The sequence below is a fragment of the Nicotiana sylvestris genome, chromosome 12, assembly GCF_000393655.2.
Source record: "Nicotiana sylvestris chromosome 12, ASM39365v2, whole genome shotgun sequence".
NCBI classification, from domain to species: Eukaryota; Viridiplantae; Streptophyta; class Magnoliopsida; order Solanales; family Solanaceae; genus Nicotiana; species Nicotiana sylvestris.
Window position 1 is genome coordinate 105510205 of NC_091068.1, and position 72089 is coordinate 105582293.

At 39.6% G+C, this 72089-nt stretch overlaps 1 protein-coding gene across 1 annotated transcript; it reads right to left on the bottom strand.

Annotated features, from left to right (window-relative positions):
* Positions 1 to 25905: 25905 nt before the first annotated feature.
* LOC104218855 (ubiquitin-conjugating enzyme E2 variant 1D) lies at positions 25906 to 30349 on the bottom strand. Its single transcript, XM_009769440.2, has 4 exons — positions 30148 to 30349; positions 27393 to 27532; positions 27093 to 27218; positions 25906 to 26285 (listed from the first exon to the last, which is right to left on the bottom strand). Exons 1-4 carry the CDS (start codon positions 30179 to 30181, stop codon positions 26145 to 26147), a joined length of 441 nt encoding a protein of 146 aa, XP_009767742.1. The 5' UTR covers positions 30182 to 30349; the 3' UTR covers positions 25906 to 26144.
* Between the last annotated feature and the right edge of the window lie 41740 nt (positions 30350 to 72089).

The window sequence follows — 72089 nt, forward strand, 5'->3', positions numbered from 1 at the left end:
GAAAACTCCTCACCCCTTTGACAGAAGTAGGAGGAGGAAGCCTTGAAATAATCTCGATCTTGGCCTTATCAACTTCAATTCATTGCTTCGAGATCTTGTGACCTAACTTTATACCTTCTTCTACCATAAAATGGAACTTTTCCTAGTTTAGAACAAGGTTGGTATCTTCACACCGAGCCAACACTCTATCCAAGTTTACCAAGCATTCCTCAAAAGAATCCCCAACCACGCTAAAATCATCCATGAAGACCTCCAAGATATCCTCCACCATGTCGGTGAAAATAGCCAGCATGCAACGTTGGAAGGTCGCCGGAGCATCACATAATTGAAATGGCATTCTAGAGAAAGCAAATGTGCCATAAGGACATGTAAAGGTGGTCTTCTCTTGGTCTTCTGGGGCAATTAGAATTTGATTGTACCCTGAGTAACCATCCAGAAAGCAATAGAAAGCCCGACCCGCAAGACGATCAAGCATTTGGTCAAGGAACGACAACGGGAAATGATCTTTTCTAGTCAACTTGTTAAGCTTCCGGTAATCCATACAAACTCTCCAACCCATCACTGTCCGAGTCGGAATAAGCTCATTGTTGTCATTGGTCACCACAATCATTCCACCTTTCTTCGGTACACATTGCACCGGAGAAGTCCATGAACTGTCAGAAATGGGATAAACCATACTGGCATCAAGCCACTTGATAACCTCTTTCTTTACTACTTCTTGTATAGCCTCATTTAGTCTTCTTTGATGCTCAAGTGAAGGCCTCACATCCTCCTCCAATATGATTTTATGCATGCAAAAGGCGGGGCTTATACCCCGAATATCAGCTAGAGTCCATACCGTGCAATGCATTCACGCACTCCACTCTACTAGAATCATCATTGACATCCATATTAAGAAGCACGGCCTCAAGAGGATCTTCAACATTGATCATGGAACTTGTGTCATCCACTATCATAGTTGTGACAATGTCCACAAATGAACACACCTCCGTGCTATTGGGTTGTCTTATTGATTTGCAAACATGGAATACCACCTTCTCATCTCCCACTTGGAATGTCAACTCACCCGCTTCAACATCAATCAATGCCTTCCTCGTAGCCAGGAAAGGCCTAACAAGAATAATCGGCACTTCAAAGTCCACCTCACAATCTAATATTACAAAGTCGGCCGGCAATATGAATTTATCAACATGGACAAGAACATCATCAATTATGCCCAAGGGTCGCTTCATCGATCGATCCGCCATTTGAAGTCTCATTGAGGTAGGTTGAGGTTGCCCAATTCCCAAAGTTTTGAAGACTGAGTATGACATCAAATTAATACTATCCCCCAAGTCACAAAGGGCCTTAGCAAAATCCGCACTTCCGATAGTACAAGGGATAGTAAAAGCTCCGGGATCCTCAAGCTTGGGTGCCATTGAATGCACTATGGCACTCACTTGATGAGTCATCTTAATTGTTTCACACTCCATCAACCTCTTCTTTGTAACCAAATCTTTCATGAACTTCGCATACCCCGTCATTTGCTCAAGTGCCTCAACTAAAGGGACATTGATTGTGAGGCTCTTCATCATGTCAATGAATTTTTTGAATTGATTGTCACTCTTTTTCTTTTCTAACCATTGAGGATAAGGTGGAGGTGGCCTAGGCAAAGGTGCATTGGCCTTTTGTACAACCGGCTTGGGCATGTCAATCACGTGTTCCCTAGACGGGTTCACGACATCTTGAGTCTCCACCTCGGTTTCATCATCAATATCAATACGCACATCATTGTTCACATTTTGATTAACCATATCATCAACAATCAAAGGTACATCATCATCCCACAACTCAACATCTTCATCCATAGCTTGCTTTTGCATCAAGGCATTCACATCACCGCCTCTTCCACTTCTTGTTGTAACTGCCATCACATGATTATTATTCTCACCCTTCGGGTTCACCACCGTATCACTTGGTAGAGCACCCTTGGGACGAGTATTCAATGCTTGAGAGATTTGGCCTAATTGTACCTCCAAATTCCGGATAGATGTGTTATGTGAAGCTAATTGGGCCTCAGAATCTTGGTTCTTTTTCATCATTTGCTCGAACATGCTCTCAATTCTTCCCATATCACTTCCGAACGAACTCAGACCTTGAGAAGGAAAAGGGGTGGATTGTTCGGTTGTTGGTACATGGGGGGTCTTTGAAGGCCTTGCCCCCGGTTGCCTTGGTTCCCGCTATTGTTCCACCCTCCTTGAGTGTTGTTGTTGCCCCAATTATTGTTATTGCCATTCCAATTTCCTTGGTTGCTTTGATTACCCCAATTGTTGTTTTGGTTGTTGTTATTCCAATTACTTTCGTCTTGTTGTTGATTGTTCCAATTTCTTGGAGGACGCCATTGTTGATTCGAAGAGTTGCCTCTATTCCCTTGGTAGTTATTGACATATTGGACCTCTTTGCTTTGATCGTCATAGCATTCATTTGAATAACCACCACCATCATTGTTGTTGTCATATTATTCACAATTACCTTGAGGTTGTTGTCCTCTTTTCCTCCTTTTCAACATAGACACACCTTCAATTGCATTGACTTGGCGCTGGTTTTGGACTTGTTGCAATTGAGCCTTTGCCAATTGATTCATAGTTGTTGTAAGCTCAGCGATGGCTTGGCCATGATCATGTAATTCCTTGTACAAATGGATGACCGTGGGGTCACCTTGGGGCACATTTGCTTGGCTTTGCCATGCCGAAGAGGTGTCGGCCATTTCATCAAGTACATCACATGCATCTTGGTAAGAAAGTTTCATAAAGTTCCCTCCGACCAATTGGTTCACAATGCATTGATTCGTGGTGTGGATGCCCCGATAAAAGGTTTGTTGAATCATAGCCTCGGTCATATCATTATTAGGGCACTATTTCACCATTGCTCTATATCTTTCCCATATCTCATGCAAAGGTTCTGTTGGCTCTTGCTTGAAAGCTAGAATTTCATCCCGAAGAGCTGCCATATGACTTGGAGAAAAGAACTTGGAAATAAATTTGTCTGCCAATTCATCCCATATTGTAATAGAATGATTGGAGAGCCTTTCTAACCAATCTAATGCTTTACCCCAAAGAGAGAATGGGAAAAGCCTCAATCTCAACGCATCCTCGGACACGTTTGTCTGTTTGCTACCCCAGTATGAATCCACGAACCCCTTCAAGTGCTTGCAGGCATTTTGATCGGAGGCACCCATGAAATACCCTCTTTGCTCGAGCTAGGTCAACATAACATTTGTGATTTGAAAGTTCCCCGCCCGAATTCGGGGAGGAACAATAGCACTGGCGTATCCTTGATTTGGTAGAACTCTGGGAGCCACTCTCGGCGGTGCCGGAGGAGGGTCTGGAATATTGTTGTTCTCATTTGCATTTACATTGGCATTTCGACCTCTCCATGGAACTTGAGGTAAGACCTCATCTTGTTATAGATCCTCTACCTCCTCCCCCGCTCTCACATTGCCGAGAGGGTCATTTGCATTAAGAGCCATTGTACCTGATAGTGATCGACACAAACAAAACTAGTAAACAAGAAGGAAAGATAAGTAAAACACAAAACTAACTAAATAGATAGTCAACACCGTAAGCTCCCCGGCAACGGCGCCAAAAAGTGATCACTGCCGACTCGACACTACACTATGGTAGGAAGAGCAGGTCGCAATAGCTTTTACCCGAATAGAGGTCCAGGATCGAATTTCCACAGGGAGCTAGTAGTGGAGTTGTATTTTCTGTCTAGCCTAGAGTTGCGGTTGTGCTTCTAATGTCACTTCAAATATTTCTTGAGTTTTTGTATTTATAACCACTATTATAAAACTAAGGATTAAAGCTAAATTATGCTAGGAGAATATTGCTAAGCTGTAATTAATGGGAAGAAGAGCACTAGGGTCGTAGCATCACCTAGGTGGATAATTGACGGGTAGATGTTACTAGGGATAGATTGACATATTTGGGGATTATGCTGAACTTGTTGCACAATTGCATCCACTCTCACACCTCTTTGTAGAGAGAGTGATTTTGCCCAATTGACTTTCTCGAAACCAATTGGATAGGCCAATGAGACCAAGCAAGTAGGGTGATTGCTCTCTCGAGATTTAACCCGTTAATTGGGACTACCATTTCTCATGGGTCTATCCCAATTTCTTGTTGAGTCAATTTTGGGGTCATATACTCTCTTTCTCAAGAAGAGTTAAACCCACTAAGCTTGAATCAGCGTTTGCGGCCAATTCTTAAATAAAAACATAAAATCAACCCAAATAGCAAACACTCAATATCAATCTAACCCTGAAGGCAACACCCATCAACTACCTACACTAAGGTTGAGCCACAACCCTAGATAATGGGTTTAGCTACACATAATTAAGGAAAAAACTGAAGAAATAGATGAAGAACTAAACATATTAATTAATTATTACGAAGAAACTACAATAATCTATTGTTAATGGGAAGCAAAATATGCCAAAAATGGCTACAACACCAAGCGCAGCTTTCGTCTCAAGTTCCCTAGATAAAAACCCACCCTAATAATGGTAAAATGTTCTATTTTTACTAGGCTGGAAAAACTGGACAAAAATACCCCTGTGGGGTCAGTGCGGGCCGCACAAAATGGACCGCGGCTGCACTGGCTCTTGGACTTCAATTGTTTGATAACTTGAACTGGGGGACGCGGACCACGTGGAAGTATACCGCGGCCGCGATGGCAACTGGCGTGGTCCGCGCAGTCGTGACCGCAGACCGCGTGATCAAAAGTGCCCTTCTCTGAACCTTATGAACGCGGACCGCACAAAGCAGGAGTGCGGCCGTGAAGCTTCACCGCGGACCGCGAAAATCCTACCGCGGCCGCGTGTCTTTAAGCCTGAATATGTCATGTCTTTGAACTTCCTAGTGCGGCCGCGGTCACTGTTATGCTGTCCGCACTAGGCCCTTTCTTCTTCAATTCTCTTGGTCTTTGATACTTGAGCAGGTTTCACTCCTTTTTGAGCCGATATTTGACATTTCGGCACTTTGTCGATCAAACCTGCAATCGAGCACTACTTGTGAGCATTTTGGGACTATTTTATATATTTTTACACTCAAAGCATAGGCAAGTAGGGGCATAAACACGTAAAAATCCTAAGTTATCAACCATGCACATCCCCGGGGTGATCCCATGTCACCCTATCCCATATAGGTCTAATAACACAACATGGTTGAAATTCCTTAACCCAACCTAGCCTATAAGGCTTAGAATCTGATTTCCACATCCGAAATTTTCTATAAAACCAGAATCTTGCATCTTCACACTATATAAGTCTGAACAAGCTGTGACAAGCCATAGTCATAACCCAAGATGGAATCATATGATATACCACATAACTCAAACACTCATAGCGATAATTTCTAATCACAGTAGCTGCTCAAAACAACCCAATGCCGGTAATAAACCTCTTATCAAACAAAACCTCGTTCTAATACCTTCATATACTGCTAATGATGAAAGAAACGCGCAGAAACTCATAACCATTTGTTAGATCAACAAGTCATGGAGCTCCCTCTTTTCCGACAGGAACTATAGCAGATTTCTAAGCCGACTTTTGGTATTATCCTTCCAACCATGCTGTAATCATTTTTGATAGTATTCATTCTAGGTCCAATGACCTGATATTATCCAACACGACCACTCTGGTGACATGACACATCAATACCATCCAAATCCATAACTTGTGCAATTTGTGCACCCAATAGTAACATCCTAAATATACTCAATCATGAAAATGAATCAAACGAGAGAACTGTCCCGCCAGCCTAACAAGTACCATCACAACACCATGCTAAGAGCTTGGCACACATCGTAGAACCAAAACACATGAATCCGACACCAAAGATCATATCTTAACATAACTTCACTGCAATGCGTGATCCCATCCAAATGTCGGTCCATATTATATACCTTGAGCCACCTTGCTCAAAATCAATAACCACACGAAATTCGACATCAAGTACCCAAAGTGCATTACCACAACCACGGAGAGCAAATAACACTATGCCACCATCCAAAAAGAACATAGTCAACGCACAATCAATCACGCAATACCCGAATACTCATCTTGCTCGAATTTCCGCTATAAGCCCAAATAGAACCGCATCATGTGTGCATATAACCAATGATTCACAACTCTTCGTAACATAGAAGGGTAACTCACAGATCATTTCAGAACACGAATAAGCTCAACAACAACTGAATGGCACATCCCTCAACAATAGCAGTTCGGAGTCAACAAATCCGATCGGTGCAGAACGCACACCCATATTGGCCTACCAATGAACCCAAAATCAACTCTGGTCACCCACAATAAAAAATAACCCTCCGAAAGTCCACAATGACTAAATCACAACATATACTATCCTCTGCCCAACCTTGGATACATTTTCACAGTCCACAACCACGGAAAAATCAACTCATGAGAACTCCCAGTCACCAAATCCATAGAACACACAAATTACCACATCTGATCTCAACTCCATCGCCTGAATGCCTAAGACTTCTCCAATACGCGATCATCCCACAAAGAGTACTTCTATAACTTTTGCGTGCCACATAGCAAAATTTTGAATATGAGAAATCGATCAACCAAGTGAGCACCGCAATACCAATGAACCATCCATAAAGCAAAACATAGTGCCCCTTCTGAAACTTACACTCTCAGCAAGCCATAACTAATAGTAATATCATTTACCTAGACATTTGAAACAGTCCATGATGCCTAAGAATTTATGTCCTTCCCTTCAAAACTGAATTGTGACCTTGCACATGCCAATCTCGATCCCACACAACACACCACATATACCATGCCATCATATGAAAAATACGAGAACTTCATAATCCACTCCAAGTCACAAGCAACTACATACTCAATTAGCCAAGAACTTTCTATTTGATTTCATTCGGAGAAAATCACTGTACATCATATGCTCCTCACGCCAATAGGAAATATGCTCCTCGAATTGTGGTAGAAACTATTGAGATCTCTTCGAAACCTATTTGCACATAATTAAGTCATCAAAACTAAATCTCTCTAACTCAACCAAGCCACGCAGGTCACTAAAAATCCAAGAGCATTGCCACGAAATACATGTAGAAACCCACCACATCATAACCACCCAAAGAACCGATCATATCCATTACCATACCGATCCAACCTACTACCAAGCTGTCATATTCCTTCGAGTTCCTTCTGAATTACCTCCAAATTGATACTTCTCCTTGCCATAATACCACAATCCTCAACCAAGACTCATCACACGAGACCCAAGCATAAAACCACACAGCCCTAAGGCTCATAAGCGGCTGAATGCTCTCTTAAGCACCCCACAATTACCACAATTGAGATACCCACTCTGAAGAGACCTTCTGTGAGTTTAAAGCTGCTCATTTTACCTTCTTGATACTGAAATGTAGAATCCATAATGATATAGAAATACTGCGAGTCTCGACACCATCCAATGTAACCCTCCGATTCTAGCCATGTACAAATTTGCAAAATTCTCAATTGCCACATTTTGATCTTGAATCCATTAGAACCATTCTTGAGAGTCTTCCACTATACTCAGATCTCAATTAAACTGATCAAACGAACTGAACGACCTATTCCCCATTAGAACAATAACATCCAAGGAAGTAATCCACTCTTTTAAGCAACCGAGTGAATCCCTACTCCATGCACGCTACATCCTTTGCAAATAACAACTCAATCATCCAATGTTTCTCATATACCCATAAAGCATAATACAACCCTTATCCAAAATTTCCTTTACTTGAGTCACCCCCGACCTCGACCTTTGCAAGCCATAACTGATTCCCCAGTATACCTCAAACTAAAATCAATACAGCACATAACCGTGCAATCAACCTGTCGATAGCAGACTCTCCCACTTGGCTCATAGCCACCCCCACACAGGCATAACACCACAACAGGATTCAACTAAATCCTTCCTAAGCTCATGTAACACAAACTGTATAATACCTCAAATCATTTGCAAATCTCGTACTCATCCTCGTAACAGTCAAGCCAACTTCACAAGCGATCCAAACTCAAATTGCACTAAATATAATTCACTGGTAAAAGAGAACTCTCAACAAAACAACATAGGGATCACACAACCTTAGGACATCCCGCAAGAGATAACCCACTTGTTTAGCCTCAAACTGACATCTTTATATACCCTTCCACAATCATAACTATTACGCAACCACTTAATCTTCCTGAGTCTGAACTCATATCTCGACATGAAAATCTACTCCACTCCTCAACTAAACAACATGAAAAAGGTCCTTCAACACACTCTTAACTCGAGACTATACGTCAAATCAAGATGGAAATCAAGCACCAAATAGTTCTTTCTACACATCAAGAAAATCTTTCTCATCACATTAAAATCATATGAACACATCTCGCAGTCACATCATACTCATCACGTAGCCATCCAGCCATAAATTCCACTAATAGGGACACTTCCAGACATGTAAATCCAAAAGCACATGCTGACACGATCAACACCTCAGCACTCAAGCTACAGTCAAAATCCGACCTCAGGTCCTCCAGACTGGCCCATCATCAACACACAGAAATCACATCTCGCACCCCATCCAGGGAATCACAAGTCGTCGATGCACAACTGATACTGAGCACTCAAGTGCGCATACGAATGTGTGGAAAGAATTCAGATGATTACGCTTCAAGCTGAATCAATGCCTCATGATAAGGAAAGAAAGATGGGAAGTATATCCTAAATGCCATGTAGCCTCTCGAAGATAGGTATGGACGTCAACATACCGATCTGCAAGACTCTACTAGACACTTGCTCATGACTTGTAGAACCTATAAACCTAGAGCTATGATACCAATCCGTCACGACCCAAAATCCACTAGTCGTGATGGCACCTAACCCCAACCCGCTAGGTAAGCCAACTAATAACTATCCAATTTCAATATTTCTAATAAGTCAATTAAACAAAATGAATTATCTGGATCTATTACATTTTCCAATGACTGGTAGTACAAATCATGAGCTTCTAATAATAGAGTTTACAAAGTTGATATGAAGAAAATACGTCTTCTGTTTGAAAAGTACATAAACAGAATTTTTTTTATAATCTAAGGCTACCGTGAACAAGAGGCAGCTGCACCAGGAATGCAAGTACACCTTCGAATCCAACAACAATCGAACGCAGCAACATCGGCATTCGGGATCTGCACGCAATGTGCAGGAAGTGCAGTATTAGTACAACCGATCCCATGTACTCAAAAAGTAACAAACCTAACCTCAGGTTGAAAGCAGTGACTAGCTAGAACATTGGTCGGGTCCAACACCAATAATCACCTGCAGTTCATACAACACAGAGCATATAAACAAGGAAATAATCTCAGAGAAAAACAATGTTCTGCTTTTGCGCAGTTTTTCGAAAAATATTTCCGCTTTTCAAAGATATCAGTAAAAACTCAAATCCTTTATCGAAATCATCGAAAATTTTTGATATAGTTTGAAAACTATAATTTTCCTGAAAAATCCTTTCCATGATAAAAATATTTCATTTCCTTTCGAAGTAATAAGTGTGAAATACCACTATATGCCCACATATCAATGTGTGTAAAAAGTCATGAATGATGTGATACCGTACATCATGAGGAAAATGCGTCTCTATGCATGTATGCCATATATGCATGCCAATGGCATGTACCTTAGAGATGAATCATATACACACACTCTCAGAATACTCAACCGCACTGTATCACACCTTCCACTCATCATAATCAACCACTTGGTACTGTATATGGCCCATACGGTCCAAGGAAGATCCATCCCGAAATATATACATCACTGACTATAAGTTACCCAGTACCGAGGAAACAGGCCAATCCAGCCTCATAGAGAAGATCCATCTTTATACCAAGGGAAGATCTATCCCTGAATATAATCAACTGCGCTCACTGGGGGTGTGCAGACTCAGGAGGGGCTCCTTCAACCCAAGAGCTATAACAAGCCAATCATGGCATAAATCAATCAGGCCCTCGGCCTTACTCAATAATCATTAAAACATGTTGCGGCGTGCAGATCAATCCCATAACTGTCTCTCATAATCAGGCTCTCGGCCTCACTCAGTCATCAATCTCTCCAGTCTCACCCACGGCTCACAATGTCATAACAATTGACCCGGAACAATTATATGATGTATCAATAAGTAACAACTGAGACTGAGATATGATATGAATGTATGAATGTGACTGAGTACGAAATATCAATAAATTCAATGAGATGACAGCAAGAAATGACCGCTAGGGATCCCAACAATATCATCATAAAACCTAAACATGATATCTAGCATGATGTACATCTCAACTACTTTATCACATTGTTTAAAACACAAATACTAACAAACTGGGCCACTAAACAGTGCCCTGGAAACAGCAGAGTCACAACTCACAGGGTGCACGCCCACTCGCCCGTCACCTAGCATGTGCGTCACCTCAACATCAATCACATAACACATAATTCGAGGTTTCATACCCTCGGTACTAAGTTTAGAAGAGTCACTTATCTTAAAAGAGCCAATTCCGACATTGAGCAAGCCAAGCGATGCCCCAAAAATGCCATAACGCACCTTCCGACTTTCGAACGGCTCGAAACTAATAAAAAAAAACTCAAATACATCAAACAATGCTAAAGGAACCAATCCCAATCAAAAAAGGTCGAATCTTTAATAAAAAGCCCAAAATCAGCCAAAAAGCCTAACCCGGGCCCGCACCTTGGAACCCGACAAAACTCACAAATTCCGTCAACCCATTCAATTATGAGTTCACTCATACTAGTTTCACTCAAATCTGACTCCCAATCGGTGTTCAAAACTCAAAAATTTATATTATGAAACTTTAGGCCAAAATCCTCAATTTCTTCTTTAAAATTCATCAACCAAAAGCTAAATTCGAAGATAGATTACAAAATATAACCAAAATCAAGTAAAGAACACTTAACCCAATTCATATGCTGAAAATTGCCTCGAAAGTTGCCCAATTCCAAGCTCCCCAACTCAAAATATGTTAAAAGCACAAAACCCTCGTTTTAACACTGTTATGCCTCGTTTCTTATGCCAAAATATCTCGAAATTCACTTTTAATACCTCCAATAGATTCCTTGTAAAATTCTAGTCACGTTAGGCTCTTGAATCACTCAATTTGACTTTATATTGAAAGAGATACGTTGGTTTCAATATTTGAAAATAGTGCAGATTTTTAAATACGCAGCGGTGAAAATTTTGTAATTAATCTGAAAAAATATGGCAACCCAGTTCTTAGAAAAATGACCATAAAATCCTCATACGATGTCCAAATTTGACGATTCTTTTTGATATGGCTCCATAATTACGATGCGGATCTAATTCTTCAATAAAAACAAAAATCAGAGCTCATTTGTTCAATGTGGTACCATTTATGCTTGAAGAAACAACGTCGAAACATAAGAAAACGAGCGCAACATAACCCAAACCTATCCGAAACTCACCTGAGCCCCTCGAGGCCCCGTCGAAACATACCAATAAGTTCCATATCATAATACGGACCTACTCGAGGCCTCAAAACATGCATAACAATATCAAAACGATGAATCACACCTCAATTCGAAATAATTGAATTTTGAAACTTCAACTTCCACAACCGATGCCGAAACATATCAAATCAAGCCCGATTGACCTCAAATTTTGCACACAAGTCATATTTAACATTACTGACTTATTCCAACTTCTGAAAATCGGAATCCAACCCCGATATCAAAAAGTCCATTCCCTGTCAAACTTTCCAAAAATTTCAACTTTCGCCATTTCAAGCCAAATTCCACTACGGACCTCCAAATTACAATCCGGACACACTTCTAAGTCCAATATCACCACACAGAACTAACGGAACCATCAAAAATCCAATCCGTGGTCAAATTCTAAAAAGCCAAACTTGGTCAAACTTTTCAAATTTAAAGCTTCAAGTTGAGAATCATTCTTCCAAATCAATTCCGAATAACCTGAAAAACCAAAACCGGCGATTCAAATAAGTCATAATATATCATATGGATCTACTCATGCCCTCAAATAACCAAGCAAAGTGCAAATGCTCAAAACGACCGGTCGAGTCGTTACACTTACAGTTACATATTTTGTCGAGTAGCAGTACTCGGTTCATGGTAGCCCGTAGGCTTAGATTATTTTGAACCCAACATTCATTCTAAGTAACTTAACGACAATATTGCTTGTGCAAATGTGAACCGATGAAACATAGAAGGAAATTTTCTTTTATTACTTTGAATATAGTGTAAATAATTGAAGGTACAAAAGCTATCTGCCATGGCGAGAATGAGCTATGCGGGCACGGTTCGTCTGACCGTTTGACCCTTACCGAAGGTGGCTCTTTCATGGCCGTAATTCGAGATTGAGTAACTTGACCGAGTCTGAAGTAATCTTTCATGGATTAAAAAGTGTAAGGAACTTACTTTTTTATGCACGAACTCAAACGTCTCCGAGCTGTTTATATGTTGTGACTGAAGCTCTAAAGGCTTTGTCCCCTAAGTTGGACGTGGCCTTTTGTGTTTGGGCCTTGCCTTGTAGGCTTGGTGCCTTCGGGATTTAGCAACCCGAATTTACCGATCTTACTATCGAGTAGCAGTTTCTAGTTCGGCGTGGCCCGTATGCTTAGAGAAGTTTTAAACCAGCATTCATTCTAAGTAACTTAACGACAATATTGCTTATGCAAACATGAACCCATGAAACATAGAAGGCAAATTTCTTTTATTACTTTGAATGTAGTATAAATAATTAAAGGTACAAAAACTATCTGCCATGGCAAGAATGAGCTAGGCGGGCACGGTTCGATTTACCCTTTGACCCTTACAATTAGTCCTAATATTCAAGCCTTGGCTTTCAATATCGAATAGGAATGCCTTTTAAATTTACAAACATAGGACTTTGGTTCTTGACCCAGGGTTTGATGGCCCCCTAGTATTCGAGATTGGATTTTGGGGGCTAGAATACTATTGATTTAAAACATATGATCCCAGTCCCCGGTCTTAGACCGGTCTTCAAAACTAGGGTAGCACACTTACTATTGCCTCATTAAAAATCTTGTCAGAAAATCCACTTTGGGAAAAAACTGGTCCAAGGGAAAAAGAGTGCAATGCGTGCTTTCAAACTTAATTCTTAGATTTGACTTCGATTGAGTATCTGCATGGGTTAGTTTGAAGCGTAAGAAACCACAAAGGATATTGTGTTCATACCTTAGCAGTAATACCGCTTTAAGTGTGCCACATTCCAGTTGTTGGGTAGTTGCACACAATTTTTGGACTCGAGCTGGTTGAGCCTTTCCCGGTTATACCGATGACTCTGTACGGCCCCTCCCAATTCGGGCCTAGTTTCCCGTTATTCAGGTTTTTGATATGCAGTGTAACTTTCCTCAACACCAAGTTCCTAGCTCGGAAGTATCAAAGTTTTACCCTTCGGTTGTAATATCTCCCCATTCATTGCTTTTGAGCCGCTAGCCGGACTAGGGTGGCTCCTCACGTTTAATCTACTAAATTTAAGCTCGTGGTCATTGCCTTGTCATTTGATGTCTCCGTAGCATATTGGAACCTTAAGCTCGGTTCTCCTACCTCTATCGGAATCAAAGCTTCTGCCATAGACTATAGAGAATGGTGTTTCACCGGTACTCGACTTCGAAGTTGTTCGATATGCCCATGGGACCTTGGACAAAATTTCTTTCTATTTTCATTTTGATTTGGTCAATCTCTTCTTCAGGTTCTGCAGTATAGTTTTATTTGTTGACTCCGCTTGACCGGTCGCACTTGGGTGGTAAGGTGTCGATAGAATCTTTTTGATTTTGTGGTCTTCGAAGAACTTATTAACCTTGTCACTGATGAACTACCTCTCGTTGTCACACGTGATCTCATTCGGTATCCCAAACTGATATATTATATGATCCCAAATGAAGTTGATGAACTTCTTTTCCCTATATTTTTCGAATGCCTGTGCTTCAACCCACTTAGAGAAATAATCAGCCATAAGTAAGATGTACTGGGCTTTGACGGGTGCCCATGGCAAAGTACCCACAATGTCCATTTCCCATTTCATGAACGGCCAAGGGAAAAGGACCAGGTGAAATATCTCCCCCGATTGGTAGATCATCTGGGCGTGCCTTTGACATTCATTACAATTTTGAACAAAGTCTTTCGCATCCTTTTCCATCTCGTTCCAGTAATAATCAACCCTGATCAATTTTCAAACCAATGATTCCGCTCCTGAATTGTTTCAGCAAGTACCCTCGTGGGCTTCCCTCATCACGTAGTCGATCTCCCCGGGACCCAAACACCTCGCTAACGGTCCAAAGAACGATCTTTGGTATAGTTTTCCTCCAACAAAGCTAAACCTGGCAGCCTTAGTTCATAGGGCCCTCGATTCTTTGGGATCTAATGGCAATTTTCATTTCTAAAGGTAGTCTATGTATTTCTTTCTCCAATCCCAAGTCAAGCTTATTGATTTTACCTCGGCATGACCTCCTTCTATCACCGAGTTTATCAATTGCATCACCGCTTTGGAATTGAATTCATCAGAGTCAACTGACGACCCTAGATTAGCCAATGCATTAGCCTCATTACTCTGATCTAGGGGTACATGTTGTAGTGTCTATTCCTTGAAATGATGTAATGTCACTTGAAACTTATCCAAGTATCTCTACATCCAGTCTTCTTTTACCTAAAATGTCCTGTTGACTTGGTTAAACATGAGGAGGGAGTCACACATGGCTTCGATCACATCAACCCCCAGACTCTTAGCCAGTTCTAGACCTGCAATAATAGCCTCATAGTCAGCTTCATTGTTAGTCAATTTCACAATTCTAATAGACTGCCTTATTACATTACCCGTGGGTGGTTTTAATATGATTTCCAACCCGGACCCTTTCGCATAAGAGGCATCATCTGTGAATAGGGTCCAGCCCCCCTAGCTAGTCCTCGAGGCAAGCAATAATTCCTTCTCAGCCTTGAGGATAAAGGCCGGTGCGAAGTCGGCCATGAAATCTTGCCAAAATCTGAGACTTTATAGCAGTTCAGGGTTTGTACTTAATAATGTGCCCGCTAACATCTAAAACCCGTTTTGCTAGTCAACCCGAAAGCTCGGGTTTATACATAACATCCCTAAGCAGATACGAGGTCACGACACCTATAGGGTGGCATTGAAAATACGGTTTTAGTTTCCTAGATGTGCTTAATAAGACAAGTGCTAATTTCTCTAAGTGTGGTACATTGTTTCGGCATCACCTAGGTTTCTACTAACATAATAGATAGGAAACTGTATACCTTCTTCTTCTCGGACCAGGACGCCACTTACCGCTACCTCGGAGACTGCCAAGTAGATGTATAACTACTCGTTTGCCTTCGGAGTGTGCAACAAATGAGGACTTTGTAAGTATCGTTTGAGTTCCTCTAAGCCTATTGAAATTCCGGGGTCTAAGAGAAGTCGTTCCTTTTCTTAGTAGCGAGAAGAATCAGAGGCTCTTATCCGATGACCCAGAAATAAATCGTCCCAATGCGGCTATCCGCCCAGTCAGTCTTTGTACCCCTCTTGAAGTTGTCAACAATGGTGATATCTTTTACGGCCTTTATTTTGTCATGACCCAAACCAATGGGCCGCAACGGGCACCCGGTACCTTACTCAACTGAGGACGTACGTAACGTATCTTTCATATCATACTATCATAGGTAAATGAGCCAGAGAGGCTGTCGTGATATAAGTAGAATAAAATATGGGGAAAATACTCAACAATGGATGACCCAACATGTAATCCAAACTTGTACATATGGCATACGGGCCTATAAGGCTGGTATGATCCTTTATATACTCAAAACATAGGCCGACAAAGCCATACAAGTATTCGCATATATGACATTTGTCTACAAGCTAAGCCTCTAGGAATACATAATATCATAAAGGTCGGGACAGGGCCCCGTCGTACCAACAAATATATGTACTGATCATACTGACCAAATAGGCAACTCCAGAGCAAATAAAGCGCACCAACACCTTTCGTTGAGCTAATAGCTTACTTGGAGGGCTCATAACCTACCTATCGGGACCTGCAGGCATGAAACACAGTGTCCCCAGGCGAAAGGGACATCGGTATAAATAATGTACCGAGTATGTAAGGAATGAAAATCAGTAAATAATAAACATAAGAGAAACATGGAGTGAAAGACTCGACATGTAAGTCTGAATAACTCTCTGTAAATCATGAAATAATTATAGTGTCATGCATATGTGTACGAATATCATGTCGTGCATAGGTATATGTATTCATAACATCATCAAGCCTCTAAGGGCATCCCATCATATCATCTCGGCCATTATGGGCAAAATCATCAACGTATACCAGCTGATCAGGTGGTGGTGCATATATAACGCCGTAACATTTTCCCATATCCCATATATATATATATATATATATATATATATATATATATATATATATATATATATATATATATATATATATATATATATATATACACATACACATACACATATACAGTGTGTGTGTGTGTATATATGTGTGTGTGTGTATATAGCATCGTCTGGTCAAGGGTCAATATATATGTATAAATGAATGCAATGCATGAAAAGTACATCAATAAAATCTTTCGGAATGTCATAAGACCATTATGCCTTTGAGTAATATCATGAAGTAAACTTTTTCAACTTAATAGGACATATGGGAATTCAAGAACATAGGCACCTATAATACTTCTATAAATAGAGTCATTTCTGGAAGTTGTGCATTTTCTCGTTTCGTTTGTGTCGTATAGATCATGCCAAAGGAAAGAAGGGATAGCCTTAACATACCTGAGCCGGTTTTCTTGACAATTCCTCTAATACACGTGAATTGAGACAACATTAATCGGCAAGATCGGAGTAGAAAAAATCCGTATGATACTCTTGAGAAAGATTGCACCGTACTCCCTTAAAATTGCAATACCTCACGTTGCTAAGATGCTAAGAGATCTTGTTTTGAATTTTGTTTCTAAGAACAATACGTTAGAGAGATGCAAACTTTTTTTCTAAATTGCTGAAGCCTCATCCATCACATAATTGTTGTAAACATCTCTATCTTTGTGACTTAGAGAAGCTTTTTATATTTAGTGAGTATGGGCCCCACTTTTGGGGATTATTTATTCAAAATTCCCCTAATATGCCACCAAACTATAAAGATCAAGAGTCATTGCTATCTTATGTTGCTTGCTGCCACGTAGGGATAGGAATTCTATTAAACTTATGCATAAATTTAAATTAATTTGTTAACTTCCCACTCAAATTAATAATTAACCAATTATCCACATAATTAAGAATTATCTTAAACTACTTAAAATACTACTGACTTTTAACATACTTCATACACTTTAATATCATGGTCATGTGGTACTTTATATGGTACTAGTCCATAAGTATCAGGTATTTTAGCTCGGGCCGTATTTTATCCCAAAATGTCAAACTTCGACAAAAATTCATTTTCTTCAATTTGCTTTGTCACGACCCAATTCTCCGAACCCGGTCGTGATGACGCTTCTCGTGAAGACAAGGCCAGCCAGACCAAAATAGACCACCTCTTTTAAATAGTTAAATACCATAAGTAGTTCTAAAACATGATATAATAACCATAATTTGTGGAATTAACGATAACAACAGTAGAAACCATCCCGACACAGCCCAAACCGGGGTGTCACAAGTCATGAGCAACTAAGAAATCCGGATACAAGTCTACTGAACACTAAATCCGATACAATAGTTCTAAAAACATGAAAATGATAAGATAAGGGAGGTACGGGGCTGCGAACACCAACAACTACCTCGTAGTCTCTGAATCACTGCCTGGACTGGGAGAATCAACACTCAGGAGCGGACTATGCGATGCCTGAATCTGCACACATGGTGCATGGAGTAATGTGAGTACTTCGACTCAGTGAGTAATAATTATAAATAATGGCTGAAAGTATGAAAACACATAAAGGCACAAATCAATTCCATATCAAGCAGTAAAATCACATAAAGCAGTAAATTAGTGAAGAAATCAAATGACATCCCTTTTTAAAACAAGTAAAACAGGTAATTTAACAGGTAAATAACAAGCAGAAATCTGCCCCTCGGGCATAATATCAATCGCTCAGAACAGTATCAGCCCCTCGGGCTCACTCTCAGTACAGTATCAACCCCTTGGGCTCAGTATCAATCACTCAGTACAGTATCAGCCCCTCGGGCTCAGTATCAATCACTCAGAACAGTATCAGCCCCTCGGGCTCACTCTCAGATCATAATGGGTACCCGTGCTCACTGTGGGTGGGCAGACTCCGGAGGGCCCCCTTACGGCCCAAGCGCTATATCAAGCCACCTCGTGGCATCATCACTCAGCACTCGGCCTCACATCACTCGGCACTCGGCCTCACATCACTCAACATATCCTCATATATGGCCCTCAGCCTCACTCAGTCCAAAAATCATCACAAGCCCCTCGGGCATTAGTAAAACAGTAGTTCTCAGCCCAAAACATCATTTAGAAATATCATATAAGTTTTCAAATATGAGTAAAAGTGGTTGAGTTTGTAAAACATAAGACACCAAAAGGACTGAGTTCAAATAATAAGTCAAAGCAGTTAGGAAATAGTGATAAAAATCCCCGAAGGGTTCAAATAGTTGGCACGAAGCCCAAATATGGCAATCAACCCAAATCGTGATGATAACAAATAAATTTCAGTCAAATACGCGGTAAAATCATCAATCGGGACGGACCAAGTCACAATCCCCAGTAGTAAAAGACCCCACGCTCATCATCCAGCGTGTGTCTCACCTCAATATAGCACTACGATGTGTAATTCAGGGTTTCAAACCCTCAGGACATCATTTACAATCATTACTCACCTTGAACAGGCTAATTCTCTAGCTCGCGATGCCTTTGCCCCTCGAATTGGCCTCCACGCGCATCGAATCTATCCAAAATCAGAACGAATACGTCACAATATGCTAAGGGAACAAAGCCCAAGCGAAAACATTCGAAAAATATCAAAAATCCTGAAATTAGCAAAACCCGAGCCCCGGGCCCACGTCTCGGAATCAGGTAAAATTTACATTTTCAGAATCCTCATACCCTCACGAGTCTAACCATACCAAAATTATCCAATTCTGATACCATTTGGTCTTTCAAATCATCATTTTATATTTTTGAAAGGTTTCACAATTTTCTTCACAAATTCCATCCCAAATCATGAATTCAATGATAGATTCATGTACTCTAGACAAATCTGAGTTAGAATCACTTACCCTGATGAATTTCTTGAAAAACATTCAAAATATCGCCAAAATCCGAGCTCTCTAGGTCAAGATATTAAATAAAATCCAAAACCTCGTATTTATAGAGTACCCCTCAGATCTCAACCTCCGTGGTCCGCACAGAACCACCGCGACCCGCACAAAACCACCGCGGCCGCACTTCATTTTGTGTGGTCCGCATAGCACATACCGCGGCCGCACTTCCTTTTGTGCGGTCCGCGCGGGTGGGTTCCAAGACCTGCAACCCTTCTGGACCTGCTACAGCTATGATTTCCGGCCTAAAACATCTCGGAACCTACCTGGAACCTACTTGAAACTCCCGGAACTGCAAACCAATTGTACCAACACATCCCATGACATCGTTCAAACTTGTTCAAAACCTCGGGATGCTCACAACAACATCAAGTCACCAATTTAACAGGGGATTCAAGCCTAAGAACTCCAAGAACTCTTAAATTATGCTTTCGATCAAAAAGTCTATCAAATCTCGTCCGAATGACCTAAAATTTTGCACACATATCCCAAATGACACAACGAAGCTACTGACACTCTCGGAATTCCATTCTGACCCCTATATCAAAATCTCGCCTATCAACCAGAACTGCCAAAATATCAACTTCGCCAATTTAAGCCTAAATCTTCTCTACAACTCCAAAACCCATTCCGATTGCGCTCCTAAGTCACAAATCACCTCCCGAAGCTAACCGAACCATCAGAACTCACTTCCGAGCCTTCTAACACATAAGTCAACATCCGGTTGACTTTTCCAACTTAGGCCTTCTTAAAAGAGACTAAGTGTCTCATTTCTTACCAAATCCTATCCGAACTCGAACTAATCAACCCGATCACATAAAATACGGATAACGAAGTGTAAAGAAGCTAAAATAGGGGAAAACAGAGCGGTAACTCATGAGACGACTGGTCGGGTCGTCACATCCTCCCCAACTTAAACAAACGTTCGTCCTCGAACGAGTCAAGAAACATACTTGAAGCCTCAAACAGGTGAGGATATCTGCTCCGCATCTCCCGCTCGGCCTCCCAGGTAGCCTCCTCCATGGGCCGACCTCTCTACTGCACTTTCACTGAAGCTATATTCTTTGACCTCAACTTCTGAACCTGACGACCGAAAATAGCTACTGGCTCCACATCATAGGTCAAATCATTATCCAACTGAACCGTGCTGAAGTCCAAAACATGAGACGGATCCCCAATATACTTTCGGAGCATAGAAACATGAAATACCAGATGCACACTCGACAAGCTGGGTGGCAAAGCAAGCTCATAAGCTACCTCCCCAATCCTCCGAAGCACCTCAAAAGGCCCAATGAACCGCGACTCAACTTCCCTTTCTTCCCAAACCTCATAACACCCTTCATGGGCGAAACCTTCAGCAAGACCTTCTCACCGACCATGTAGGACACATCTCGAACCTTCAGGTCGACATAACTCTTCTGACGCGACTGCGCTATACGAAGCCTCTCCTGACTCACCTTCACCTTCTCTAAGGCATCCTGAACCAAATCTGTCCCCAATAGTCTAGCCTCGCCGGGCTCGAACAAACCAATTGGAGATCTACACCTCCTCCCGTACAAAGCCTCATACGGAGCCATCTGAATACTCGACTGGTAGCTGTTGTTGTAAGCAAACTCTGCAAGCGGTAGAAACTCATCCCATGAACCTCCAAAGTCAATAACACAAGCACGCAACATGTCCTCCAATATCTAAACCGTACGCTTAGACTATCCGTCCGTTTGAGGATGAAAAGCTGTGCTCAGCTCCATCTGAGTACCCAACTCTCACTGAACAGATTTCCAAAACTAGGAAGTAAACTGAGTACCTCTATCTGAGATGATGGAATAAATCCCTGCCAACCGCTCTGAAGAATAGGTAGTACACATAGGGATGAAGTGCGCGGACTTGGTCAGCCGATCCACAATCACCCAAATAGCATCAAACTTCTTCAAAGTCCGAGGAAGTCCAACCACAAAGTCCATAGTGATCCTCTACCACTTCCACTCGGGAATAACCATCTGCTGAAGCAAGTCACCCGGTCTCTGATGCTCATATTTTACCTGCTGACAGTTGAGACACCGAGCTACAAATCCCACAATATCTTTCTTCATTCTTCTCCACCAATAGTGTTGCCTCAAATCCTGGTACATCTTCGAGGCACCCAGATGGATAGAATACCGCGAGTTATGGGGCTCCTCCAGAATCAACTCTCTAAACCCATCCACATTGGGCACACAAATCCAGCCTTGCATCCTCAACACACCATCGTCACCGATGGTCACATCTCTGGCATCATCATATTGAACTCTGTCCTTAAGGACAAGCAAATGAGGATCATCATACTCGCGCTCTCTGATGCGATCATATAAGGAAGACTAAGAAACCACATATGCCAACACTCGACTAGGCTCCGAAATATCCAATCTCACGAACCGATTGGCCAAGGCCTGAACATCAACTGCAAGAGGTCTCTCGCCAACTGGGATGTATGCCAAACTCCTCATACTCACTGCCTTCCGGCTAAAGCATCGGCCACCACATTGGCCTTTCCCGGATGGTCAAATATAGTGATATCATAATCCTTAAGCAACTCTAACCATCTCCGCTGCCTCAAATTAAGATCTTTCTGCTTGAACAAATGCTGAAGACTGCGATGATTAGTGAATACCTCACAAGATACGCCATACAAGTAATGCCTCCAAATCTTTAATGCATGAACTATGGCGGCCAACTCCAAATCATGAACAGGGTAGTTCTTCTCATGGGGCTTCAACTGTCGAGAAGCATAAGTAATAACTCTACCCTCTTGCATCAATACATAACCAATCCCAACTCTCGAAGCATCACAATATACGGTATATGAACCTGAAGCTGATGGCAAAACCAATACTGGAGCTGTGGTCAAAGCTGTCTTGAGCCTCCGAAAGCTCTCCTCACACTCGTCCAACCATACAAATGGAGCACCCTTCTGAGTCAACTTGGTCAAGGGCGATGCAATGGATGAGAATCCCGGAACAAACCGACAATAATAGCCTGCCAACCCAAGAAAGATACGAATCTTTGTGGCTGAGGACAGTCTAGGCCAACTTTGAACCGCCTCTATCTTCTTCGGATCAACCTGAATACCCTTGCTGGACATCACGTGCCCCAAGAAAGCCACTGAACTGAGCCAAAACTCACACTTGGAGAATTTTGCATAAAGTTTCTCCTCCCTCAATCTCTGCAACACAACTCTCAAATGCTCCGCGTGCTCCTCCTGACTATGCGAGTACACCAGAATATTGTCAATGAATACAATAACGAACGAATCCAAATAAGGCCGGAACACGCTGTTCATCAAATGCATGAATGTTGTTGGGGCATTGGTTAGCCCGAGTCTGGTCCTAAAGGCAGTCTTAAGAATATCTGAATCCTTGATCTTCAACTGGTGATAACCGGAATAGGGATCAATCTTGGAGAACACTCTCGCTCCCTGAAGCTGATCAAATAAATCATCAATGCGAGGCAAAGGATACTTGTTCCTAATTGTTACTTTGTTCGATTGCCTATAATCAATGCACATTCTCATCATGCCATCCTTCTTCTTCACAAATAAAACCGGTGCACCCCAAGGTGACACACTAGGCCGAATGAACCCCTTATCTTGGAGTTCCTAAAGTTGTTCTCTCAATTCCTTCAATTCTTCTGGTGTTATACGATATGGCGGAATAGAAATGGGCTGAGTGCCCGACACCAGGTCAATACCAAAATCAATATCCCTGTCCGTGGCATGCCCAGCAAGTCTGCAGGAAACACATCGGGAAAATCCCTCACAACTGGGACAAAATCGATACTAGGAGTCTCAGCTCCAACATCCCTCACAAATGCTAGATATGAAAGACAACCCTTCCCAACCATACGTTGGGCCTTCAAGAAAGATATCACTCTACTAGGAACATAATCAGTCACACCACGCCACTCGATCCGCGGTACACCCGGCATAGCCAAAGTGACTATCTTAGCATGACAGTCTAGAATAGCACGACACGGAGATAGCCAATCCATACCCAAAATGACATCAAAATCCACCATGCTCAATAGCAATAGATCTACTTGGGTCTCCAGACCCCCAATAGTCACCACACATGACCGGTACACATGATCTACAATAATAGTATCACCCACCGGGGTAGATACATGAACAGGTAAAGCAAGAAACTCACAGGGCATACCCAAATAACGAGCAAAGTATGAGACACATAAGAAAAGGTGGAACCGGGATCAAATAATACAGAGGCATCTCTGTGGCAGACTAAAACAATACCTGTAATGACAGCATCTGAAGCAATAGCATCCGGCCTGCCTGGAAGTGCATAGAAACGAGCATGATCATCCCCTGATCGACCTCCCCCTCTGGGGTGACCCCTGGCTGCCTGACCTCCACCCTAGCTGGCTGGGCGGGTGGTGAGGTAACTAGAGCAGAAGTCGAGGGCTGACCCCTCTGCTGAGATGAACTAGCAATACGACGAGGACACTGCCTCCACACATGTCCAAACTCTCCACACTCAAAACAACTCCCAGGTGCGGGAGAAGGGGACTGAAGAGAACCCCTCGCACCGGAGTGACCAGCTGATGGACTCGGCTTAGAAGAACCCTGAGCTGACGGGGCACGAGATGAACTCTAGGCTGGAAGGGCACTAAGTGATGACTGGCCCTACTGAGTACCGTGAAAACCATGACCCGAAGATGCCCCACGATAACCTGGGAGGGCTGACTGAGCAGGCCTAAAAGAACGACCTCTACCATGCTGGAACTGGCCCCTCGAATGAGCACCACTATAACTGCCAGATTCTCGAGGCCTCTTGGCCTCCCTCTCCTTCCGATCCTGACGATGAACCGTCTCAATCTCGCGAGCGATATCAACCATCTCCTCGAACGTAGCACCCAACACTCTCTCTCTAGTCATCAGAATACGGAGATGGTAGTTAAGGCCATCAACAAATCTCCTGATCCTCTCACGATCTGTCAGAACCATCCAGACAGCATGACGAGCCAACTCAGAATACCTCGACTCATACTGTGACACAGTCATATCCCCCTGTCGCAACCACTCAAACTGCCTACGCAGCTCCTCTCTGCGAGACCGCGGTACATACTTCTCCAAGAAGAGAGTAGAGAACTCATGCCAAGTAAGGGGCGCTGCTCCAACCGGCATACGCCTCCCACCATGTGAAGGCAGCCCCAGTAAACTGAAAGGTAAACAAAGAATCACAGATTTAATTCTTGAATATTAATTACCGTAACCCACAGCTTTAAAAAGGAATATTAATTCTTGAAACCGGTAAACAAAGAATCACAGAGGCAGCAACTATGTGGATGTTGGATCATTTGACTTTGCAAGAGATATCACTTTTTCAGTGGGAGACATCACCGGCTAAAGTGACTTTATAAGATAACTTGAGTACTTTTATTGTCTTAAAATAAAAATAAAAACGTGACTTTAGTAGGTAATTCTCAATACTTGAATGATCATACGAGGAATTAACCCTTAATGACATGAAAGAATGAGGCTTTTCCTAAATATTCATGTAATATTTCATTTATAAGTGTGATTCACAATATACCCATAAACAATATCCGATTTGGACACGATTCTATAACACCTTAAGACTGATTTAGCCTTTTTTTCTCTATTGCCAAATCTGTAACGCCCCAATTCAAAAAAGGCAAGTGACAGCTACCAGAGTCATTACTGACTTATAATGACGGGTTTTTTATAGTCGTTATTGGCAAGTGACGGGTTCAATTGAACTCATAACTTTCGGCATAGAATAAAAAATTTTACAAAATATTTATTAAAATTGCAAATATAGTAAATAAAAACCCATAACTTTAAAAATATAATGAGTTCAATGCTAAAAACCTTAAAAGATGAACCTATAGAGTTTAAATTCTCGATCAGCCTCTAATTTTTGGGACCACAGTCAAATCTTTAGGGACATTTTTTTCGTCGCTAACAGCCATTTTCAGTTACTTGTGATGATTTAGAAACCTGAGATTTTCTGAATTGGGTGTTTCTTTTCAAATTAGCAGATTGTATATATCTTCGGAGTGAGAAGAGCATCAAAAAAACATACAACAGTTTTTAATCAGCAGTGAAAAATGCAAGAGCTCATCTCATGCAATTAATACTTCCACTTTCACTTTTCAGCAATCAAAGGGAATTTAATGATAATCTGGCTAAGGACCAGTCGCACTTATCACCTATGTTGCGCGGACTCTCTAAAATGGTGCCGCATCCATGTCAGATCCTTAAAAAATGCACTTCTTTTGAAGGATCCACCACACAACCGGAGAAATTTTTTGGAGAATCCGAGCAACATAGCTTATCACTGTAGCCATGCATACGAAATACATATGCAAGAAAGAATAGGGGGAAATAAGACAGCATTAAGAACAGAAAACTACTATACTTGCCTAAAAATGACAAGCAAAAAGGGCGGAGAAAAAGAGGCAAAGAACTGATTCAGACAGTACGTGAACCTATTACTAGTAAAATGTTTGACACACGTTAAATCTCATTAATCAAACAGCACACAGTGACAAAGTTCATAAAGGATGATAGCAGAAGTGATCAAGATGCCATTGGAGGTAAGAGAGAAGCCATTAAAGGCACTCCCCTGTAAATTTTAACTTCCAATGTCATGACACAGCAACACAATTCTGCAGATAGTTGACCGGACCTATATATTGTCCTTGTGCTAGAAATAGGTGCCTTCGGGGGGCTGAACTAGCTTGCGATTGTGAGGAGCAGCCATTTCCTTTTTCAGCTGAACCAGTATGTCTTCCATTGTGTACTCTCGCTGCCAATTTGCAAGTAAAGCAAACTTTTTTGGTTCCACCTGTATCAAGAAGACAAAGTGTTGTGGCGTCTCGTCAACTGGATCATCGATTTACTAAGCGACAGGATAAGCATGAGCAAATACAAATACAAACACGAACAAAAGAATGTCAACTAGGTTGGTATACAATGCATCATGTAAGAAATGTTTGTGATGTTATTCACACAATATGCAAGTGTTGAAATAAACCCCACTTAGCACAGAGAACAAAAGTCCAGAATGTTATCCAGATCGAAAGCTCTAAACTGGAAAAGATCATTGGAATATAATATCGCGTTAGCCGCTAATCATGCATTGAGAAGGATGATTGATCCCAGGAATAAAATTTTGGGAAAATAAAACACAGAATCAATTTCGAGTCTTCGTAAATAACAGCCACATCTAAAGGCTTACAAATGAACAGCTAAAAACATGGAGATCGTAAAGTTGGAGTCTACATACTCAAGGACATCAAAAGTAAATCTACAACGGAAACAATGTAACTGCAGTTTTCCTAAATTTTTTCATGATCAAATTTTCCGCATCACAGCATCTCTGCTCTGCAATAGAGAAAGATTTTTATCCCAGAGCATGATACATTGTACAATTGCCTCCTATCCTCAATGATTCCCTTCTACATGGAATGTCATGAGAAGGAACAACTATGCATGTACTAAATTCCACCATGGTAAGGCAAAATCAGATTATCATTATTATATTTTGGATTTCCAGGTAATTTCAGTATGATAACACAGTGTTACATAAATTTTCTTGCTAACAACAGTGATGCATCAATTTTAGCAATATATTAATACTAGATTTGCTCACCACTCCTGTCTCATGGTTGACACACGTCATATTAACTCGAGAATGGAATCGGACACTTGGTGGCTTCTCTGGATAATCTTTGTCACAGAATAACTTCAACTGATAAATGCGACCTTCATGAACGGACTGGAAACATGAAAAAAAAATACACCAAAATGATGAAAAAAAAGGTAATGTGATACTATACACAATAGAAGATAGAGTAAAGATTTTATTTTACTTATTTACTCTCACATACAAAGCCATGTTAAAACCAAACTTAGAGATGGTTGGAACTAGGAAAGAGAAAAGAATGCTAACATTGTGAGGACCAATAATGGTGCCAGTCCAGGAACGCATATAGATATCATCTCCATCATCCATCCCATAGCTCACGGTCCCATCTCCAATACCCTTTTCACCGCGTTCAAGTTCCTCAAGTAATCTGAAATTCCGAGGGACTGCAAGGAATTAAAATTTTTGGTAAGTGAAGGATTTACAAAAGTAAACTAAGAATCCATAACATTGCAGATGCTTCCAACTTCCAAGTACATGTACAGGCTAAATGACAGTAGCAAAAGTGAGTGTTAGGTCATTGACCATTACTGATGTTCCTATCATCAGATCCAAATAGCTGAAGGAGTTGCTGTATGTCAAATCACGGTAACAGTTCCAATGACCTAATAAACTCATATAAAAGCACCACTTCAAATGCAAATGAATCTTAGGCTTCATTCGCCAACTCTCATTTCAGTGGAAAAAGTAGACATTATGAATATATGGTGAGTGGCTTGAATGGGGGTTCTTCATTAACAAAAGGACTTAACCTTTCAAATGCTCATGGCTAGAGCAGAGGTAAGGGGAAAGTGTCTGTATACTGTACGTAGCCTTCTCTTTGCATTTCCGCAAAGAGGCTTTTTATAGACCTTGAACCTTGACCTAGAGTTTACTAACGGAGCAACTCTACCGCCATGCCAAGAGCAACCACAAAGCTTTATCTATCATCTTAGATATGGTTGAAAGAACAACCACAAAGTTTTATCTTACATCTTATATATGGTAGACAGCTCCCCTTTTGTTGTTATGGATAATAAGAAAGGATTATTACAACTTTTGAAGGAGCTGAAAGTCTACCATGGAGAGTCAAAGATCTCTAATATTCCATTTGTTTTTATTTTTTATTTTTTGTGAAGAAAATATTCCATTTTGTATGAATAGTTGCTGGATTTTTAGGAAGCTTAACTTCAATTATTTTTCATTTTTTGTAAACCATCTATCTTGGTGTGAGATCACTTCAAAGACATCTAGGGGTAGTTTGGTTCAGTTCTGGGATATCCTATGGGACTATCTATCCCACCTTCAATATGGGATAACTAATACCACCATTTTGGTATAAAATCTATACTAGTATTAAATAATAGAGTGTTTTAGGGCAAGCAACAGAGTATTGAGGTACTGGCTAGACAGATAGTTCAAGAAATCCATTTTAGAGGTTCAATGAAGGTGAAGATTGCAAGTGGCTTGAGAGCTTAAACTACTACCCAGCCTAATTAGTTTTGTTATTGAGATAATTTTTTTGCTATTTTAGTTTCTAAGCCCAGACTGAAGGTTGGGACTTGATGTCCAACATTCAGTGTTTGTGTATTGTATATAACTCCAATTTTGGTAATAAAAATCTAACTAATTACCAAAAAAAAAAAACCTCACAACCAAATTGAGATAACTATAATCCCAAATTTTATACCAGAATTAATATCCTTATCCCGATAACTAGGAGGCCCCTTAGGGTCTTAGACTTAACAAGAAAAAGTACATTGCAACTTCGATATGCCATTCAATGTAGCATGCACACTGTATTTAAACATAAATGTGCTCCCAAGCCCAAATTCTCCTCCTCGATGCTTGTGAATTAACAAATTATGATGATGCATAGCATATCTTATGGGTTCATCCGAACCCAGTAACTTTGGCTCAAATCTTGTATATGTGTTAACTTTGGCTCAAACCCTGTCCAAAATACTCACCCTCCCTCATAGCGGGGGAGGGGAAATTTAAATGATTCTACGAAGGAGGAGGAAACAAAAGATGCCTGACAACTAATACCATCAAACATTGACAAAATGTTATTATGATATAATCACATGGACATTCATATACTTGGATATGACAGAACATGTATAAACTCATTTTCATTTAATTACGATGAGATTTTTAACACTGTCACTAGGTAACACAAATTAACTGTCACATAAATAAGAGGGTTTTGGGTCAGCTTATAAGCTCTTTTTAGCTTATTTATGCATTTGGCAGACATCAAAAGTGCTTATCAGCTAAGCCAAAAGTGCTCTCAGTCAGTGGCGGACCCAAGTGGTGGCTAGCGGGTTCAACTTAACCCGCTTCACAAAAAAATAATAATGTGTATATGTATAAATTAAGATTAAAGCTGTGTAAATTTTGTGTAAATATTTATTTGAACCCACTTGACAACTATTATTTTACGACTAAAGTTATATACTTCTAAGGTTGAACCCGCTTGCACAAAATCCTAGATCCGCCACTGCTCTCAGCCCCTAGCATTGTCCAAATACTCATCTAAAATTGAACATTGTAAGATCTGGAAATCCAAACTCTAACTGGAATTTTTCTGTAATAAGCACTCTTTTTAACAAATCGGCGATGATTTTACTGAATAATACTTACTAAACTATAACATTTACTCCACTACTAAAAAGATGCACCAACACACCTAAATAGAGTTATCCCTACAGGATTTAGACTAACTTTTACCAATACCTCACATGAAATAAAGGTCAATTGATGACAAATTTCATCTTAATACCTCAATACAATTACTGGGTTCAGCGCAAAAAAAAAAAACCTCACATGATAAAAAATTAAAAGAAGATTGCAAAGTTCTAATTTTTAAGAGAACAGAGATACAACACTAGAAAATAATTATTGATAAGTATATATCCATAACATATAAACATAAAACATGCAATAAAGAGAGAAATAAGAACAACCCATGATCAGATTTGAGACAAAAATTAAGGGCAGAATTGGAAAAAAGTCTCACCCACGACACTAGATCCTCCTGAGCCAAGCGTCATAGCTGATTATTGCAAAATGGTTATAGGGTTTGTAAAGAGATCGATTGGATGGAGGAAAAATAGTGTACAATGGATGATGGAATACAACAAGAGGCAAAGTCAAGAGAGGCGCAGAATCTAATGGAGAAAAACGCAACAAAGGGCCAAAAAAGAAAGAGAATGGAATAAAGAGGTAATTTTTCTCTTTTTCTTTTTTTATTATTTTCCTTTTTTTTTCACCCCGAATTTGCACCAGAAAAATACCCTTTGAGGGTAAAGCTTTTATTAAAAGTGACTTCCACCTTGAGTTAATTTGAAACCTCTAGTTAAAAATATATTTACCGTCCGATTACAATTTTTGATAAAAAGATGAAAATATGATTGATAGGAAATATGCAAATTTCTAAAAAAGGAAAAAAAAAACACAAAAAAAATATGGGAAAAGAAAATTGGGGTAGATGTATAATAACCTGAAAAGTAAAACTATCAAATGACAAAAAGAACAAACAAGCTACATAAGGTCAAATGGGGAGACTAATAAAAATATTGATCAAAATGGCTGAAAGTTGAATATTAAGGTACAAACGCGTAAAAACACTTTATTATAGTAAATAACAACAAATACCAATTGGAGTGGGATTATAAAAATCAAGACATTATAACAGCTTCGTCATATGTAATCTAAAAGAATGTAACCCGATGAAATGAAATAAAATGAGAAGCAAAAAAAAAATGTTAAAATTTCGTACTTTTGCAATAGTATAGGTAATAAATAGAAAATGCGAAATTTCTACCAATGCAGATAACATGTAAAAAAGAAAAAGAGGGCGTTATAACATGAAAAGAAACTAAGAGTAACTTGTAATAAAGTAGTACTATTTCTTCCTTTCATTTTATACCAAGGTGGTTAATTTGATACCAAGATTTGTATCTGGCATACGAATAATTTTAGCATCTTCTGGTCTCTAAATAATTTTACCCAAGCTCATCAAGTCTAGCAAATCGGCAAAAGCAGAAGATTTCCGTACAAAAGTTTTGGCTACCATTAACATGTTGGAGTTTGAGTTGGGCATACAACAAGTCTGCTGTGACTAAAAAATGGTTAGAGGAAAATTTTTCCAGCCTACAAAATCTAGAAAATTTTGACTTAATTCTTGCGCGCGGTACATTAAAGACTATGAAGGTCTCAAACGTCCAGCTTAAACAGTTTTTTGGCTTTTTACAAACTTATTTTTAGTTTTATGACCCTACCTCTTTTTTACATACGGGAAATTTAATTTTACATGTAAGAGATCTGTCTTTTACATATCTGACAAGGTCATTTTCTTAAATTCAAAATTGTAAAGGGCTATAATGTGCAAATAGCACATTAAATAATACCTACTGACCTTTTCTTTTTGGTTTTTGTACAGTGTTTATATGAAGATGCATTAGATGAAAATGAGAAACCTTTGTACAAATCAACATTGGAAATGTTGGAGGCATAAGTTATAGCAAGTCAAAATGCAACATTACATGTTCGGAACAAAAGCAGGATTTGAGAAACTAATTTTTTCACAAATGCAGATATCTCGGAGATTCCCTCATACCGCATTTAGTCCGAGTATTCATTTGAATAAGTGTACTTTATATACAAGTTTCCATTGTTCTTCAATGTGGTAATGTGTCTAGTCTTATCTTTTTATTCTCTTAAGATCAAAATTTCGCGGATAAACTTCATTCTTATATATACTAGATTGGTATATCTTGGAGCCAAACAAAGAGGCAAGTTTACCTTAGAAAACTAGTGGTGTCGTACACCAGAATATGTTAAAATAATATAAATTTGGAAGAAATGATGAAAGTAGGAGGTTATTTTGGTCATGATACTAGGAAATAGAATCCTAAAATGACACTTCGTATCTCTGCAAAGTAAAAGGGTATTCATACTATATTTGTTACTAGAACTGTTCATATCTTATCATAAGTTTGTGATTTGGTTTTGGAAAAAAAAAAAAAGTTCTTAATTGTTAGTATAAAAAATTGAATATGTGTGTTTTTTAAGCATAATTCATTTATGGTCTTCTCAATGATGAGTTTACCATTTTAGTGTAACGACCCGACTGGTCGTTTTGAGCAATTGCGTCTGATTCGGCGGTTTGAGGTTTCGAGGAGCTTCGTAATATGTGTATCGACTTGCGTGCATGGTTGAATTCAGTTTAACGGATGATTCAGATTCAAATTGGAAGAAGGAAACTAGTTTTGGATGTTTAAACGGTGAGAATTTGATCGGAATTGGACTTTTGAGTAAACGGCCCCGGAATAGGTCGTGGGTAATCTCAACAGCTTCGTATAGTGATTTTGGACTTAGGCACGCGTCCGGATTTGGAGATCCGTAGGGTAATTTGAGGTGTTTCGGCGAAAGTTGGAAAAGTTGAAGTTTGAAAAATGGAGAAGTTTGACTCATAGTTGACTTTTGTGATATCGGTTTAGAATGCGATTCCGAGAGTTGGAACAGCTCCGTTATGTCATTTTGAACTTGTCTGCAAAATTTGGCATCATTTCGGGTTGATTTGATAGGCTTCGGTACGAGTTTTGGAAGTTGGAAGGTTTGAAAGTTCCTAAGTTCGATTCTTAGTGTGATTCGTCGTTTCGGCATTATTTGATGTGATCTGTGACCTCGAGCGAGTCCGTGTTAGGTTATATGGTTTGTTTGTGTCTTTGGACGGGGTCCCGGGGGCCTCGGGTGTGTTCCGGGTGGGCTACGGGTCATTTTCCCTTATTTTGAATTGTTGTTTTCTGCTTCTGATATCCTCTTTCGCGATCGCGAACCGCCTTTCGCGTTCGCGAAGCTTTGTTGCTGACCACCTGGAAATCCTTCTTCGCGTTCGTGTTTAATACCTCGTGTTCGCGAAGCTCTGCCTTCTCCTTCATCGCGTTCGCGTTCCCCTCATGCGTTCGCGTAGTTATGCTATTCCACTCTTCGCGTTCCCGTACTAGTTCACGCGTTCGCGAAGAGCAGTCTCTGGGCCATAATATTTTTCTTCTTCGTGTTCGCGGACGTATTGTCGTGTTCGCGATGAGTAACATGGGCACCTTCTTTTTTTCTTTTTCGCGAACGCGATACTTCCTCTGCGTTCGCGATGCTTTAGGACCTGGGCAGAATAATAAGTACTCTATTTCGAGGGTTTGCCATTTTCACCATCTTTGGAGTTCTAGAGCTCGGTTTTGGGCGATTCCTTGCTGGTTTTTCAAGCAAAACGATTGGGTAAGTGTTCTTCACCTAGAATTGATTATATTTCATAAATTTGTCTTCATTTGTATCATTTAATTTGTGATTTGGGTTGAGGAAAATGTTGGTTTTTGAAAAAAATTCCTAAAATGAAAAATCATGATTTGAGGGGCCAAATTGTATCGGAATTTAATAAATTTTATATGATTGAACTCATGTTGGAATGGGTATTCGGTTTTTGTAAAATTTGTCGGGTTCCGAGGCGCGGGCCTGGGGGTCGACTTTTGAACTGATTTTTGGATTTTGTTAAAGATTGAGACTTTATGGTCCAGAATAGTTTCTTATGTGTTTTATTTGTGCTTTAAAGTTAATTTGGTTAGATTTGAACCGTTCGGAGGTCTTTTCACTCGAGAAGTGCATATTAGAGTATCGGTTTGTCGTCCTTGAGGTAAGTATCTTGCCTAACCTTGTGTGGGAGACTTCCCTTTAGGATTTGAGTCTTCTATGCTAATTTTAGTCCGTGCATGCGAGGTGATGAGTGTGTGCTCGGACTTATTTGTGGAAAATTTGCTCTAGGGTTTTTAGGTCCTTATGTTCATTATGTGGAAAGTATCCCGTTATGATTGAGATTAATAATTGCTTAAATTGTCTCTATATGCTCCATATGATGTTGTTAGCTTTTCTCTAATTCTTACGTATTACATTGATCCTTAATTTCCTTAATTGAAGTGATTGTCTTCTTTATTATTTTGATACTTCTTGATTATGAGTTCCTCTATGACTTCGTACAAATAGGTTACATGTCCAATTGTTGTGGTTACCGGTGTAGTTATCACGTGTTTATTATGTCTTATTGTTTTGTTGAGGTTATCGTGCTTCTTGGTTTTTCCGTGACCCTTATTATGTACTTGTTGATTCCCTTGTCGGGATGTTATTGCTTATGATATTGTTTCCCTTGCCAGGATATTGTTGCTTTAATATTGTTCCCTTATCGGGATTCTTTTGCGATTGGTGTTGATTTGTATATTGGGATCGGGTTGCACGCCACAACAAGGAGTAATAAGGGTGGACAGGTGGGGTCGGGTTGCACGCCGCAACATCATTATACGATTGGGATCGGGTTGCACGCCGCAACATCATTATATGATTGGGATCGGGTTGCACACTGCAACATCATTATATGATTGGGATCGGGTTGCACGCCGCAATATCATTATACGATTGGGGATCGGGTTGCACGCCGCAATATCATTATATAATTGGGATCAGGTTGCACACCGCAACAGTATTACATTATTGGGATCGGGTTGCACACCGCAACAAGAAAGAATAAAAGTGAATATTGATTGCATGGTGAGGATTGAGAGTTAAAGCACGAAGAGAAAGTGAATATTTGTTGTTATCAATTCAAGTGTTTTAACTGTTTAAATTCCTTTATTGTTGTGATCCTTTGTGTTGGAACCTACAGTGTTTTCAATACCTCGCCGTATTTACATATAGTATTTTAAAAGGCGTTCTTAGGGCGAGCCCTGGGGCGAGCCCTGAGGCGAGGCGTACCAAAAATGCCCCGGGGTGATGGTGGGGAGCGAAAGTCCCATAAGGTGTACGCCTGAGCGAGTTTTTTGGTTGAGGCGTAAGCCCAAGAGACATATTTTTAAAAAGGAACTAAAAACATTAAATTTAAAAGTAAACCTTTTAATTTTGCTAAAAGCCCTAAATTAGAAGTCTTTCCTAATTCTTTCTTCTAGTCTGCCTCTACCAAGAGCAGCGATTTATAACTTTTTTTTGCAACAGAAAACTTCATTCTTCTCCATATGTCAAATTCAACAGGTTTGTTCCTCCTCCATATAAAAACTTTATTATTTTGAACTCATTACTTTCCTCTCTTTTTATATTTCACTGTTAATTTGTAAATATGCATGTAATTAGTTTTTTAAGTTCAGTGCTTCTCTTGCTCTCTTTCAAAATATAATATGGGATTATATGTATGTGTGCTTTTATATGCATTGATTAGATTTATATATAATTTCACTTATTTATTTGGGATTTATAATTTCATTGAATAGTATGGGATTTCACTTATATATAATTATTTGAGATTAATATGTAATTTCACTTTATTTGGAACTTTTATATAATTTTATTAGATAATATGGGATTTATATATATTTTTTACTTATTTATATTTTTTTTTCAAAATTTTACGCAATTTTACCTATTTAATAATATTTTTTATAATTATATTATTTTATAAAATATTAAAAATTAAATATCTTTGTTGTTATCAACTCAAGTGATTTAAATTTTTAAATCCCTCTATTGATGTGATCCTTTATGTTGTAACCTATAGTATTTTCAATAACTCGCTATATATATACATTCCAATACTTCAAACTTCAATAATTGTTACATCTTTAATTCAATTAGTTTCTCAATTATATCCCCTTTAACCGTCCGAGGTTATATTTTACTTAAAAAGAAATTTTTACTAAGTTTTAAGTTATTAACTCCCTTATTAAAGGTAATAATCCATTCGATGTTGTATTTTAATTGAAAGATGTATTTTCTTTACTCAAATGATTTCAAAAGAAAAAAATTCATCTTTTCTCGCTGGCTTTCCTAATTAGTTTAAAAATTGTAATTTACTTATATTAGGTAAATGAGACTTCTTGAACATCTTGAGGGCATTTGTACGGACATTATGTATTGTATAGCATGTGGATTTTATTGTTAAAAGTGAGATGGGAAATTTCACGATCCTAAACCCAGACCCGGTCGTGATGGCGCCTCTCGTGAAGATAAGGCCAGCCGACACACACCCAATTCATTTTTTTTAAGCAATTAAGATAATACAAACTAAGTCTTTAACATGATAATAATCCCAAAACAAATGTGAATAATACAATTTGCGGAATAGACATAGCCCGACATCGGGGTGTCACCAGTCATGAGCATCTACTATCCGAATAAAGATGGGGAAAGTCTACATAGTCTATTACAGAACTAAAATAGGGAAAATAAGATAGGGGAAGAAGCACTGGGCTGCGATAGCCGAGCAACTACCTAGTGAATCTCCGAAACCGCCTGAGCTGGAAGAAATCAACACTCGCTAGCAGGACCTGAAGCGCCTAAATATGCACACAGGGTGCAGGGAGTAAATGAGTACTCCAGCTCAGTGAGTAATACTAATAAATGAAGACTGAGCGATAAGAAAGCACGTAAAAGCACATCAACATACTATAAAGAAGTAGTACAAAACCAGTAAAAGCAATGAAACGGTGAAAACATATAAAGACACCTTAGTTCAGAAGAAACTTCTTTAAACACCTTTTTAACAATTAAACAATTAAATGAAAAACAGCTAGAACAGATAAACACATAAAATCTGCCCCTCGGTCGCAATCTCAACAGAATCCACCCCTCGGGCAATATCATGGAACAACACCAGCCCCTCGGGCTATATCTCATATCACAATGGGTACTCGCGCTCACTAGGGATGTACAGACTCCGGGAGGGGCCCCTTATGGCCCAAACACAATATCAAGCCATCTCGCGGCGTACATCAGTAGGCTCTCAGCCTCATATCAACAAGCCACTTCGTAGCATACAATCTTTGGACCTCGGCCTCATAATCACAAATCAGTGTATCCTCACAACACAGGCCCTTGACCTTACTCAGTTAGAATCTCATAAGCCACTCGGGCAATAGTAAAACATGATGCTCAGCTCAAATTATCATTTAGAATATCATTTAATGTGTTAAAATAGAGTAAACATGGTTGAGTTATGAAAACAGTAGAATATAGCATGACTGAGTACAAGTATAAAGTCAAAACAGTGAGAAAATATCAGTAAAAATCCCCTAAGGGTCCAAATAGTTAGCACGAGGCTCAAATATGGCATTCAGCCCAAAACATGATGATAGAAAATAGTTTTCAATCAAATACGTGGTAAAACAGTCATTCGGGATGGACTAAGTCACAATCCTCAATGGTGCACGACCCCACGCTCATCATCTAGCGTGTGTGTCACCTCAATATAGCACAACGATGTGGAATTCGGGATTTCATACCCTCAGGACAACATTACAATCATTACTCACCTCTATCCAGTCCAATCTCTAGCCCGCAATGCCTTTGCCTAAACGACCTCCGGATGCTCCAAATCTAACCAAAATCAGTGCAAAACCATCAAAATATGCTAAGGGAACAAAGCCTACTCGAAAGAAATCAAATTACAACATAAATCCCGAAACTGGCCAAACCCGACCCCCGAGCCCACGTCTCGAATTCTGATAAAAAATACATCAATAGACTCTTTATCACTCCCCGAATTCATTCATATCAAAAGGATCAAAATCCACCCACAAACGACCCCTCAAATTCCAAATTCTAGGTCTCCAATTACAAGCCCTAGTTCTTCAATATTAGGCTTAAATTCCATGATCAATTAGTTAGAATTCACATTAGAATCGAGTATTAAGTCCATAAATCTTACCTCCAAGTGTTTCTCCTTGAATCCCTCTTCAATCCTCTTCAAAAAGCTTTAAAATCGCCCAAAAATGGTAAAAGTTAGCCCCAAAATCGCGGACAATGGCTATTTAAACATTCTGCCCAGGCATTCAAAACATTCTTCGCGAATGCGGTCAAAGCCTCGCGTTCGGGAAGCACAAACTGACGTTGACCAAATTTTCCTCTTACACGAACGTGATGATTCCACAACTCAAACCATCGCGAACGTGTCTGATACCCCGCGAATAAGATGCACACGACCTCATTCCTTCGCGAACGCAGAACCTCCCTCGCGAACACGAAAGCTAAATCTTCAGCCTCACCTGTTAACCCTTCACGAATGCGAGGGTCCACTCGCGAACGCGAAGCACTGGTGTCTGCAACACTTCAGTAGATTTTTCTGCAACTTTCAACAAGTTAAAATGGTCTGTTTAACCACCCGAAACTCACCCGAGGCCCCCGGGACCTCAATCAAACATGCCAACATATCCCATAACATTAGTCAAACTTGTTCCAACCTTCGAAACGCTCAAAACAACATCAAAATACCAAATTCGCATCGGATTCAAGCCTAAGAATTCCAAAATCTTCTAAATTCCGCTTTCGATCAAAAAGTCTATCAAACCACGTCCGAATGACCTGAAACTTTGCACACACATCCCCAATGACACAACGGACCTATTGCAACTTCCGGAATTCCATTCCGACCCCTATATCAAAATCTTACCTACCAACCAAAAAATGCCAAAATTCCAATTTCGCCAATTCAAGCCTAAATCTACTCCGGACCTCCAAAACACATTCCGATCATGCTCCTAAGTCCCAAATCACCTCCCAAAGCTATTCGAACCATTGGAACTCACATCCGAGCCCTTTAACACATAAGTCAACATCCGGTCGACTTTTCCAACTTAAGCTTCCTCAAAAGAGACTAAGTGTCTCAAACCTTACCAAAACCTCTCCGAACACGAGCCAACCAACCCAATCACATATAGAACAGATAAACAAAGCAATAAGAAGCAGAAATGGGGGAAACAGAGTGGTAACTTATAAAATGACCGGTCGGGTCGTTACATCCCCCCCTCTTAAACAAACGTTTGTCCTCGAACGAGTCAAGAAACATACATGAAGTCTCAAACAAGTGAGGATATCTGCTCTGCATCTCCCGCTCGGTCTCCCAGGTAGCCTCCTCCACTGGCCGACCTCTCCACTACACTTTCACTGAAGTTATATCCTTTGATCACAACTTTCGAACCTGGCGCTCCAAAATAGCCGCTCGCTCTACATCATAAGTCAAATCACTATCTAACTGAACCGTGCTGAAATCCAGAACATGAGATGGATCCCCCAATATACTTTTGGAGCATAGAAACATGAAATACCGAATGCACACTTGACAAGCTGGGTGCCAAGGCAAGCTCATAAACCACCTCTCCAATCCTCCGAATCACCTTAAAAGGCCCAATGAACCGAGGGCTCAATTTACCCTTCTTCCCAAATCTCATAACACCCTTCATGGGCGAAACATTCAACAGAACCTTCTCCCTAACTAGGTAGGACACATCCCGAGCATTCCTGTCAGCATAACTCTTATGTATCGACTGCACTGTACGAAGCCTTTCCTAAATTACCTTCACCTTTTCTAAAGCATCCTGCACCAAGTCTGTCCCCAATAGCCTAGCCTTACCCGGCTCAAACCAACCAACTAGAGATCTACATCGCTTCCCATACAAAGCCTCATATGGAGCCATCTGAATACTTGACTGGTAGCTGTTGTTATAAGCAAACTCTTTGAGCAGTATAAATTGATTTCATGACCCTCCGAAATAAATGACATAAGCACGCAACATGTCCTCCAATATCTGAATAGTGCGCTCAGACTGTCCGTCCGTCTGAGGGTGAAAAGCTATGCTCAACTCAACCTGAGTACCCAACTCTCGCTACACAGATCTCCAAAACTGCAAAGTAAACTGAGTGCCTCTATCTGAAATGATGGAAACTGGGACACCATGCAAACGAACAATCTCCCAGATATAGATATCTGCCAACCGTTCTAAAGAATAAGTAGTACACACAAGAATGAAGTACGCGGACTTGATCAGCCGATCCACAATCACCCAAATAGCATCGAACTTCTTCAAAGTCCGTGGGAGCCCAACTACAAAGTTCATAGTGATTTGCTCCCACTTCCACTCTGGAATATCCATCTGCTGAAGCAAGCCACCCGGTCTCTGATGCTCGTATTTCACCTACTGACAATTGAGACACTGAGCTACAAATTCCACAATGTCTTTCTTCATTATCCTCTACTAATAATGTTGTTTCAGATCCTGATACATCTTCGCGGCACCTGAATGAATGGAATACCGCGAGCTATGGGCCTCCTCCAGAATCAACTCCTGAAGCCCATCTACATTGGGCACACATATCCGGCCCTGCATCCTCAACACCCCATCATCACCAATAGTCACATCTCTGGCATCATTGTGCTGAACTCTATCCTTAAGGATAAGCAAATGAGGATCATCATACTAGCGCTCTCTGATGCGATCATATAAGGAAGAGCGAGAAATCACACAAGCTAATACCCGATTGGGCTCCGAAATATCTAACCTCACAAACCGATTGGCCAAGGCCTGAACATCAACTGGAAGAGGTATCTCCCCAACTAGAATATATGCCAAACTCCCCATACTCACTGCCTTTCAGCTCAAAGCATCGACCACCACATTGGCCTTCTCCGGATGGTACAATATAGTGATATTATTATCCTTTAGAAACTCTAACCATCTCCGCTGCCTCAAATTGAGATCCTTCTGCTTGAACAAATGTTGGAGGCTACAATGATCCGTAAACACCTCATAAGACACACCATACAAGTAATGTCTCCAAATCTTCAACACGTGAGCTATGGCAACCAACTTCAAATCATGAACGGGGTAATTCTTCTCATGGGGCTTCAACTGACGAGAAGCATAAGCAATAACTCTACTCTCCTGCATCAATACACACCCAATACCAACTCTCGAAGCATCACCATACACGGTATATGAACCTGAAGCTGATGGCAAAACTAACACTGGAGTTGTGGTCAAGGCTGTCTTGAGCTTCTGAAAGCTCTCTTCACACTCATCCGACCATACAAATGAAGCACCCTTCTGAGTCAACTTGGTCAAGGGCAATGCGATAGATGAGAATCCTTGAACAAACCAGCGATAATAATCCACCAAACCAAGAAAGCTGCGAATCTCTGTGGTTGAGGACGGTTTGGGCCAACTATGAACCGTATCTATCTTCTTCGGATCAACCTGAATACCCTCACTAGACACCATGTGCCCAAAGAAAGCCACTGAACTAAGCCAAAAACTCACACTTGGAGAACTTTACATAAATCTTCTCCTCCCTCAATCTATGCAACACAACTCTCAAATGCTCCGCGTGCTCCTCCTGACTATGCGAGTACACCAAAATATCATCAATAAAAACTATGGTGAACGAGTCAAGATAAGGCCGGAACACGCTGTTCATCAAATGCATGAACGTTGCTGGGGCATTGGTCAGCCCAAAAGACATCACCAAGAACTCATAATGACCATATCGGGTCCTAAAAGTTGTCTTAAGAATATCCGAGTCCCTGATCTTCAACTGGTGATAACCTGAACGGAGAACAATCTTGGAGAACACTCTCACTCCTTGAAGCTGGTCAAACAAATCATCAATACGAGGCAAATGATACTTATTCTAACTGTTACTTTGTTCAACTGCCTATAATTAATGCACATCCTCATCGTGCCATCCTTCTTCTTCACAAATAGAACTGGCGCATCCCAAGGCGACACACTAGGCCAAATGAACCCCTTATCGAGGAGTTCCTAAAACTGCTCCTTTAACTCCTTCAACTTTGTTAGATCCATACGATACGGGGAAATAGAGATGGGATGAGTGCCCGGCACCAAGTCAATACCAAAATCAATATCCCTGCCTGGTGGCATGCCCGACAGGTCTGCAGGAAACACATCGGGAAACTCCCTTACAATTGGAACAGAATCAATACTGTGAGTCTCTGCACCGACCTCCCTCACAAAGGCTAGATACGAAAGACAACCCGTACCAACCATACGTTGGGCTTTCAAGAATGAGATTACCCTACTGGGAACATAATCAGTCAAACCTCTCCACTCAATTCGTGGCACACCCGGTATAGCCGATGTCACTGTCTTAGCATGACAGTCCAGAATAGCATGACACAGAGATAGCCAATCCATGCCCAAAACAACATCAAAATCCACTATACATAACAACAAAAGATCCACTCGGGTCTCCAGAACCCCAATAGTCACCACATACGACCGGTACAAATGGTCTACAACAACAGTAACGCCCACCGGAGTAGATACATGAACAGGTGAAACAAGAGACTCATGGGGCATCTCCAAATAATGAGCAAAGTATGATGACACATAAGAAAAGGTGGAACCGGGATCAAATAATACAGAAGCATCTCTATGGCAGACTGAGACAATACTTGTAATAACAGCATTGGAAGCAATATCATCGGGTCTAGCTGGAAATGCATAGAAACGGGCCTGACCGCCACCTGATCGACCTCCCCCTCTAGGGCGACCCCTAGCTGACTGACCTCCACCCCTAGCTGACTGGGTGGGTAGTGGTGAAGTAACTAGTGCTGAAGCTGATAGTTGACTCCTCTACTGAGATAAACCCGCAAGACGACGAGGATATTGCCTCCACATATGACATATCTCTCCACACTTATAACAACTCCCAGGTGCTAGAGATGGGGACTAAAGGGAACCCCCAGCACCGGAATGACTAGCAGATGCACCTGGCATAGAAGACCCCTGAACTAAGGGAGCACGGGACGAACTCTGAGTTGAAAGGGCACTAAGTGATGATTGGCCCTGATGAGAACTGTGAGAACCATAACCCGATGATGCCCCACGATAGCCTGGGCGAGCTGGCTGAGCATGCCTAAATGGACGGCCTCTGCCGTGCTGAAACTGGCCTCTCGAAGGAGCACCACCATAACTATTAGATCCCCGAGGCCTCTTGGACTCCCTCTCATCCCGCTCTTGGCGACGAACTAACTCAATCTCACGAGCAATGTCAACAACCTCCTCAAAAGTAGCACCAGACACCCTCTCACTGGTCATGAGAATACGAAGCTGAAAAGTGAGGCCATCCACAAACCTCATAATCCTCTCTCTATCTGTCGGAACCAACCAAATAGCATGATGAGCTAACTTGGAGAACCTCATCTCGTACTGCATCACAGTCATCTCCCCCCCTTGACGCAACCACTCAAACTGCCTGCGCAGCTCCTCTCTGCGAGACAACAACACATACTTCTCCAGAAAGAGAACAAAGAACTGCTGCCAGGTAAGGGGTGTTGCACCAACAGGCCTACGCCTCTCATATACCTCTCACCGAGTGAAGGCAGCTCCAGAAAACTAAAAAGTAGTGAAAGCGACCCCGCTAGTCTCCAGAATACCCGCTGTGCGAAGAATCCTCTAACACTTATCCAAGAAACCCTAGGCATCCTCGCCCTCTGCACCACTGAAAGTCGGAGGCTGAAGTCTACCAAACCTCTCCAACCTACATTGCTCGTCCTCTGGCATGGCAGGAGCTACATAGTCCTGAGCAGCTGCAACTAGCTGGGCTAGATGTGCCCCCGGTGTCTAAAGTCCCTATACGACCTGCTCAGGTGTGCGAGCGGCGAGAGTATGAGTGCCTTCCCCGGCCTGAGAAGTAGCTGCAGTTGTAGTAACTGAAACCGCCTGAGCTAGGCCAGTGCATACTGATAGAATCTGATCCAAGGCCTCCTGAAGACCCGGAAATACAATAGGCACAGCTGGTGCCTGAGCTGGTGCTGCTGGAGCGTCCACAACTGGGACCTGGTCCCGAACTGGGGCGACTGGTGGATCTGCAGGTGCTTCCCTAGCTGTTATGCGAGCCACACCCCTGCCCCTACCGCGACCGCGTCCTCGGACTCTAGTGGCCACAGTTAGTGGTACTGGTGGTCGTCCATCCTAACCGGTAGCGCATGTCCTCACCATCTGTGAGAGAATAGAATAACAGAAATTTAGCACTCGGATCAACAGATTCGAACAACAAGAATTTCAAAAATATGAAGTTTTTCCTAAAGGTTCTGCAGCCTCTTGAGGATAAATACAGATGTCTTTGTACCAATCCGCGAGACTCTACTAAACCTTTTCATGACTCGCGAGACCTATGTAACCTAGACTCTGATACCAACTTGTCACGACTCTAAACCTAGACCCGGTCGTGATGGCACTTCTCATGAAGACAAAGCCAGTCGACACACACCCAATTAATTTTTTAAGCAATTAAGATAATACAAACTAAGTCTTTAATATGATAATAATCCCAAAACAAAGGTGAATAATACAATTTACGGAATAGACATAGCCCAACATCGGGCTGTCACCAGTCATGAGCATCTACTATCCGAATAAAGATAGGAAAACTATACATAGTCTATTATAGAACTAAAACAGGGAAAATAAGATAGGGGAGAAGCACTAGGCTGCAAACGCCGAGCAGCTACCTAGTAAATCTCTGAAATCGCCCGAGCTTGAAGAAATCAACACTCGCTAACGGGACCTGAGGCGTCTGAATATGCACACAGGGTGCAGGGAGTAAAGTGAGTACTCCAACTTAGTGAGAAATAATAATAAATGAAGACTGAGGGATAAGAAAGCACGTAAAAGCACATCAACATACTATAAAGAAGTAGTACAAAACCAGTAAAAGCGATGAAACGGTGAAAACATATAAAGACACCTTAGTTCAGAAGAAACTTCTTTAAAACATCTTTTTAACAATTAAACAATTAAACGAAAAGCATCTAGAATAGATAAACACATAAAATCCGCCCCGGACTCAATGTCAACAGAATCCGCCCCTTGGGCAATATCATAGAACAACACCAGCCCCTTGGGTTATATCTCATATCACATTGGGTACCTGCGCTCACTAGGGGTGTACAGACTCTGGGAGGGGCCCCTTACGGCCCAAACGTAATATCAAGCCATCTCGTGGCATACATCAGTAGGCTCTTGGCCTCATATCAACAAGCCACCTCGTAGCATACAATCTTAGGCCCTCAGCCTCATAATCACAAATCTCCTCACAACACAGGCCCTCGGCCTTACTCAGTCAGAATCTCATAAGCCACTCGGGCAATAGTAAAACATGATGCTCAGCTCAAACTATCATTTAGAATATCATTTAATGTGTTAAAACAGAGTAAACATGGCTGAGTTATGAAAACAGTAGAATACAGCATGACCGAGTACAAGTATAAAGTCAAAACAGTGAGAAAATATCAGTAAAAATCCCGTAAGGGTCCAAATAGTTGGCACGAGGCCCAAATATGGCATTCAGCCCAAAACATGATGATAGCAAATAGTTTTCAATCAAATACGCAGTAAAATAGTCATCGGGATGGACTAAGTCACAATCCCCAATGGTGCACGACCACACGCTCGTCATCTAGCGTGTATGTCACCTCAATATAGCACAACGATGTGGAATCCGGGGTTTCATACCCTCCGGAAAACATTTACAATCATTACTCACCTCTATCTGATCCAATCTCTAGCCCGCAATGCCTTTGCCTCTCGAAACAACCTCCGGTTCCTCCAAATCTAACCAAAATCAGTGCAAAACCATCAAAATATGCTAAGAGAATAAAGCCCACTTGAAAGGAATCAAATTACAACACAAATCTTGAAATTGGCCAAACCCGACCCCTGGGACTACGTTTCGGATTCGGATAAAAATTACATTAATAGACTCCTTATCACTCCCCGAGTTCATTCATATCAAAAGCATCAAAATCGACCCACAAACGACCCCTCAAATCCCAAATTCTATGTCTCCAATTACAAGCCCTTGTTCTTCAATATTAGGCTTAAATTCCATGATTAATTTGGTAGAGTTGACATTAGAATCGAGTATTAAGTCCATAAATCTTATCTCCAAGTATTTCCCCTTGAATCCCTCTTCAATCTTCTTCAAAAAGCTTCGAAATCGCCCAAAAATGGTAAAAGTTAGCCCCAAAATCGCGGACAATGGCTATTTAAACATTCTGCCCAGGCATTCAAAACCTTCTTCACGAACGCAGTCAAAGCCTCGCGTTCGCGAAGCACAAACTGACGTTTACCAAATTTTCCTCTTATTCGAACGTGACCACTCCCTCGCGAACGCGATGACTCCACAGCTCAAACCATCGCGAACGCGTCTAATACCTCGCGAACGCGATGCACACGACCTCAGCCCTTTGCGAACATGTAAGCTCCCTCGCGAACGCAAAGACCAAATCTTCAGCCTCACCTGCTAACACTTTGCGAACGGGAGGGTCCACTCGCGAACGCAAAGCACTACTGTCTGCAACACTTCAGCCGATTTTTCTATAACTTTCAACAACTTGAAATGGTCCGTTTAACCACCCAAAATCACCCAAGGACTCTGGGACCTCAATCAAACATGCCAACATATCCCATAACATTAGTCAAACTTTTTCCAACCTTCGGAACGCTCTAAACAACATCAAAACACAAAATTCGCATCGAATTCAAACCTACGAATTCCAAAATCTTCTAAATTTCGCTTTCGATCAAAAAATCTATCAAACCACGTTCGAAAGACTTGAAATTTTGCACACACATCCCAAATGACACAACAGACCTACTACAACTTCCCAAATTCCATTCCAACCCCTATATCAAAATCTCACCTATCAACCGGAAAACGCCAAAATTTCAATTTCGCCAATTCAAGCCTAAATCTACTCCGGACCTCCAAAATACATTCCGATCACGCTCCTAAGTCCCAAATCACCTCCCGAAGTTATCCGAACCATCGGAACTCACATCCGATCCCTTTAACACATAAGTCAACATCCGGTTGACCTTTTCAACTTAAGCTTCCTCAAAAGAGACTAAGTGTATCAAACCTTACCAAAACCTCTCCGAACCCGAGCCAATCAACCCAATCACATATAGAACCGATAAACAAAGCAATAAGAAGCAGAAATGGGGGAAATGGAGTGGTAACTCATAAAACGACCGGCCGGGTCATTACCGAAAATATGGGGGCACAAGGTGCCATGTGTGTTGAAGGTTCGAAAGTTGAGATTATGATATGAGAACCCGAGGATTGAGATGGTTAGGATTGTGTATTAGACATGATATGATTGATTGAGTGGGAATTGCCTTCTTTATTTGAATACATTCTTACTTGTCTATGTTCCTGTTATGTTAGTGTTGATTTACTTGGTTATCTGATTTACTTGGTTATCGTTCGTTACTACCCGTGTTCTCCTTTTATTGTTCCTACTGTTTGTATTTTGATTTCTTTTCGCTGTTGATATTACCTCGTTATTTTTGTCTCAATATTTTATTATCATATCCTGTTCATTTCATTTGACCAGTAGGTGTCTTGACTATTCTTCGCCACTACCCCACCAAGGTTAGTCTTGATACTTACTGGGCACCATCGTGGTGTGCATATACTACACTTCTGTACATTTTTTGTGTACAGATCCAGGTATTGATCGATAGTAGCTGTACGGGTCGTCGCGGTGGTTACTCACGGTAACCTGTTGTTGCGTTCACAGGCCTCGGAGTCACCTTCGTTTGTATTTACGTTCCATTGATTCCTTCTCATTCTGGAACAAAGTTGTATTTATCTTGTATAACTACTCTTAGAAAGGCTTATGACTTGTACCACCGGTTTTGAGAATTATGATTTATTGAGAGTTATTTAATTTGAAGTCAGTAAATATTAATGTTATTTCAGTAAATGTTAGGCTTACCTAGTTTAGAGACTATGTGCCATCATGACTCCTTTGGACCTTCGGAGGGATTTTGGGTCGTGACATTTAGAGACCAAAACCAAAAGTCCAAGAAGCCAATTGCAGTGTTTAGAAAATTTTACATTATATAACAAATTATTATGCCCTATTTATCATAATCCAAAGCCAATTCAAGATATTATTATTTATAACTACCCTTTTTATTTTATAGCAAAATAGATATTTATTTTATATCTATCATTGAGGCATGAAATGCGCCAATTATGTTCTAACTCTCTCTCTCTCTTCCTTCTCTCTCTATCAGCAAGATTCTCAATCATCTCTCATCTCTCTCAAATCAGCAGAATCATCCCAATCCTCTCTCTTCTCCCTCAAATAAGCAAAATTGTCAGCGCATCGTCATCGTGATCGGCGTCAGAATCGCCGTCGGTGTCAGAATCGTCGACTTCATCATCCACTATTGGATCATCCCTCTTAGGCGTACAGATCTGACCATAGTCACGCCGGAGAAGATTTGAGGGTCGGGTTTTTATACGTCTCCATTTTTAGTTTTAATACAATATATACAGTATTTCGCTTGGCCAAAAACCGCCATCTCCAACGAACTTTCTTCTCTTTTTTTTCTATTTAGGTATAGTGATACAAATGCATTGTATTCAGTACAAATACATTCAAATACATTGTATTTTTGTATAAATATATATTTTTAATACAACCGAATATCACTGTGTTTTGTGACTTTTTGTTGTTTGAAAATAGTCGAGTTGAATACGGTGAATTGAATACAATGTATAATAGTGAGTAACGAAATATGTGAATTGAATACAATATATACAGTCGAATTGAATAGAATGGTATACACCCTATTTCTTGATTTTTTGTTGTTTAAATACAACTTAATTCAATATAGTGAAATTAAATGCAATTCAATATTGTGCTTTCCGTTATTAAACACTCGTAATCACTATCTTTTAGGCGGATTACCTCACTGTATTTATAAATACATTCACGCGAATACATGAAATATATAATTAAACAGCTGTAATCCCTATTTTTAGGCGGATTACCTCACTGTATTTATAAATACAGTCGTGCGAATACATGGAATACAGCATAGTAGCAGTAAAATTTATGTAGAATTGATTTTGTTGAATTAAATTAGGAGTGATACACGCTAATTGATCCTCTTTCCATTATTAAATAGTTGGATTCCCCTATTTTTAGGCAAATTCTGCTACAGTATTCATTAATACAGTAAGCGCGAATATAGCCAATTCAATCACTGTATTTATTAATACCTCACTGTATTTATAAATACAGTCGCATGAATACATGGAATACAACACAGTGGCAGCGAAATTTATGTAGAATTAATTTTGTTGAGTTAAATTAGGAGTGATACACGCTAATTGATCCTCTTTCCGTTATTAAACAGCTGGACTCTCCTATTTTTTAAGCGAATTCCGCTACTGTATTCATGAATACAATAGCGCAAATACAGCAAATACAGTCGCGTAACAACTAAATAATAACTATAGGAAGTAATTATGTATATGGTAGCTATATGAAGCTAATTGCCACTAAACAGTTGTGGTTTCTGAAAATTCCTCCATTGTTTATCATCCACTTTGACACGTAAAAATTGCACGGGGCGCCCTATTTGGTCGCCCCTATTTAACCTATACCCATTTTTTTAATGTTTTAATTTGTACCCACTTTTAAAATAACTTCAGCCCCTTTCTCCTCCTTCATTTTGTTCTTCTTCTTCTTCTTTCTTCTGTTGTTGTTAGTGCTGCTATGAATATACAATAATATGCTTAAATCTTTTGTCTCCATAAAAACACAACAGCAAAACTAGGAGCATGCAAGGATAAGTCATGAACTAGACGAGATCTATAGAGCCTTAGCATTTGATGTATAAACTCTATACCGTAGAAGTGAAACTGATTATATCTTGTGAAGATATGATCAATTGGTCCATGGAACAACAACAACTTTGTTGGGTACATTTAAAAGGTTATATATAGGTTCACAGACTAATTCTGTTACTCTATGATAAGTTAGGATTTTAAAGTGTTTATGTCCCTACTTGCCTATGCTTTGAATATAAATTGATACAAAAACAATCCCAAAATGGTCACAAGTTGTGCTTGATTGCAGGGTTGATTGACAAAGTGACGAAATGTCAAAGATCGGCTCAAAAAAGAGTGAAACCTGCTCAAGTATCAAAGACCAAGAGAAGTGAAGAAAAAGGGACCTAGTGCGGACCGCGTAACAATGACCGCGACCGCACTAGGAGGTTCAGAGACTGGACATTTTCAAGCATAAGGTCACACGGCCGCGGTAGGATTCACGCGGCCCGTGGAGAAGCTTCGCGGCCGCACTCCTGCTCTGTGCGGTCCGCGTTCATAGGGTTCAGCAAAGGGCATTTGTCCTCACGGGGTCCGCGGTACACTCCCACGCGGTCCGCATCCCCCCGTTCAAGTCATCAAACAATTGAAGCCCAAGAGCCAGTGCGATCGCGGTCCATTTTGTGCGACCCGCACTGACCCCACAGGGGTATTTTTGTCCAGTTTTTCCAGCCTAGTATAAATAGATTATTTTACTATTTTTTCAGGAGGGTGTCGACGCCCACTTTTTATACGGGTCGAAATTGGGTATACGACATTGGGAGGACAACTCTATTCCCTTTCGAGAATTGGGTTTTGGAATTTTGAAGAATCGCCACCTAATGATTATAGTGCATTAGGACACTTTAAGAAAGGTTTGAGTTGGAAAAAAACTAGAGTTCGGGTAAGGGCTAGAAATTATCTCGAGGGGAAGGTGTTAGGCACCCCTCAAGATCCACTAGTGTGGTCCCGGCCATGTTACAATTGTGACTTTACAAGTAAACAATCAAGGCTCAAATAAGGACTTGCATACAACATTGCAATTAGGTTGAAAACTTTTGAAGGTAAGTAGAGAGGATAGAAATTTATGAAAAAAAAGATTTGAATGGTTTCACGAGAAGAGATGAAAGCAAATAAGGGGAGGGGGTCCTAGGTTTACGATTAATATGGATCACTTCAATGCAATACCTAGCAATCACTCCTCAAAAAAAAGGGGTCGTACGTGATATTAGAGCATCGTTCATCATCTTTATATCTACCCTTCCCTCCCCGTTAAGGTATTAAAGCGCGGAATAGTATCGTTACTTATTGCATGCTATTACCCGTCCCAATCCTATCAGTCCCGGAGTCATATGGGACTACTAATCCTAAAGTGGAGGGAGCTGGGGCTTTTGCAGTTTTTTAAAAAGGATAAAATTCTAAGGCGACATTTAAAACATATACAGCAAGTATTGGGAAAGCAAGTAAGCAGATATGGCTCAAATAAACCTCCTTAAATCAGAGAAAATCATATAGTTTAGCATGTCTTACACGTATTGATTAGGTCTGAATTAAACTTAAACATTAAGGCAGGCTGATTTATCACATATTTTCAGATAAGAAGTCCGAATTAGGCCTGCCTGCTGGTTGTAATTATCAAAGACTGATGCAATTATAGTTTTTATCCTAAAGCTTGCCTAGGTGTTAAACGGAACCTATATGCATGATATCTATTAGTTTCAGAAATAAAGAAGTAAACTGATTGCAGAAAAAAGAATTGTCAATTACAGGGACATAAGATCTGCAGGCGTTAAACATTATTGCTACTGATTTTAGGCTTATAAGTGAGTTGACGAATCAGGTTTGGTTGACATCTCCTATAGGCATGCTTTCTAGGCGTTACTAATTTTAAGCGTCGTTATTGTCATGCAGAAATCCTATAGGCAGGTCATCTATATGCAGTTAGTTATTTAAATCTTATAAACAGGTTTGCCTAGTGACAGATGCATATGCAAAATGCAGGAAGTCCTATAGGCATATTACCTATATGATATGCAGAATTTCAAAAACGACTTATAGACATGGTATCTATATGAAGTGCAGAAAAACCTATGAACATGGTATCTACATGAAATGCAGAATTTCAGAAGTATAGGAATTCCCTATGAACATGGTATCTACCTGGGATGCAGAATTTCAGAAGTATAGTAATTCCCTATGAACATGGTATCTACATGAGATGCAGAATTTCAGAAGTATAGTAATTCCCTATGAACATGGTATCTACATGAGATGCAGAATTTCAGAAGTATAGTAATTCCCTATGAACATGATATCTACCCCTTTGCATGCAGGACTGACCCTCCCTTTTTCACTAACACCCCAGTAGTTTATTACAAGATTATTACAGACCAGAATGAATAAGAAAAAGATAAGAAATATATCAGGAATTAAAGATTCCAACCACGGAGAGCCTAATTCAGACCCCAGGTCTGAAATATGAAATAAACCAACTTCCAAAGATCAGATTTCCAAAGCCTTTCTCTTATTTGGGATGTGTCAAAGTTCCAAGGAGCTTCAAGAACTCCAGGCAATGCTTACACCCCCAAATATCATTGCAGAATCAGATTATAGTGCAGTGTGGAAGGGCCAGCCTTCAAATGTCCAAGCTCAAAGGGAACTCAAAGTCCCAAGGCAAGGCTCATAGGAGGGGGGGCGGAACTTAGAGGCTAGGAGTAAGTGCAAGTGCAATAGAGGGGAATTAGGGGAAGTCCAGCGTAAACTGGTGGTCATACCCAACAATAAGGAGTGCTGGCACACCCTAACCAGTCTACTAGGCCACATTTTGGAAGTTAAGATCCATTGAGGATCAGGTTCAGACCTGAGCAGCAATTTGGATATTGCCAGGCCATAAACCTTAACTCAAACACATAGAAGGGAGTAGGGGTATGGGGAATTCACAACAAACAGCAGATGCAAAGAGAGAGTAGCATATTCAATACAGAACATGAACAGGAAAGTAGCCAAAAGTGTAGTAACTGTAAAGTAAACACATAGGGATGATGCTGGAATCAAAATTAGGACATACCAGTTTCAGGGAAATAAATAAGTGAAAGCAAAAGTCTTGTAAGCCAAATTGCAAGCAAGTAGTACAAAAGATCTCAAAAGAGAGTAGAGAATTGAAAGAGTATTGTAGTTGAGAGTGTGCGTGTAAGAGTATGCAATTCAAAGTGTGTTCAAGTGCAGAAGGGTAGTCCCCTTTTATAGTGCAGAAAACAAGTAAGAAAAGGTAAGGAAATAGTTTGCAATCAATCACATAAAGTCTCCCTTTGGTTAAGGGATTCTGATTTCGAACGGGCATAAGACAATTAAGGAAAGAATTTGATTAAAACCTTTTCCAAAGTAACATAATAAGGGTAAATACACAGGGTTTATTTAAGGCAAAAGTCCAATGGTACATGGTTTGTGAAAAATAAGGAAAGGGAATCAATCAAACAGCCAGTAAAATCAAAGCTGCAAGCTTTGTTCGAATGAACCAAGTCAGAAAAAGGGTAAAGAAAGGTTCAATTAGGGAAAATCAGTAACAATCAAGTAAACACCATTAAAGGAATTCGGAATCAATTAGTAGTTGGCAAAACCTTTTGAAAGAAGAGTTCTCATATATAAAGCACACAAATATGTGAATCAAGAAGGAGGCTGTCAAATTATTTAGAAGAGAGTTTAATCGAAGAGAAGTTCAGAATCATAAGCAAAAAGATACAGGTTCAATTTGCAGACTCATAGTGAGTCTGAGAGTTCAGGGTCCCAAAGTGGAGCCTTAACTCGAACACAAAAATCAAAATCGTCAAAGGAAACCCCCCAAATCCTAGGGTTTCAAAATTGAATCAGACATGGAAGTGAGAAAGCAAGTCATTTGTTTCAGAGTCTCAACAAAACAGATATGATAGCATGTTTGAATGACAAAGGAAGAAAAATCATGAAGAACATATTTGAGAAAACTCGGAAGCTAAACAAGTTCAGAAGAAGGAGATAATACAAACGTGAACACAAGTAGATGAAGCATGTAAGAACATGAACAGAGTTCAGTAAACAAGATCAAATAACTTAACGGTAAACACACATAGTAAAAGAGTAAAGAAAACTAAGCAGGGATTAACATGCATAGCAGAAAAGAAAAGGTAGAAGACAGTACATGCGTAATAAAGAGTAATCACACCAACAGGGTATGGACAAACACACATAAAGTAAAGAAGAAGAAAAACCAGAAATATTTTTCCCAAAAAATCCTTTCAAAAACCCTAAAATCGAAGAGAAACGATTTTGAAAAGAAACTTTTGGGGAAAACACTTTAGATGGCAAGAAAAACATAGATACAGTATAGATCTAAGCAAATAACGGTGAAAGGACCTTGAATAGCTTAGGGTTTCGGAGAAACCCTAGAAATGAGAAAGGCTTGGAAACATGTCCGATCTTGAGTCGGAGAGGTCAAGAATCAGGCTCCTGAGTCTTGAATATGCCAGAGCATGGCCGGAGGAGCCATGAAATCAAAAGTCTGAGAAGATCGGAGAGGGAATCGTTGAGGTCAGGCCTCGAAGCTTCGAACAACCCTGGCTTACTGGTGAAGATAGGTGAGTACCAACTATCCATGGCTTGAGAAGCCATGGATTCCGGTGACCAGTGGTTGAAAGGGGGTAGGAGGAGGCTAGGGTTTTGGAGAGTTTTTGAGAGGGTTTGGGATTCAAAGGCGGCGGTCCAGGTGAGAATGAGGGATTAGGGTAGTCACCTGTGTTTAATTATGGTAGGGCGAATAGTGGTCGTTGATCCGAATGATCAACGGCCTAGATTTAAGAAGGTATTTGGGGAACCGGGTTGGGTCATTTGAGTTGGGTTAGGGGTTGAGTTAAAAGGAATTGGGTTGGTCCGAATTTGAGTTTGAAATTGGGTCAATTTTCAGCTAAAATCGAAATGTAATGGGGCTACAATTGAAACGAACTGAGGCCAAAATTTAAATAGCCAGTTTTCCCTTTTTATTTTATAAAAATAGTAAAAAATGATTTTGAAAGCAAATTAAAAGCACTGGATCCGTTAATAGTATATAAATATTAATTTAAAAATATTGGAACCAGTTTCATAATTATAAAATGCTATTAAATCTTAAAGCAGGCTAAAATTGCAATTATATGCAATTTAGCTTTTAAAATACCAAATTAATTTGTAAAAATATATGAAAAGTAACCTACCTATATTTTGGTATAAATATGAGAATAAAATAAGTTATTCACCAAAGTGATAATTTTGGAAATAATTATTGAGCAATAAATCAATTTAAAAATCTTTTAAAAAATTGGAAAAATACTAAAACACTTGGGCATACTTATATATGTATGTATATGATATTTGAAAGTATTTGCATGTAAAAGAAATACATAGGGAAAAATTGGGTATCAACAGAGGGCGGTCAGATTTGAGAACAGAAGAACAATTGCGCTTGGTGTTGTAGTCATTTTTGGCATATTTGCTTCCCATTAACAATAGATTATTGTAGTTTCTTCTTAGTAATTAATTAATATGTGTAGTTCTTCATCTATTTCTTCAGTTTCTTCTTTAATTATGTGTAGCTAAACCCATTAGCTAAGGTTGTGGCTCAACCCTAGTGTGGGTAATTGATGGGTGTTGCCATCTAGGGTTAGATTGACTATGAGTGTTTGTTATTTGGGTTGATTTTATGATTTAATTTAGAATTGGTGGTTGCAAACACTGATTCAAGCTTTGTGGGTTTAACTCTTCTTGAGAAAGAGAGTCTATGACCTCAAAATTGACCCAACATGGAATTGGGATGGACTCATGAGAAATGATAGTCACAATTAACGGGTTAAATATCGAGAGAGTAATCACCCTACTTGAACCCTAGTTGCTTGGTCTAATTTGCCAACTCAATTGGTCTCGAGAGAGTCAATTGGGCAAAATGACTCTCTCTACCGAGAGGTATGAGAGTGGGTAAAATTGTGCAACGGTTATAGCATAAGCTCCAAATAAGTCAATCGAACCTAAGTAATATCTACCCGTCAATTAGCCACCAAGGTAATGCCACGACCCTAGTGTGAGCACGTGATTTTTGCCTCATACGAATTACTCCAAAATAATTCCCTAAAAATTAGGTTTTAGCTTTGATTATTTGTTATTTTTAGGAATTATTGCGTGATTTTTCTGATTGTTTGCATATGTTTGTGTGCATGTTTAATTTTATTAATGCATTAAAAATACAAAAAATATAGCATTTGCATTTAAGATTTGATTTTTTACATTTTTGGAATTAATTAATAATTAGGTGTTTTACAAAAATAAAAATTCGCAAAAAATAATATATTTTGTATTTTGGTCAAATTGTGTGATTTTCTTTTAATTTAGTATTGCATTATTTGTGATAATTCAGAACTTAAGAGATTGTTAAAAACAGAAACTTAAAGGTAATATTGGGGATTGTTTAAAAAAAAGGGTATTCACCTAATTTAGAAGCTTCTCAATAGTGGTAGGGTTAGAATTACATTAGCGAGTTTAAGTGGACAATTAAGAAATAAAAAGCTGAAAATGATAATGGGAATGACACTAATTGATTAATTTAGAGAAAATAAGTTAGTGGGGATAATTAAAATAAAGGAAGGGATACTAGTAATGGGGATGACATTAACTGAGTGCCTATAAGAGGGGAATTCGGAAGGAGAAGAAAATAAGAGGGGGGCGGAGAGAGCGGTATACACTCGATATACACTCTGGATACACTGGATATACAAGGGCAGAGAACTAAGAAAACTTGGAAGAGATTCTGAGAGAGGGAGACAAGAAAACATTCTGAAAATACTGGAAAAAAAACTGGAATTTACTGTTTCATTGATTTCTATTTTCTGGTTTTCAATTTCGAATTGGCTGAAACCATCTTCCATATATTGTTTCATTGAACTATCTGAGGTTAATAGCTGGATTAAAACTGGGACTGTTTTGTTACTGCTGGTGATTGCTGTTGTTTTTACTTCTAATCTCACCCCCCTTTTGACTTTCATTTCCAGGTATTCCTTCATACCCTTTGCTAACAAATGAAGTGCCACAAGTTGGAACCAGATTGAATTTGTATACAGATTTGGATGTTCGAATTGGAATTTGAATAATAGTCTTGTTTGAATGTTAAATTCTATTAGCTTCTGCTGTTTATACTTTTGTTTTCTTGTTATGATTCATGTGTTAAGTTGTCCAACTGTGCTCAAGGTATAGATTGTATACAACAATAGCTTCTGCTGAAATTTTGGCTATGTATGTATAGATTGCCTGGTCTTAACTGTAACCAATTGATGTTTCCATATAGTTTATGCCTTAGTTTAAAAGGGGATTATTGTTGATTGATATATATAAAGTTCTTATTCATGCCCCGACTCGTTTTTCTCCCCTCCTCAACGGTTAAAAAGATTATGAGAGATCACTGGTAGGTATGGCTTCAGGGATTCGATCCTGAAGTCCTTGCTTGCAGCCGGCGTTGCCAAAATATTCAGGCCCTTCCGCTAATAAAATGGTTTAATAAAGCCTTGTTGTTTGGAAGGGACTTCTCAAGTACTTTAGTGTTAAATAATTAGGGTCTTAAAAAATGGAAATTTGAGGCAAGCCATAGTTAGACACTTAGTAACAAATGGCTCTTGTGTTAATTTCATAATGTAGAGGTAAAATAATAAATATTCCTAGAGAAACCTTTAGGGCCGTTTAAAATATTATCGTGATTGTGGACATGTTCGCGTGACATAATTACGAATTTTCAAAAATAAATTAAGGTCCGCGTCCGCGCGACTTTGACTAAGTTTTTTTTTTCTTAAATAAATTAAGTGTTGTGAATTGTGTACACGTACACGTGACATGACTCTTGACACGCCAAACCACACGAGTATACGTATGCATAACTCGATAATTCTTTAAGTACGAGTAAATCACGTAATTAAAAGCGGTAAAGGTAAAAATGCATGTAGTTTCTAAACACATAATTAAATAATTTAAGCCAAGTATAAATGGTTAAGCGACCGTGCTAGAATCACGGAATTCGGGAGTGCCTAACACCTTCTCCTGGGTTAACAGAATTCCTTACCCGGATTTCTGGTTCGCAGGCTACAATACAGAGTCAATCTTTTCCTCGATTTGGGATTCGAACCGGTGACTTGGGACACCATAAATTATCCCAAGTGGCGACTCTGAATCTTTAAATAAACGAATCCCGTTTCGATTGTCCTTTGATTGGAAAAACTCCCTTATACACTCCTTCGGGTGTAGGTAAAAAGGAGGTGTGACAGCTCTGGCGACTCTGCTGGGGATCGAACCCAGAATCTCTGGTTCAGGGTTCAAGAATTCGAGCTTAGAATAATTGTTATATTTGGCTTTATTTATTGTCTGGTTTTATTTACATGGTTGGGCCTAATGTGCTAAATGCTGCTTTTACCGCTTTGATATTTGGTTGGACTGTATATAAATTGTTACGAAACCCTCCTCTCTCTGAGTCTTCCAAATCATCTGGGATGTGTGCACTTCGTGTGACTTCTTTTCTGTTAGAGTCATATCCCAATTTTAGAACGAGGTTCTGACAAGTTGCAAAGCCGGTGAAGCTTCTGTATTCCCGGTACGCTGCTCCCCCCCTCGGCTCGAGTTGTCCGCTCGGGTAAGCCAAGTCTAGAACAAACAAACCTAGGTTTTTAAACCTAGTATAACAATACCTCATGTCGGATCCCTAGTAGGAACGTTTGTTTGCATCATGTGCATTTTAACTTTGGGGACTCAACACAGGGGTTGGGTCCGTCTAGGACAGGCGTACCCAAAATAACAGACCATCTTGATGCATCCTATGTGCTACATGTTGCATTTCTTCGAGGGTAAAAGGGTCATTTGGTGGACTAATGATAGTTGAGGGCAAATGAAAAAAATGAAAAAAAAAGAAAAAAAGAGAGAGGGTGAAGTGTTAAGATAAAGCGAGTGGGGCCTAATTATGTTTTCTGTTACATTTTGTTAAGAGAAAAGAAAAAAAAGAGCTTGGAAAATTCAAAAGATTTTTATACTTTTTCATCATTTTTCAAAAATCAAAAATCAAAAAAAGGGAAAAAGAAAATAAAAAAAAGAGTTTACATGTTTCATCATTTTTTTTCAAAAAAAAAGAGAAAGAAAAAAAACATATTTTCTCTAAATTAGTTGTTATTTTTACTTCTCGCCCGTATCCTATCAGCCCGAACTACACGAACCTGATTCTCGTCTCTCGGGGCGGGATACGTAGGCAACCCACAAAGGGTCCGGTCTTCCTAGTAAATCTTAGGTTCTTGGCTTTGCGGGGTCTTAGCCAAATTTTGCACTTCTAGCCACCTTTTGGCCAAATAAGCTATTTTGCAAAAATAGCCTCAATCATGTCTTGCATGTGTCCAGTAGGGAGTGTTATTGTCTCACATAGTGTTGGTTTAAAGTTTTCTCATACATGTGTGGATTTATTTACCAGAGTTTGAGCATGACAGACACCCCGTGACCATCCAGTCAGGATCGCTCAATCAGGAGTTGCTTAAGGAGATTTGTTTTATTTTTATGTTTTGAGTCCGTTCTTCATTTTATGTCTGTCTTTTACTTTCTAGTTTTGTACAATAATGTCAAGTCTTTTGTTATTGTATTTTCTTCTTTATATTTGAAAAACATGTGTTGTAACTCAAAAATCCAGAAAAAAGAGATATTGCATTTTATATTTTCGTTATAAGTTTTCTTTAGATTACTAATTCTAGAAATGGGAAAAAGAAAAATTTTTGAGGTTATTTTTCCTTTAGGCAATCAATATCTAGGACTTAAAATGAATTGTTTTTATGTTTCCTTTAAGTATATTAGGACCAAAATTCCAAAACAAAAAGAGAATTTTCTTTTAGTACTTCTTTAAAAGCTTTATTTAAGGTTTTAATTCAAAATCTAAAAAAATTTTCTTTTGAGAAGTTTCTTTGGGAAATTAGTGAAAAATGAAAGAAAAAATATTATTAGGATATTGTACATAGAAGAGAAAAAAAGACAACATACTTTACCTTTGATTTATTTTCGGAGTTTCTCTTTTAGGCAATCAAAATTGAAATCAAAAATATTTTTTTTGCTTGTTTCGAAATCTTGCGTCAAGATATCAAATGAAAATTCAAAATATTTTTCTGTGGTTTATTCTTTAGATTTTCTTCCTAAAAAAAAAGAATCAATTTTTTTTTCTCTTCTACGATTTTCCATTAATAATTCCCATAGAGTATTTGTTTCCAAGAGAGAGAAAAAATATGTGTTCGTTAAGCTTGAGTTTGGAATAGGTTATAGAACATTCAGTTCAGAAAATTCAAATTCTTTTAGTTCTTTTTCTCATCAGAGTAGTCATTAAGGTAAAAAAAAATGTCAGTTTGTTTACTTTATTCCCGATCTTCCAGAACTACGCAAAGATTTGATTCATGCGGCGTCATGATACGTAGGCAACCTACATAGGGTTCGATCGAATCATTTATTTTTTTAATAGAAAAAAAAAGAAGGAAAAAAAGGGAAAAAAGAAAAGAAAAAAAAGGGTGAAATTATGGGACGTGAGAAATGAGAGGAAAGAAAAGAGTGATAATTAGAAAAAAAAAAAGGAAGGAAAATGATCAGCAAGTGCTAGAAAAGCAAAGAAAAGGGAGGTTGAAATGGACAAATAGGGATGATGCCAAGTGACTTTATGACCCTCGAAGTCATTCTAGAATCATTAATTGTTGCTAGGTGCATTGCATGCAATGTGATATTTTTGCTATTAAATGCCCTAACGCTAACGTGATAGCTTCATTTTGTTATATTCACAAAAGAAGGGTGGTTGGTTTGTGGTTCTTAAGGTAACTCATCCATTCAACACAAGGCCAAAGGGCAAGGTAGCCATGACTAGCAAAAACTTGGACACAAGAGTTGTTGACCCGTCAAGGGAGTTTGTGGAGTCGGAGTCTGAATTGAAAAAGGAGTTCCAAAAGGTGAAACAACAGATGGCAGAAATGTATCAGTCTTGGATCAGTGGGCATCCTCCACCTTCATTCTCCACTAACTACACTGAAAACCCTACAACTATCCCATCACTATCACAAGTCCAGGTTCCCACTGCTGTTGATATCTCCCCACAATCTTTTCACACTCCACCCCTCAAAAGCACATCATATCCCGCCCCTTTGACCACTCATGCTCTTGTAGTTCCTCCCCAGCTACTTTTCCTCGATCCTCTAACGAGGTTGTGTTCAAAGTCCCTGATGCCCAACACTATGCACCAGAACCAACTTTCAAAGTCTCAGATTCATACTCTCTCGCTCCTCCTTTTGAGCCTCCCGGTGAAACTGAAAAGCTTGCTAAGACAGTGGAGCAAGATGAGATATCCAGGAAGGTGAAAATCTTAGAGCAGTATTTAAGAAACATGCAAGGGATAGGGAGCCAGATGAGCGTGGCTTACAAAGACTTGTGCTTGTTTCCTGACGTCCAACTACCTGATGGGTTTTTGATGCCAAAGTTCGATTTATATGACGGGTATGGAGATCCCATGGCCCATTTGAGAGGCTACTGCAGTAAGATGAGAGGCGTCGGTGGGAAAGACAAATTATTGATGGCGTACTTCAGTCAAAGTCTGGGTGGGGAAGCTCTGGAGTGGTACACCCGCCAAGATGCTGGCAGGTGGTACACGTGGGATGATATGGCTCAGGCATTTGCCAGGCACTTTCAGTACAATATAGAAATTGTCCCAGATCGCATGTCCCTCGCCAAGATACAAAAGAAGCCTAATGAAAGCTTTAGGGAATACAGGCTCAAATGGAGAGAGCAACTGCCAGAGTCCATTCTCCCATGGAAGAAAAAGAGATGGTCGAGTACTTTCTTCAAGCTCAAGAACCAACTTACTTTGGGCATTTGATCACGGCTGTGGGTAGGTCTTTTAATGATGTGGTAAAAATGGGAGAAATGGTAGAAGATGGGCTGAAGTCTAGCAAGATCATGAGTTATTCTGCTTTAAAAGCCACAACACAAGCAATTCAGAACGACACAGGAAGCTCGCTGGGTCAGAAGGAACACGATGATGTTGCCATGGTCGTTTCAGAGTCACGACATGGACCAAAGGGTACGCCTCACCAATATACCCAGCCTCAACTCCAACCCCAAACCTATCCCCGAGCTCCACATAATCCACCTCAGTATTATCCTCCGAACAATGTCTGGTCATCTGCCCAACCACCAGGTCACTCCCTATGGCGAGCGCCAACACCGCATAATGCATTCTTGCCTTCACAACATTTTCGAGCACCCAACAACCCAAGAAAACATGGGCAGGGAAGGGAACAAAGGCAAAGAAATATTTTCACGCCAATTGGGGAGTCCTACACAAGCTTATTTGAAAAGTTAAAGCATTCTGGTATGATTGAGTCGCTCCTCGGCTATACTCCAGACCCATATGCAAAAGGCTTTGATCCTACTGTACGATGCATGTACCACTCTAATCTCCAAGGGCATAGCATTGAAGATTGTTGTTCCTTGAAAATGGAAATAGAAAGAATAATTCAAGAAGGGGTAATTGTGATCAATGACAGTGACAGGGAGCACGCAAACCCTCTTGGGAACTTGTTGACTGAAGTTGATGATATTGAAGTTAGTAATGGTCTTGGCAATATTGATGAGGAACTCAGTGGCTAAGATGTCGTTCTTGGTAATTGGAAAGACGCTCCATTTCTTGGTCAGTCGGAGAGGAGTTTTGGTGGTTTATTTTGTTGTCATTTCTGTTGTCCGGGTTATTTTCAAGGTTGTAATCCGGATATTATCTTGTGACTCAAACCCTTCTATCCTTTTATTTTGCCTAGTTTGTTTAGTCGTAGTAGCTCGTTTAGTGTTGTCTAGGTTTGTTCCAAGGTTGTAACCCCGGTTTAGTCTGTTTGTTCTGTTGTTCAAACCCTTTCACCATCTGTCTAATACAATTTTCTGTTTTCTGTTATTTCTAGTCATTTTTGTTTAGTTCTCTTTTCCTTTTATGGTTCTTTTCCTGTTAACTCTAGTGACATGACATGAACGCGTAATTCTCAGTCTGGTCTTAAAAAGTTAATTTAGTCATGAAGCAATAAAACAATTTTGAAGATGATAGAGACATTTGAGGGAAATAAGTAATGGCATTTTGAGATCATTTCAAGCCCGAATTGCGTGAAACTGGGGCAGATAGAACATAGAGAAACCCTATTGAAATGCATCCTGTCGCATCAGGTTGAAGCCAACGGCAAGTTTTCCCCAAATTGACAGGGGTCGTTCATGGTAATGAGAGTGAGGGTGTTGTCCCATGGTGATTTGTAGTTAACAGATGTAGAAAGCGAATGCGTGGATATGGTTATCAAGTCTGGTACAATCAAAAGATGATACAAATGTTTTCCTTGGTTTGTTTAATTGTGTAGTTTGCACTTGACATGTTTTGGAGATTGGAATGACGAAGGCATTTTGTTCTGCTATCTAAACACTTTATCCTTCGTTACCCCTTTGAGCCTTATTTATTTTCTTTCATACCCCTCTTTCAGAATTAGTGGCAAAGATCAGAAATGCAAGCATGAAAGATAAGTAAAGGAAAAAGAGAAAAGAAAAGAGAGAAAAGAAAAGAAAAAAGACAACAAAACAACAAAAAGTGAAAAAAAAGAGAAAAAAGAGAAAGAGGAAGAAAAAGGAAAGAAAAAAATACAACAACAAAGGAATTTCTATGTCATGAACTACGTTCGACCTGATTCCTTTTAAGGATACGTAGGCAGCCTCACGGTTCGGTCTCATCAAAAGAAAATCCAAAAGTCCCCAAGCAAGAAACTGGGGCAGAAGTTGTGGTAGTTGTAAGAAATCTGATTCCGAAAGTTGTAATTTTGAACCCAATTGAGTTGTTTTGAGCCTTTTGATACCCTTTCTTCCTAACTCCATCCAAAAGCCCACATTACGGTCCAAAGAAAGACCTTCCGACCAGTCTTCGAGACATGCCAAGTCGAGCAAGCAGAGGTGATTCATATGAAGGGCAACACTCTGGTTCAAGCAAAAAAAGGAGAGAATCTTATTGATGAAAACCCCCACGGGTACCGCAAGGCGATGAAAGCTGAGAGAAATAAAAAGTGAGAGAGTCTTATTGGTGAAAACCTTCACGGGCACCTTGAGGCGACTGTAAGATGAGAGAAAAGAACAAAACGAGAGAGGCTTGATGGTGAAAACCCTCCGGGCACTACAAGCCGAATAAGGATTGTGAATCAAATTGGATAATCGGAGCATTGAAGCCCAGTTTCATGGTTTAAGGGTACAACAAGAATTGAACATCAGATTTGCTTCACAGAATAGGCCACAAGTGCATGTCATGGCCATTAGAGTTGGTATCCACGTCTGATAGGTTTCTACTTTGTAGTTTTCTTGTTAGGAATAATCTCTTCCCTTTGTCCTATACTCTATGCCTTTTGTCTAGGTTACTCCCTCTCTTTGAGTCTGTTTGGTCAAAACAAGTGAGAAATGACTTCAAAATTTGCCACCAGCTTTCCAATTGCACAAAATGGGGTCTGGCTAGCACATCAAAGTGTCACAAGTCAGGAAAAACAATAAGAGCACTGAGCTGGTAACAATCAACATACTTTGGGATCCTTGTGAAACACAAAGGTTTGGTACATATCAAGTCATGGACAATGCAACGGGTGGATGGTATTAGGTGAAAAGATCAAAGGTATCTTCTGTGGTAAGATTGACAAAAATGGTTAACTAGTGACAAACGAGGTTTTCCAAGTAGAAATCAAAACTAGCATGGCAAGTGAAGGAGCAATAGACCTCAAGGCCAAGGCCAGTGGTTTAATTCAAGAAAGAACAACATACGCACTGAGTGGGTGGCAATTGTCGTACTTTGAGATTCATGTGAAAACACAAGTGTTTGGTAAATGTCGGTTTATGAGCAATGCAATAGATAGAGGGTATTGGGTCTGAACGGAGAAGAGGTATTTTCTGTGATATGGGTGATAGAGAAATTGGTTAGTCAATAAGCAAGCAACGTCTTTCAAGGTGAAATCAAAGTTATAATGGCAAGTGAAGGAGCAATCGTCGCAAAGTCAAGGTCACAAACCAACCACCATATTTAAACTCACAAGTTTTCTTTGTCTGAAACAGGGACAAAAGTTGTGTTCATATCAAAGCTGGGAAGCTTGAAATTTTCAGGTGTAATGCCCCAATTCTGCTTACGCAAAGGCTATTGAGAAGATCACACATAACCCGTAGGAGATGCACTTCCTAGTCTGGGTTTTCAAGTTATATTTTGTTGTAGGAGACGCACTTCCTAAACTGAGATTTTACCCTTTAGGAGACGCACTTCCTAGTTTGGATCATATGAGTTTGAGTCACTGATGGTTTTACCTCTAGGAGAGGCGCTTCCTAGTCTAAGTCTTCCAAATTATATTTTGTTTTAGGGGACGCACTTCCTAAATTGATAGTTCATCCGTAGGAGACACACTTTCTAGTTTGAGTCATTGATGTTTCACCCATAGGAGATGCACTTCCTAGTCTGGGTAGTTCAGGTTATATTTTTGTTTTAGGAGACGCACTTCCTAAATTGAGATTTCACCCCCTAGGAGACGCGCTTCCTAGTCTGGGTAGTTCAGGTTTTATTTTTGTTTTAGGAGACGCACTTCCTAAATTGAGATTTCACCCTTAGGAGACGCACTTCCTAGTCTGGGTAGTTCAAGTTATATTTTTGTTTTAGGAGACGCACTTCCTAAATTGAGATTTCACACCTTATGAGATGCGCTTCCTAGTCTGGGTAGTTCAGGTTGTATTGTTATTTTAGGAGACACACTTCCTAAATTGATATTTTCTCCTAGGAGACGCACTTCCTAGTCTGGTTCATTTAAGTTCATTCGTGGGAGACACACTTGCTAGTTTGAGTCATTGAAGTTTTACCCCTAGAAGACGCACTTCCTAGTCTGGGTTTTTCAGGTTATATTTTTGTTTTAGGAGACGCACTTCCTACATTGAGCTTTCCCCTAGGAGACGCAATTCCTGGTTCCATGCACTAAAGTTATACCCTTAGGAGACGCACTTCCTAGTCTGGGTTTTTTTAGGATACACTTTTAGGAGACGCACTTCCTAGTTTGGATCGTATGAGTTTTAGTCACTGAAGTTCTCACCCCTAGGAGACGCACTTCCTAGTCTCGGTCATTTAAATTTATTCCTAGGAGACACACTTCCTAGTTTAAGTCATTAATGTTCCACCCCTAGGAGACGCACTTCCTAGTCTTGGTATTTCAAGTTATATTTTGATTTACAATATTGCTAACAACTCACAAATCTTCCTAGTGCAAACTTGGGGAAGAAAATTTTCTTTGTTTTGTCTATTTTGTTGTAATTAGGCACCCACCTGGAGAACAAGAGGAGACAACTCAAGTTTCTAAGGAAAGCAGTTTCGAAGGAAGACAGTTCAAGTTTCAGGGGAAATGGTTCAAGGTGCAAGGGAAAATAGTGTCAAGTAACAAGAGAAGACGGTTCGAGTTCAACAGTCAGGCGTCCACCTGAAGAAAAGGAAAAGCATCTAAAGAATACCATTCAAGTCAGCCACAAAGGAACTTATGAGGAAGATACAAGTCAACAAGGCAACAACAATCACAAGATCAAGTTTGGAAATAAATCTTTGTAAAGCATAGATTATAGATTAGTCTAGCTTCTTCATTTTTGTCATGGTGTAATAAGGGGGTCAGTAGGCAGTATCAGCAGCAGCAACAGCAGTAACAGCAAAACCGCAGCTTCATGGTAGTCCCAGCCGCCAAAACTTCCCGAACTACATTGACCTGATTCCTTTATAGCCAAGGATATGTAGGAAACCTTTGAAGCAGAGGTTTGGTCAAATCTTTCAAAAAATGCTTCCCACGGAGTGTTCAAACAGGCAAAAATCGCGTATCCGCTCACTTTATCTTTGCACGAAAACTCTTCGTGTTTCCGGACAAAGAGGGGCAGCTGTGAGCACGTGATTTTTGCCTCATACGAATTACTCCAAAATAATTCCCCAAAAATTAGGTTTTGGCTTTGATTATTTGTAATTTTTAGGAATTATTGCGTGATTTTTCTGATTGTTTGCATATGTTTGTGTGCATGTTTAATTTTATTAATGCATTAAAAATACAAAAAATATAGCATTTGCATTTAAGATTTGATTTTTTATATTTTTCGAATTAATTAATAATTAGGTGTTTTACAAAAATGAAAATTCGCAAAAAATAATATATTTTGTATTTTGGTCAAATTGTGTGATTTTCTTTTCATTATTTGTGATAATTCAGAACTTAAGAGATTGTTAAAAACAGAAACTTAAGGGTAATATTGGGGATTGTTTAACAAAAAGGGTATTCACCTAATTGAGAAGCTTCTCAATAGTGGTAGGGTTAGAATTACACTAGCTAGTTTAAGTGGACAATTAATAAATAAAAAGCTGAAAATGATAATGGGAATGACACTAGTTGATTAATTTAGAGAAAATAAGTTAGTGGGGATAATTAAAATAAAGTAAGGGATACTAGTAATGGGGATGGCATTAATTGAGTGCCTATAAGAGGGGAATTCGGAAGGAAAAGAAAAAAAGAGGGGGGCGGAGAGAGCGGTATACACTCGATATACACCCTGGATACACTGGATATACAGGGGCAGAGAGCTAAGAAAACTTGGAAGAGATTCTGAGAGAGGGAGACAAGAAAACATTCTGAAAATACTGGAATTTATTGTTTCATTGATTTCTATTTTCTGGTTTTCAATTTCGAATTGGCTTAAACCATCTTCCATATACTGTTTCATTGAACTATCTGGAGTTAATAGCTGGATTAAAATTGGGACTATTTTGTTGCTGGTGGTGATTGCTATTGTTTTTACTTCTGATCCACCCCCTTTTGACTTTCATTTCCAGGTATTCCTTCATACCCTTTGCTAACAAATGAAGTGCCACAAGTTGGAACCAGATTGAATTTGTATACAGATTTGGATGTTCGAATTGGAATTTGAATAAGAGTCTTGTTTGAATGTTAAATTCTATTAGCTTCTGCTGTTTATACTTTTGTTTTCTTGTTATGATTCATGTGTTAAGTTGTCCAACTGTGCTCAAGGTATAGATTGTATACAACAATAGCTTCTGCTGAAATTTTGGTTATGTATGTATAGATTGTCTGGTCTTAACTGTAACCAATTGATGTTTCCATATAGTTTATGCCTTAGTTTAAAAGGGGATTATTGTTGATTGATATATATAAAGTTCTTATTCATGCCCCGACTCGTTTTTCTCCCCTCCTCAACGGTTAAAAAGATTATGAGAGATCACTGGTAGGTATGGCTTCAGGGATTCGATCCTGAAGTCCTTGCTTGCAGCCGGCGTTGCCAAAATATTCAGGCCCTTCCGCTAATAAAATGGTTTAATAAAGCCTTGTTGTTTGGAAGGGACTTCTCAAGTACTTTAGTGTTAAATAATTAGGGTCTTAAAAAATGGAAATTTGAGGCAAGCCATAGTTAGACACTTAGTAACAAATGGCTCTTGTGTTAATTTCATAATGTAGAGGTAAAATAATAAATATTCCTAGAGAAACCTTTAGGGCCGTTTAAAATATTATCGTGATTGTGGGCATGTTCGCGTGACATAATTACGAATTTTCAAAAATAAATTAAGTTCCGCGTCCGCACGACTTTGACTAAGTTTTTTTTTTCTTAAATAAATTAAGTATTGTGAATTGTGTACACGTACGCGTGACATGACTCTTGACATGCCAAACCACACGAGTATACGTATGCGTAACTCGATAATTCTTTAAGTACGAGTAAATCACGTAATTAAAAGCAGTAAAGGTAAAAATGCATGTAGTTTCTAAACACATAATTAAATAATTTAAACCAAGTATAAATGGTTAAGCGACCGTGCTAGAACCACGAAATTTGGGAGTGCCTAACACCTTCTCCCGGGTTAACAGAATTCCTTACCCAGATTTCTGGTTCGCAGGCTACAATACAGAGTCAATCTTTTCCTTGATTTGGATTCGAACCGGTGACTTGGGACACCATAAATTATCCCAAGTGGCGACTCTGAATCTTTAAATAAACGAATCCCGTTTCGATTGTCCTTTGATTGGAAAAACTCCCTTATACACTCCTTCGGGTGTAGGTAAAAAGGAGGTGTGACACCTAGTGCTCTTCCTTCCCATTAATTACAACTTAGCAATATTCTTCAAGCATAATCTAGCTTTAACCCGTAGTTTTATAATAGTAGTTATAAATACAAAAACTCAAAAGATGCTTGAAGTGACATTAGAAGCACAACTGCAACTCTAGGCTAGACAGAAAATACAACTCCACTTCTAGCTCCCTGTGAAAATTCGATCCCGGATCTCTATTCGGGTAAAAGCTATTGCGATCCGCTCTTCCTACCATAGTGTAGTGTCGAGTCGACAACGATCACTCTAGCACCTAAAATATAATAAAGAGCATCAACAGATGAATCTTGCTTGATTATATTTTCAAAACCACTTTGAGCTGCAAACTGCTAAATGAATTTTCTAACAGAAAGACCGTTGCTTAGAAAACTGATCACTATGACTTATACGAACCCTATTTAATCACATAGATGTCTTAAAACTTTCATTTTTTATAAAAACTTCAGCACTAAATAAGCTGAAGTTTCTACAAATGAACTAAATAACTTCAGCATCTCTGCTGAAGTTTTTGAAAAAGTTTATCCAGGACAAAAAAACTTCAGCTTATTTAGTGCTGAAGTTTTTATAAATGAACTAAATAACTTCAGCATCTTCTGCTGAAATTTTTGAAAAAGCTTATACATGGCAAAAAAACTTCAGCACTAAATGCTTAAGTTTAGAAAATAGAGAACAAAACTTCAGCACTAGAATGCTTAAGTTCAGCAATTACAAATAAAAACAAGTTCCTCAAATAGAGAACAAAACTTCAGCACTAGAATGCTTAAGTTCAGCAAATAGAGAACAAAACTTTAGCACTAGAATGCTTAAGTTCAGCACACTTAGTCTACTTCAGGCCCGACTACTAGAATGCTGAAGTTTTGCGTGATTGCCTTTGCTACTTCAGCCTCGTATGCTGAAGTACCGCGAAAAAGTGGGTACACTTGCAATTTTTTTGCAAAACAGACACAAGTTAAAACGTGACCCAAAAAGCGGGTATAGATGCAAATGCCCCTTTGACACACGCCAAGGCGAAGCCCAATAGGAAGTCCGGCTTGATTCAGCAGAAGCCCGGTCACATTTGGTGTCCAACATAACTACATATTTTAATTGATGAAACCTTGGGTATTTACTGCCAGCTTATCATAAGCTCACTTGTGCAAGCAAATTAACAAGTCTATACGTATGCAATTTCTACAGGCAGTTAGAAGAGTAAAAGAACAGCCACAGAAGGTGTAGTTGAACGTCAAAGAATGTCCAAATCTCACTTTGGGCAACCAAAAAACAAATGATAAGTTATTTCATTTCAATTGTTTCGCTCTGGTGGTATGGAGTTATTCGGTACCTTTACTAAACGAAGGTAGCTAGTATTCGAATGAATATTAATTTAGGTGTACGCAAGTTCAAACATCAATGTTAAAAAAAAGAGTTTATTAATTTTCAATCGGTGCTAATTCTTGGTGTGCTGGCGTTCATGACGACTCTAAAATTATGATTAAACTTATCAAATATTATCTCTGTTTACAGATATTCAAAAAATTTAAAGGACAAATAATATGAACCCGAGATATATAAAAAGCAGAAGACAGATACTAGTATAGATATGCTTCTTACGAGGTAGCAGGTAACAATCGAATGAAGGCTGACATGATTGATCAATTTTCTGTTCACCTATCCTAGGACCGTTGTGTGTGTGTAACAGAAATAACTCAATATAGGTACTACTAGTACCTGGCTTTCAGCTCATCCTCTCATTTTAGGGCCCCTCCCTTCCTCATGTCCCAGAATTGATTTGTTAATTTATTCTAGTTGAGTTTGTTACATCACCTTGCAAATAGGAGTAGCATTTATGTCCCCTATTCACTATGAGGGCCCAATCTTGACTAAATTAGGCTCATTTAGATGTATATATAAGTGTATGTATATGAGCAGGGACGTATTTAAGGATTTACGGGTTCATCGGAATCAGTAGATTTGATTCAAACCTTATATATATGTTAATAAATCTTTCATATAAGTATAAATAGTAGAATTCAAATTCAGTAAATCAAATGAAATGTGGCAACACTCCGAACTCGAAAATCTTATTATTCAAATCATGTATCTACCTTTGTCTAAGAGCTTCTCTGTTACATCCCGTACTTTTGTACGTTGAATTTGTCGTAAGATAATTGACATAAGTTCAAGAACAAGATTATTTTTGAACTTATAAGTATTTATGCTATTTTATAACAAGTGATAAGTAAAGTCGTGAAGGCGAGAGGGTAAACGAGTTGAAGAAAATGAGGTTGGTCGAAGTTTGACATTTTGGAATAAAATACGATCCAAGCCATAATACCCCATATTTATGGACTAGTGCTATACCACATGAACATGATAGCAAGGTATATGAAGTATATTAGTATTTAAGTGAATTGAGAACAAGAAATTAATTATGTGTATAATTGGCTAAATGGGAAATTATAGTGGAAGACAAATTAAAGTGAATTATTGAATAATTGGTGTAGTGGATAACATTCCACGTGTCACATGGTGGCAGCAACATTAGTGATTAATCTACACCCATAAGTGATGGTGGCACTATTAAACTCAATGTCTCAAGAGAGAAGCTAAGGAGGACATGTGTAAATGGAAAAGGGCTACAATTATGTCTCTTGTTTCACTTGATTTGAGAATGAAATTGAAGAATATATAAGTTCAACATGGTGTAGCAGCAAGGAATGCTAATTTGAGATGATTTTCAACAACATGAGCTCAAAATTTCATGAAAGCAAAGTGTAATCTTTCTCAAAGACAATACACGAATTTTGCGCACCACCTCGATCTCGTAGTTTCGTTTTGGCGCTTTGGTTAATCCGAGCTTTCTTCGATGTAAAGTAAGGTAGAATAAGAGTATTTCATGCCAAATAAGGTAAGAATTTTCCTTTCCTTGGTATGTTTAAATTTGTCTAGGTCATGGGTAAATTGTGGGACGAGAATTATGGAACTAATAGCGGAAAATTATATTTTGACATTTCGGTAATTTTCTAAGTTTTATTGTGGCAGGAAATTGTTTGAGTAGCTTGAGTATATAGTTGGTGTAGTCATTGATATGTGTTTTGAAGGAAAAAAAAGATTAGAGAAGTGTGGTTGATAATCATAGCCGATATTTCCGCTCGTTGTATCATTGTTTAGGTTGCAAAACTTGTTATAAGAATTGCTAGTTGTGTTGCTGTAATACCTTGCCTATGGAAGGCTTGAGGGAATGATAAGAACATGGGAAATACTATCTATTTCA

Excerpts from the sequence above, each read along its gene's own strand:
- LOC104218855 (XM_009769440.2), bottom strand. The coding sequence starts at position 30,181 with ATGACGCTTGGCTCAGGAGGATCTAGTGTCGTGG. Across the intron at positions 27,533-30,147 it reads AGGAGGATCTAGTGTCGTGG|TCCCTCGGAATTTCAGATTA; the intron begins GTGAGACTTTTT and ends AATTCCTTGCAG. Across the intron at positions 26,286-27,092 it reads TCAACCATGAGACAGGAGTG|GTGGAACCAAAAAAGTTTGC; the intron begins GTGAGCAAATCT and ends TTCTTGATACAG.